Source organism: Diabrotica undecimpunctata, chromosome 7, assembly GCF_040954645.1.
Source record: "Diabrotica undecimpunctata isolate CICGRU chromosome 7, icDiaUnde3, whole genome shotgun sequence".
In the NCBI taxonomy this organism is placed as follows: domain Eukaryota; kingdom Metazoa; phylum Arthropoda; class Insecta; order Coleoptera; family Chrysomelidae; genus Diabrotica; species Diabrotica undecimpunctata.
This window is the reverse complement of record NC_092809.1, coordinates 70,446,004-70,518,092: the sequence shown is the minus strand read 5'-3', so window position 1 is coordinate 70,518,092 and position 72,089 is coordinate 70,446,004. Positions and strand designations below refer to the sequence as shown.

Genomic DNA, 72,089 nt, shown 5'->3' with positions numbered 1-72,089 from the left:
ATATTCCTTATGAACCTTTCACCACTGAAGAAGTCTCGAACATTATCAAAGAGCTTCATAACTGGAAATCTCCTGGACCAGACGGAGTGCAAAACTTCTGGCTAAAGAAGTTTTGGAGTGTTCATGAACTTTTAACAGCATTTATTAATAATATTATTTCTAATTCACAGGAAATACCATCATTTCTTACTCAGGGAACCACTTATCTAATACCGAAGGATCAAAGTAACACCCAAGATCCAGCAAAGTACCGCCCAATTACTTGTCTTCCAACTTTGTACAAATTGGTCACATCCTGTGTGGCCCGGCGTATCTACCAACATTGTGCTCTGAACAATATCATAGAGCCTCAACAGAAAGGATGCGCAAAGGGGTCCATGGGCTGCAAGGAACAACTTATTATCGACTCAGTCATTTCTAACCAGGCATACAAAAAAAAAGAAACCTTTTTACTGCCTTCATTGACTACAAGAAGGCTTTTGATTCAGTGCCGCATGAATGGCTTATAGATATATTGAAAATATATAAAGTCGATGATAATCTCGTGACCTTTTTGAAGCATATAATGGCAGAGTGGAAGACTAAAATTCACCTTCAAATACCGGGTGAAATTAATATCGAAACTGAAGATATCCCTATTAACCGGGGGCTTTTCCAGGGGGACTCGTTGAGTCCACTTTGGTTTTGCCTAGCAATGAACCCACTATCTCAGCTGCTGAACTCTACTGACTCAGGTTTTAGCATCAAAAATAATAACACTGTTGTAGCGAAGCTTAATCATCTGTTGTATATGGATGATTTAAAATTAATGGCTTCCACTCGAAACCACCTAGATGAGATGCTAAAAACTGTAGAAAATTTCTCAAATGATATCAGTATGAATTTTGGACTAGACAAGTGCCGTATACTAAATATAGTCAGAGGAAAAGTTCAGCCCGGAGGTTTCGATATGCAAGATGGCCAAAACATCGAGGCAATGGGTGAAAATGATATGTACAAATATCTCGGAGTAAAACAAGCGCGAAAAATTGACCATAAACAAATGAAAACTGAACTAACTTCGGAGTTCGTGCGAAGAGTAAGACAACTAAATCGGTCATATCTTAATAGTAAAAATTTGTTTAAGGCATTAAATACGTCGCCTGTTCCGCGCTGAGCTACTCATTTGGTATTATAAAGTGGTCAAAAACGGATATAGAGGGTCTTCAGCGGAAAGTAAGAACACTTCTCACAAAGGCGCAAAAACATCATCCACGTAGTGCAGTAGAGAGAACAACATTACCGCGGTATCAAGGGGGAAGAGGACTTATGGATATAGGTGAGCAATTGGATAAACAAATTGCTAATTTAAGAACTTATTTTCAGGTACAGGCTGAGACATCTACTTTACATCGAGCAATTTGCGCAGTAGATGATACGACGCCGCTTAAACTAAGGGAACAAGAAATGCGCATAAACCACCTGACTAAGCAAGACAAAATGCGCACCTGGATGAGTAAACCTCTGCATGGGCGACATCTTAATGAGATCAGCCAAGAATATGTCGACAATACAGCGTCGAACTATTGGTTGACATCAGGAAAGATGTTTCCCGAGATTGAGGGCTTCCTACTTGCCATTCAGGATCAGGTTATTCCAACTAAAAATTACCTGAAATATATTGTTAAAGATCCTCAAGTCCAAAATGACAAATGCCGATATGGATGCCAAGCCCAAGAAACCATCCAACATCTTACCGGTGGCTGCCAGGCATTTGTCGGTACTGATTATAAAGAACGTCAAGACTCAGTAGGAAAGATTATCCACCAAGAACTAGCTGACAAACTGGGACTTCTCCAAACCGACCATCTTCCTTATTATCAATACGTCCCTGATAGAATGCTTGAAAATGACAACTACAAGCTATACTGGGACCGCACTGTGCCTACAGACCAACCAGTGGCCCACAATAGACCCGATCTCATACTAGTTAATAAAACTACTAGGCAAACAACACTTATTGATGTGGCGATACCCAACACCAATAATTTACTTGTTAAATACAACGAAAAGATCGCCAAGTACAGAGATCTAGAAATACAAATCAGGAGACAATGGAGAATGGAAAGTACCCAGACGATACCTATTATTCTTTCTACTACTGGAGTCATCCCGAAGAGCCTCCTAGAAAACATAAAAAAGCTGGGTCTAAATGAACATCTATATAAGGTTATGCAGAAAGCTGTGTTACTTTCGACGTCCAGATGCGTACGAAAATTTTTGGGAGATACACCGACATACCAAGTCACCTAGGACTCGATAACATGGAAAGAGTCCCATCAGAGCTCAATCCTTTTGATACCGTAGGTATCTGGGATGAGTGAATTTTCCCCTTAGAGGGAGTGTGAGCCGTATGGCTAAATCTGGATAATATATAATATAATAATATATATATATATATATATATATATATATATATATATATATATATATATAATATATAACTGTTTTGGATGGGTTGGAGTCAATAATAGGGCTATTGGTTAACTATTTTTTTATTCTCGAGCTTTCAATTGTGTTTACAATTATTATCAAGAGCTAAAAAACAAAATACTTACAAGGTTGAACTAAAAAGAAAAAACAATTTTTGTTAACTTACCAAATAAAAATTAGTTTGGTAAGTAAAAATCACTGCTTACATGTTCAAAATATTTAATACAAAAATGTTTTTATCTAATAAATGTTTCTCTGAAAATTTTTTTTTTTTTTTTTTTTTATAATTTTGAAAACATTTTTTTTAATATAAGAATAATTGAATTTATAAATAAGTTCAAATAGCAACCAATTACAAATAGCCTCAATGTCATAAATGCCAACATAAAATTTTTATTTTTGACAAGTATATTGCCAAAAGTAAAACTTCGTTTAAACATTCTTTTTTGTTTAGTAACAAAAAGAAGAAGATTTATTCACCCTTGACAGATGTCTGAAAGAATGTGATAGATATATGGAGAATTAAATATGACATTTTACAAGTTTTATATATAAATCATAAAGAAAGAATATAATTATAAATTTTGCTTAAATTTTGAATTTCAGATCTTTTGTTTAAACTCTTATCATTTTTGCTAATACAAACCATTTCCAAAAAAGTCCTTTTAAATTTATTACTTTCACTACATAAAATTTTAATGTTATCAAAATCCATAATATGGTCTTTATCGATTACATGTTCTGCCAAAGCACAAGATGGTTTTTTAATTCTGCAATCACTTTTGTGAGAAATAATGCGATTTGAAAGATTTCTTCCGGTCTCACCAACATATTCAGCCTCACACTGAGTACAACTAATGCTGTATACTAAATTCGTTTTTTCAAATTTGTCTATAGGATATTTAGTTTTAGAATATAAAGATGAAATAGTTTTGATGTTCTTTGTTGCTATTTTTATATTGTCAATAACCTTTAGTGTTTGTATTAATTTAGGTGTTAATGATGGTATAAAAGGTAGTGAATGATAATAGATGTTCTGATTGTTAGATACAAGGTTTTGAGATTGAGCAAAAAATGGTGTTAAATTATTTATATTACCAATATTAGAAAAAAGCATCCTATGTAGCATATCTGGAGGATAAGAGTTTTCAATTAGAATATTTTTTAATAACTGAAGATCTTCCTGTAGATAATCTGGATGAGAAAGTTTTAAAACACGTTCTTTTAATCCTGTTATAAGGTTCATTTTCATCTTATTTGGATGGTGAGAGTAATAGCTTATAAATCTATTACTACATATGGGTTTTCTGAACCATCTGGTTTTCAACATATTGTCTGTATTTCTTACAATTCTCATGTCAAGGAATGGTAGAGAATTATCTACCTCTTCCTCAACTGTGAATTGTATATGTTGATTATGACTGTTGAAAATGTTGACTGTTTCATGAATTTTGTGTTTAGGAAGTGCCAAAACTAAATCATCTACATATCTCTTAATAAAAGGAATGAAAAAAGTGCAATTACTGATACAATCACTGATAACATCATCCATGACATAGCTACTTAGAATGGGATCTAGTCTTTTCTTATTCTTATATATATATATATATATATATATATATATATATATATATATATATATATATATATATATATATATATAATATAATACTCGATGCCACCTGGATCAGATGCTGAAAACAGTGGAAAATTTTTCTAATGACATTAGTATGCACCTCGGCTTTGATACGTGCCGTGTTTTAAATATAATTAAAGGAAAGGTTCAGCCCGGTGGATTCGATATGCAAAACGGCCAGAACATCGAGGCTATGGGTGAAAATGATATGTATAAATACCTCGGAATAAAGCAAGCGCGGAAGTTTGACCATAAGCAAATGAAAACTGAGATAACAACTGAGTTTATACGAAGGGTAAAACAGCTGCTTCGTTCACACCTTAATAGTAAAAATTTGTTTAAGGCACTAAACACCTATGCATGTTCCGAGCTTAGCTACTCGTTTGGTATTGTTAAGTGGACAAAAACGGATATAGAAAATCTTCAGCGAAAAGTACGAACACACCTCACAAAGACACAAAAACACCATCCTCGAAGTGCAGTAGAAAGAACGACATTACCGCGGTATTTAGGAGGACGAGGACTTATGGATATAAGTGAGCAACTAGAAAAACACATTACTAATTTAAGAACTTATTTTCAGGTGCAGGCTGAGACATCTACTCTACATCGCGCGATTTGTGCAGTAGATGATACAACACCGATCCAACTGAGGGAACCAGAAATGCGCATAAACCATCTTACTAAGGACGAAAAAATGCGCACCTGGATGGGTAAACCTCTTCACGGGCGACATCCTAATGAGGTCAGTCAAGACCACGTCGACAATAAAGCGTCGAACTATTGGCTGACATCAGGAAAGTTGTTCCCTGAAACAGAAGGTTCATTACTCGCCATTTAGGATCAGGTTATACCAACAAAAAATTACCTGAAATATATCGTCAAAGACCCTCAGGTCCAAAATGACAAATGCCGATATGGATGTCAAGCTCAAGAAACCATCCAACACATTACCGGGGGTTGCCAGGCATTTGCTGCAACTGAATATAAGGAACGGCACGACTCAGTAGGAAAGATCCTTCATCAAGAGATAGCCATCAAACTGGGACTTCTCCAAACAAACCATCTCCCATATTATCAATACGTTCCTGAAAGTATACTTGAGAATGATAACTACAAGCTATACTGGGACCGCACTGTGCTCACAGACCAAACAGTGGCACATAATAGACCAGATCTCATACTAGTTAATAAACTAAAGAGACAAACAACACTAATTGATGTGGCGATACCCAACAACAATAATCTTCGTATTAAACAAAACGAAAAGATTGCCAAATACAGTGATCTGGAAATTCAAATACGAAGACAGTGGAGAATGGAAAGTACCCAGACAATACCTATTATTCTCTCTACTACTGGAGTTATTCCGAAGAACCTCCTAGAAAACATAAGAAAGCTAGGTCTGAATGAACATCTCTACAAGACCATGCAGAAAGCTGTACTTCTCTCAACATCCAGATGTGTACGAAAATTTTTGGGAGATACTCCAGCATACCAAGTCACCTAGGGCTCGATAACACGGAAAGAGTCCCACCAGAGCTCAATCCTTTTGATACCGTAGGTATCTGGGATGAGTGAATTTTCCCCTTAGAGGGAGTGAGAGCCGTATGGCTAAATCTGGGATAATAATAATATCTCAATGAGATCAGCCAAGAATATGTCGACAATACAGCGTCGAACTACTGGTTGACATCAGGAAAGATGTTTCCCGAGACTGAGGGTTTCCTACTTACCATTCAGGATCAGGTTCTACCAACTAAAAATTACCTGAAATATATTGTTAAAGATCCTCAAGTCCAAAATGACAAATGCCGATATGGATGCCAAGCCCAAGAAACCATTCAACATCTTACCGGGGGCTGCCAGTCGTTTGTCGGAACTGATTATAAAGAACGCTATGACTCAGTAGGAGAGATTATCCACCAAGAACTAGCTGACAAACTGGGACTTCTCGAAACCGACCATCTTCCTTATTATTAATATGTCCCTGACAGAATGCTTGAAAATGACAACTACAAGCTATACTGGGACCGCACTGTGCTCACAGACCAACCAGTGGCGCATAATAGATCGGATCTCATACTAGTTAATAAACTTACCAGGCAAACAACACTTATTGCTGTGGCGATACCTAACACCAATAATTTGCGTGTTAAATACAACGAAAAGATCGCCAAGTATAGAGATCAAGAAATACAAATCAGGAGACAATGGAGAATGGAAAGTACCCAGACAGTATCTATTATTCTATCTACTACTGGTGTTATTCCCAAAAACCTCCTAGCGAACATAAAATAGCTGGGTCTAAATGAACATCTTTATAAGGCCATGCAGAAAGCTGTACTCCTCGCGACGTCCAGGTGTGTACGAAAATTTTTGGGAGATACTCCAGCAAACCAAGTCACCTAGGGCTCAATAACACGGAAAGAGTCCCACCAGAGCTCAATCCTTTTGATACCGTAGGTATCTGGGATGAGTGAATTTTCCTCTTAGAGGGAGTGTGAGCCGTATGGCTAAATCTGGATAATAATATTAATATTTATGTTTTCTGTTTTCTTCTAAGCGATTTAAATGTTAATATTGGATATGTTTTTATGGAGGTTATAATTTTATATGGTTGATCTAGAGGAATTTTGATAATTTTAGTGTTAATATCGCATAGAAGCATTGGTATGTTAATCGGGGTTTTAATATTAATTTTGATCAGCTCCTGATAGACATCATAATCTTTTATTTTGTTTGTTGGGCATTCCCAAAATATATGTTCTAGTGTTTCCATTTGCCCACATTCAAAGTATGGGTTATCACGAATATTGATTTTATATAAATGTACTGTCAGGCAATGACCACTTCTCATTCTAATAATGGTAGTAATATATGCCACCTATCTATGTATGGGATTGTGTCAAACCATGGTTTATTAGGAAAAAATTTTTGTATGTTGTTATACCACTTACCTTTATATTGAAAATAATTTAACCAATTATTTTGATGCATAGAACATATTTTATTTTTTAATAATGGCATAATATTCAAGTTATTTAATCTAATTTTAGCAGGAATATTAAATTTAGCCCCAATCTTTGCCAGTTTGTCAGCTATTTCGTTTCCCTCGATATCATATGTCCAAGAATCCAATATAATCTAATATCTTTCCTATATTTATTTAAATAGTATAGTTTCTTTTTAACTTCCAAGACTCTGTAGTCCTTTGTTGCAATTATCATATTGTTATTAATTTTATCTACAGCGCTTTTTGAGTCCGTAAATATTAAAGCTTTATCAATTTTTTTTTCGCAAATCATTAGGCCCTTCTAAATAGCTATTTTTTCGGCTGTACAGATATTAATAAGTTAAAGATTTTTTTCAGAAAAGGAATAATTTATACTAGGTATGTGTATTCCTATGCCCGTTTTGACTTCCTCAAAGTTTTGATTTTTTTGTTTTTTTGAAGCATCTGTAAATATTCGTATGTAATTATAGTAATACGAATTTACAAAATTATAATATTCGCAAGGTTATGGGAACTATTTTTTTAATGTTTTTATGATTGGTACATTATAAGTGTAGATATTGTATCATTTGTGTAGCAGGCTGGTATGTCAATTGTGTTCATTGATGGTAAAAACTTTTTGACTGCTGTTAGGGCATCTATCAAATATGTTGGATTTTTTCCCTTCCAATATCCTTGTTGATAACTATGATATTTTTTTAAGTCTAGAAGCATATTTATAAAATATAAATATAAAACACATAGACTGATATAAAGTTTTAGGTTATGCCGTGTCATGTGTTTGTCACTGCAGTTGGACCAACGGCGCGTAGAGGCATCGAAGTGCTTCGGGACCAACACTGTTTTTAAATTTTTTTTTGTAAATAAACATGTAAATAACAAATGTAATGTAATGTAAATACCAAATGTAATGTAATGTAAATGTAATGTAAATACAAAATAATCAAACGGCAAGGCTCTATATATAAAAAAACTACAGTATAATAACGTTGGCCCGTAGATGCACATATACGAAACTATGGCTGGTACTCTGGCAGGGAATGTATTAAGTGATTTTCAAAATAAGTGTTTTTTCCTATTTTTATAAAACCATGTCCTTATTTTTTTTTTCATCAATATGTATCTAATTTTTCAATCTCTATTCTACATTATTTAGTATATATTATATTCTTGCTAGTGCTTTAAATAGGATAATCTAAAATTTACCAACACCACTTCACGATTAAGCTAAGATTAATATCCTTCATTAAACAAAACTTAGTTCGACCTTGGGTTATAGTTTCAATAAACATTTATGGGATACTTATACACGCTCCTATTAACGCCGGTGGTAATGACTAAAGTGGATTACTACATTAAGCCGGTATTTGATTATATTGTGGTAGGTAATGCTAAGAATCCGACACGTTTATGATGGGTTTATAAATTCATTTCCAACATAGGATATTACAAAAAACAACAAAAAATAAATTGTTCTTTTGAATCAAATTCAAAAACTACGCTTGCATTATTGTATTTTAAAACTATACAGGGTGTTTGACTAATAATTGGAAATATTTTAACTGTAGATTCCTCAAAACATTAAGATCTAACCCAGATAAAATTTGGCTCCTTACTGAGTTACAGGGTGTTTTATTTAGAAACTATTTGTATTCAGTACCTACTTTAAAACTATTTAACACATCCTTGTCATACTTGGCAGAAAGTGTAGGTAAAGTTTGTTTAGCAGTAAATGGGTGATTTCAATTACCGACTATAAACATCCTTTGTTAACCGATAATAGATAAAAGGCTCTGTTTCAGGTAAAATTTAAATGTTTCCTGGTAAAATTTGTCAATCTTCATTTCTTAATGTTGATTTAATTGCGTACAGTCCAAACTCATTATAATTTCATTAATACATATAAGGCGAAACTGTACTGATAAGAGGGTTTTTTGAATTCGATGGTAGTGCGCGACGGGTTTGCTGATCACCTTTTAAGTGGTTTTCAGGTATTTATATAATAAGTTTATGGAACTGAACACCAACCAGTAATTAAATATGAGTTCTTGATAAAATTTGTTTGTCTTTATGTGTCACGGGAAGTGTTAAGTAGTATTACTCAGTTTATTTATTACGTTTTCTATCATTATGTGGCGTACGTGGGATAATAATAATGGGGCTTCTTCTAGGGTTCCGGTAAAGAAGAAACATTTATCTGTAGATGCAAAGCAAATTGTAAAAACTATATACAGTACCTTCCTTAAAAGAGGACTTGACACAACTACCGCTACGAGTGAAATATGCGATTTGGCGAAAATACCTCTAACCACAGTAAAAAGAATTACCTATATCAAATCCAATAGAAACACGAAAAAACGTAAAGATTCCAGTTCTACCAAATGTATGGACGAAGCCGATAAGGACTTGATACGTCGAAAAGTCTATACTATGTACGAAGTGGCTTTCTGCAAAGAATATTAAAGACTCCTGCGTCGACTACCATGAATATACAACAGCAGAACTTTTTGAAGAATGGTTCAAAAATAATCTTATGCCAAACATTCTTCAGACTAGCGTGGTAGTAATGCACAATGCAAGCTATTACAATCGCCAACTAAGTATGGCTCCAAACTCGAATAATACTAAATTGGAAATTTAAAATTACATGGAGACGAATAATATGTATTTTGAAGACTGTTACACCAAACAAGAGCTTTTAGAAGTTTTAAAGGCATTTTCTATAAAAAAAGTATATATGTTTTTGATACATTGGCAGAGGAAATGGGACATACAGTGCTGCGGCTTCCACCCTATTATTGTATGTTTAATCCCATAGAACATATGTGGCATGAATTGAAATCTAACGTGTGCTCACAAAATATTTCTCCAACGCTAAGTAGTACTGTTGTAGAGTTAATAAGAAAATGTCTCAATGATATTCTTTCAAAGTTGTTGAAGAAATTCAGTCCGACACGTAGTAAGTAAAGAAAATTCATATGTTCATGTAGATCATAATATAATTGAACCGATCATAATTAATTTAGATGAGGATAGTGATAGCGAAACAAAACTATGTGTGGAGTGATACTGTCATCAAATCTACAAATGTGACGACTAAAAAAAACGGTTCTTTTCAGACCACAAATTATTATTAATGTTTGTTTTTCTACAATCTTAGCAATTAAAATAGATTTAATTTATTTTAAAACTCATTTGAAAACATTAATTTCGGGTATATAACGCAAAGCAATATTCCATCACTAACTAGTTCATCGCTTTCCACAACGCCGAAATGTAGACCTTCAGGTTTTTGACTCAGTTTCGCCAGGATGATACTTTCAGAATTTTGGGGAATTTCGGTATCCTCGCTCACTATAACTCTTACTTAAGGTACCGATTCTTCCAAATTTAGGACAATTTCTTCATTTTCAATTAAGAAAATTTTATTTTGAAGATCTATGATAAATTTGTTCTGTATAATATCCATCCCAAGAACACATTCGTCTTTAATATCGGCTACAAGGAAAATGTGTTTTATCAAGGTGTTACCAATCTGTATGGTTGCCGTTATCTCTCCATAAATTGGAATAGTATGGCCTGAAGCTGTTTCAAGAACTAAGTTTGTTTTAGTGGGTTGTAGTTTCTCATTCAGAAATCCGGTTCGAATAAAGGATCTGGTTGCACCGGTATCAATAATAAAGGTGCATTTTTGATTCTCAACGTAGCCCTTAAGTAATAAATTCTGTTTATTTTTATGTAAAGTGTAAGTGCGAATTTGGGAGCTTTTATTAGATACAGCCGACGCCCGCCCCTTAGTGTCGACTTTTATTCGTTTCCCTGGCTATTGTTTGCGTATCTGTGGTCAGTTGTGGGAGATCGATTTCTTAGAAACCTATCTCTACTAGTATTTCTAATAGGACTATGTGATGGGCTTCTGGATGTCGATCTAGGAGACCTTCTAGCCTCATTCTTGGGATATTCTCTCCTTGTTTGGGATCGGCTTCTGCAATTATTTTGAAAATATCCTATTCTCCCGTAATTAAAACATCTAAACATCTTCTGTTTTCATTTCGAGGTTTTTGTTAAAGATTTTGCAGTATGTTTAAAATTTGGGATAAAATAGGTTGTTGTTATCTGCGGTTGTGATTTCTTCATTTTCTTGAAATCTTATTTCTCTTAATTTTGGGCGAGATCTGGAAATGAAACACTAGATAAAGATGGAATTAGATAAAGAAGCTTGGGTATTAATTTTTTTTCTTACTCAACTATTTGTATTTGTAAATTAGATTTCAAATCATTTTGTTGTTGTTCTATTTGCTTTTCTTCTAATTTATCTATTTTACTAGTGATTTGACTTATCTCTAACTGAAAATTTTCGTGAATTTGGGATAAACCATCTATGATTTCTATCTCTATTTTTTTAAGCCTTTCCTTTTCCTCTTCCTCTTCTTGCCCACGCTTCTCATTTTCCGCTTTTTCTTCTTGTCTACGCTTCTCATCATCTTCTTTCATTTTAAAAACCATGCAGGGGGTCCGGACGTATCCATGTCTTTGTCAAACTCAGTGGATCTTGTATTTACCATTAACAACTGCTAAATATTTCTTTATCCCACCGCTTTCACCAATGTTACACTTCTTGAAAATTAACTTTATTCAACACCAACAATATTACAATACTTTTTAACTAACTGACAACTATAGAATTATTTATTTTCTGACGTTTCAAACTTCACTAGACATTTTTAAGAATTTTAGATGTCATCTTGAATGTTTTCGAACTACATCTTCTTTTTCGTCAATGGACTTTTCCTATGTGGGATAAATCTTTCGTAACACTGCTTCCTCCTGTATAGTTATTCACCTGGAATTACTGGACTATTGGGGATCGATTGAAGCCAACGGAGTGGATCAGTTCCATGGTATGTACTTCTAGCTGAAAACTGGATGCGATAGATTAGATCATTTATTTTCTGCAGGACGGTATACGGGCCTTCCCAGTTTCGTTGAAGTTTCGGACAAAGTCCTTTCTTACGTGTGGGATTGTATAACCATACTGGGTCACCTCTTGCGAAAGTTGTACCAGTAGCATGCATGTCGAACCTGGCCTTGGCTTTATCACTTTGAGGCTTCAAACTTTTACGAGCAAATTCGTAGACTTTTTCTAATTTACTTTAATCTCCATAAGAACGTTAAAGAATTAGCTGGGGTAACAAAACAAAAAACCTCAAGCATACTAATGGACAAACAAGGAAACATTTTAGTGGAGACAGAACAAAAATTAGGAAGATGGAAAGAATATATAGAGGATTTATTCCATGACGAGAGACAGGAAAATACATATGAAGTAATCAGAGTAAAGACGAGGGACCCGAAATAACAAAGCCAGAAGTTATGAATGCAGTAAAGTTTATGAAAAATAATAAAGCTGCTGGTCCAGATAAAATACCAAGTGAATTGCTAAAACCGGTCAATGAAAAAAACATAGATCTTTTAGTCCAACTACTAAACACAATCTATTCCACAGGAATCATTCCACGTGAAATGCTGACATCAACTATTATTTGTCTACCAAAGAAAGTAAATGCCAAAAAAATGTAGTGATTATTGAACGATCAGTCTAATGTCACATACCTTAAAAACTCTGCTAAAAATCATCCATAATAGTGGAATACACGCTAAGCTGGAGATGGATATTAGTGATTCCCAGTTTGGATTTCGGAATGGAGTGGGCACAAGAGAGGCCCTATTTTCTTTTAACGTGCTTACCCAAAGATGTTTGGATGTTAATCGAAATCTTTATGTATGCTTTATAGACTACAACAAGGCATTCGATAAGGTAAAACATGACCGACTTACAGAAGTACTCAAAAACAAGAATCTGGATGTGAGGGATGTAACATTGATATCACATTTATACTACAGTTAACGATCAAATGTTAAAATTGGAAGAGAAGTATCAGAAGCAGTGGAGATAAGGACAGGGGTCAGGCACGGTTGAATACTGTCGCCGTTATTGTTTAATGCTTATTCTGAAGAAATCATACAAGAAGCTTTGCTAAACGAGACAGTCGGCATAAAAGTGAACGGAAGTTTAATTAACAACATTAGGTATACCGACGATACAGTCATAATAGCTGACAACTTGGAAGACTTAGAAAGAATAATGAACAAAATAATAAGATATAGTGGAGAATACGGACTCTCTCTTAACATCAAAAAAACCAAATTCATGAAAATTAGCAAGAACAACAATACAAATGAAATATTAACGGTAGGCAGCCAGCACATTGAGAGAGTAAAAAGATATACTTACTTGGGAACGATAATCACGATTCAAAACGAAAAAGATTTTATGCAGCAAAGATCTGACATTGGCCCTCAGAATAAGGCTAATTAAATGCTATGTACATAGTGTACTCTACTATGGAGCTGAATCTTGGACATAAAATCGGAATACAACAAATCGACTTAACGCGTTTGAAATGTGGACATTAAGAATATTGTTAAGAATTCCATGGGTGGATAGAGTCACGAATACAGAAGTGTTAAGGAGAATATGCAGAGAGAGGGAAATGGAAAATACAATAAAAGAACGGAAATTGCAATATCTCAGACATGTGATGAGAGGCGAAAGATACAACATCTTGAGACTCATAATTAAAGGAAAACTAAAGGGTAGGAGAAGCGTAGAAAGAAGACGCGTTTCCTGGTTTAAGAACTTGAGAGAGTGGTTTGGTTGCAGCTTAAGGTAATTGTTTAGAGCAGCTGCCTCGAAGGTCACAATAGCCATGATGATTGCCAACCTTCGTCGCGGAGGGCTTCGTGCTCTACAATAAGATGTAGAGAAGGTTAATTCAGCAAAGCTTCAAGAGCCGCTGTGGGAGTAATCCTCATAGCTCCTGAGATGCCAAAGCATACCAACCGCTGAAGGTGAGTCAGTTGGACCTTAGCTGAAGCCAGTCTAGGTCTTATCATGGATTGACAGTATCCTACTAGATCGAAACATTTAATTTAAATGATAGCCAACTGCAAAACCTGAACTTATTTTCAATGTGTCGTATGCTCTTTAATATCATGAAAGCATAAGCATTGATCTAAATGATGTGGAGAAATGCTTCAAGTTGTATTAATCTGGTTGTGTTTTTATTAATAAATGTAGAGAACAGTTTATTGGTTATAAAACTTCTTTAAATTATTTGCGAAGAAAATATTAATAAGCTTATTGAGGTAAATAGGCGTCACATTGAACATTTGGTTCTAAAAGATTTGGTTAAGGGGTTACATGTGGCCATTTTAAATTATGATGTCTTTCTCGTACAGTCATGATACTATGTTTCAAAAGAAAAATCACATAATAAATTTTATATAATTCTCAGATAATAAACAAAAAAATATTAGACTGAATTCAGTATTTGATAAATGTTTTTCTGAAGTTAATGTTGTATAGTTCTGCCTATAATTTACAATGTACTCTAACCAATTTTACTTTATACTATATCATAACAATTCCATTGTCAGGAAATTATATCATTGTCATTATATAAAAAATAAGCAGCGTAATATCAAAACTATAGCAATTTGTTAGTAAATTTAAAATAAATTTTAAAAAGTATGAGCTTTCTGTCTTAAAGTGGTGACCCAAGACGCACATAAGTCCTTAGGTCTTAATAAACTACTAAAATTTTACGTCGAGTCGTCAACTTTTATTTATTTCTCTCCATTAAACGTCGCAATTGAAGAAAGAGACGTTTTGTTCCTCAATAAAACAAAATTTCGTAACTCCCATTGTGTTCCGGGTCGCTTTAATCCCATTTAACACGTTCCCAAAGGCGCGAGCTGCGGTCTGGACGGGTCCGGAGCCCCGAAGCCCCATCTGCGTAATATTATTTATACGACCGCCGCCAAAACCGCCCACCCGAATTGTTTGGCTAAAGGGCGGCTGCCGCCCCTGAAGGATATGCTACTGCCGCCCAAAGCTGTCTCTGACAACAAGCACTTGAGACAACAGTGCCGTGTACACACACCGATGCATCTGTCCCGTGGTCATTTAAGATTAAAAATTGAAAACACTCTTTCCTGGCTAATAGCGAATTTCGTAAATTAGTACTTTAGATGCTTTTAGGCAAAGTGTTATTTTAAATGGGGCTTTAATTTTATGATTCTTTTGTAAAGTTATAGTAAAACATGTTTTTACAAACAGATCCATAGTTTTTATAATATTTCATTTAAAACTCGACCATTTATTCTCGGGACAAATACAGCCCGTAATCCAAAAATTATACCATTTTCCATATTTTTACAGTACTTGGAAAACGAACACAATATTCTTTTAGTTACACGTTTTATATTTTATACTTTATACTATAAAAAAATCTCGTGCCACGATATTCATCTACGCAAGTATTCGAAATCACTGAACTACTTTCAATGAACTTTTCTGAAAGTGTTTTGTTTGGTCCAGCTTAATTGATATTTTTATCTCAACTCGAGAACGACAGAGTCCATGTGACTAATTTTGATTTGAAAATATTTGTAGAAGTCCAAGTAAGGTTTAAAAGGTGAAAAACTAGTGAGGAGAAAAAAAGTTATCAGGAAAATAGTAAAACCAACTATTTTATTTTCACATACAAACAGTTATATATACTCCTTTGAATTGACGTCTATTTATTTTTTTACGCTTCACGGGAATAACTGGATTTTAAATCGCCACCCAAGAGAAATTTTATGTTTTTTAAATCCATTAACTTTTTATTTTTTATTATTTTAAATCTTATAAATAATTAAACAAATAATCAAATTAAAATAAAATCAGTAACTAAACCAGTATATATATCTTTTATATTTAACATAGGCTATGATTTTTTTGCCTTCTTCTTCTTCGCGTGCCATATCAGAATTATCCGACGTTGGCGATCACCATTGCGAAGGCTTCTCGATCTTCTGCAATATGGAATAATTGTCCTGCATTTGGTATCTGAGCCCATTCACGAATGTTTTTTCCACCAATAAACTTGTTCTCTTCCTATACCTCTATGGCCATAGATTTTGCCTTTAAGGATCAGTTGTAATATTTTATATCGACTTCCCCTAAGTATATGTCCCAGATAAGACATTTTTCGATGTTTAACAGTTTTTAGCAGTTCTCTATCTTTGTTGATGCTCCTAGTACTTCTTCATTCGTTTTTCTGGCTGTCCAACGTATCTTCAGCATGCGTCTATGAACCTACATTTCCAATTATTCAATTTTGTTCATGATCGACACTTTTAGCGTCCACACTTCTGCACTATACAAAAGTACGGACCAAACATAGCACTTAACCATTCTTTGTCGGTCCGTTATCACACTTCCCAAATATGTCATTTTGTGAACTTTCTCAACTTAAGACTCCGTTTAATTGAAGCTTTGCATCGGGATGTGGGTCACGACTAAACAGTAAGAATTTGGGTTTGTTTGAGTTTATTTTAATGCCCATTTCCTCTCCTACTTCGTGAATACGATCAAGCACAATTTGGAGACCTTCAATATTATCTGACAGAATTACTGTATCGTCTGCATATCTAATCATATTAAGTAGTTGATTTTTATTCCATATGGTTGTCTCTTAAGTGCCTTTTTAAATAACTGGTTCGAGTAAACATTAAACAATGTTGCCGACAAAATGCAACCTTGTCTGACTCCTCGTTGTATGGAGATTTCATCGGTGTAGTTCCACCATCTACATTTCCATTTCATCTCCAATTTTTACGATAGCAGTTTGATTACAGTACAAATTTTTAATGACACGAATATCCTTGTCACATTCCGATATTTTTCAGTATTACCATTAATTTTACATGCTGTACTTTATCGAATGCCTTTTCGAAGTCCACGAAACATGCAAATACATCTTTTCTTTGGTCACGTAATGTGTCATTACGGTCATTTTTGTAATAGGATGTTAAGTACAAAAAGTGCCTTCATGGTTCCCATAGCATTTCTAAAACCAAATTGGGTAACTTCGAGATCTTCTTCGCATTTGCGTCTAATTCTGTTGTGAAGTATTCTTGGGAAAATTTTATGCTACTTATTTCTTTTAGTTTTTTGTGCACATTAAATAAGTCATGTTTAGTTATGCTTTATATTTATATCGTCAAAGTTAAGTACATTTTTTTTGGTTTTTGTCGCTGAATTCGTTTTAACCTTAGTTTAATATCTGCTACAAGTGGTTGATGATCAGATCCAATATCTGCCCCAGGAAATGTAGTAACTTTTTTGAGGGCATTTTGGAAATGCTCACTTACAAGTATATAGTCTATTTGATTTCGTGAGGACTCAGTGTATAGTCGTCGCTTGGGTAGTTTATACCAGGTGTTTGCAATGATCATATCGTTTTCTTTACAAAATTCATACAATCTCTGTCCTCGGTCGTTAGGTTGTCCTAGACCATAAGGACCTACAGTCTGACCTCGTCGACCTTCCCCAATTTTTGCATTGAAGTCGCCTATAATATATAAAATTTCGTGTTTATTAAGTTTCTGTAAGATGTCTTGGATCTGATTATACAACTTCTCGACTTTATCGTCATATTTTCTATCGGCAGTCGGGGCATAGATTTGAAGTATGTTAGTTTTAAATGGTTAAGTATTTATTTGGAGTAATATTATTCTATCCGAGGCTGGTACGAAATTGGTCACATATTTATTCAGTTCTGATGTTACTAATATCATCATTATCATCCAGCCTTCATTTATCACGTCCACTGCTGGACATAGGCCTCCCTTAAACTCCTCCATTCTTTGCGATTTTGTGCTCTTTGTTGCCAATTTTTCGTGATACGCCTGATGTCGTCAGCCTAACGTGTAGGTGGTCTTCCTTTACTACGTTTGTCTGCTCTTGCCCTCCAATGTGTAATTTTACTCGTCCATCGTGAGTCATGCATTCTCGCTACATGGCCTGCCCAATTCCATTTAAGTTCCGCTATGCGTTCCACAACATCAGCAATACTCGTCCTTCTTCGCAGATCTTCGTTTCTTATTCGGTCCCGCAACGTCACTCCCAGTATAGATCGTTCCATTCGTCTCTGTGCCATGACTGGTAACTTCTGACTTCTGACATTCCATATGCACATTCTAAAATTAGATTTCTTTATTTTTAGAATTTCTTTACGAGGTTTTCGCATGTTTACGACCTGAAAGGCCTCGTGGTATAAATATGTTTCTCCTCTCCTGCCGAATCTTGGCCTCCGCTTTCCATGATTAGTAACGGTTTGCAATTGCAATTGCAATTTTTTGCCTTATTATTATATAATTTTTTTAATTTTTAAATCTTCAAATAATTGCCCGACGGTTTTTTTCAAGGTTTATTGTAACATTTTAGGTTATTTTTATACTATAACTATACTTGTTTAAATCTATTATACATGGATTAAGTAAGTTACTGTAATCTTTCAAATACGATTACACTATATGAATTTTTGATTCTATGACCAATTCTTTGTAAAACTTTGTTCTGTATTTACCATCGATATTGTATTACTTCACATGTAAGTCACTTTTATACATTATTATATCTTTTTCCAACTGATCATGCAGGGAAAGATCCAAGGAAAGAGAAGCATAGGGAGGCGTAGAATGTCATGGCTGCGCAACCTGAGAGAGTGGTACGGATGTACATCAAATGAACTTTTCAGAGCAGCCGTCTCAAAAGTTCGAATAGCTATGATGATTGCCGACCTCCGCCGCGGAGATGGCACTTGAAGAAGATATCTTTTTCACTCAATATGAGAGGCCAATTTTTGGCGTGAAAATTTTTCCTGCTTCTGGTACCAATGTTTTTGTACAACATTATTTTTGTATTTCCTACCTAAGTTATAAAATAACTTCTAAAGTTGTTATTACATATTGCAGTATTGTTTTATATGTGATTCATGCTGGGTCATATGACCCAAGAAAAATCTCCCATGGGTCTGTATTCTATTAGTATATGGGCTTGTATTTAATATTAACTTCTTTCTTTCTAATTTGTTCTTATAGCTTTGGGAGACGTTTTCAAATAACATGTTTAATTAAACAAAATATATTATTTTTTAACATGGTAACCAAAAAAACTAATTTTATCCAACAGTTTAATCTTAACTTTTAACTGACAATTTAAACATGTTATTGTAGATTTTAATTGGATACCTTTATCAGAGGATAGTTTAGTTAATTACATGAAATAACTTTAGTTTTTATATTTCTAATATGATGTTTCTTCCTAATTAATGCCTGAACCTCTAAGGATTATTGGCATGATAAGAATTACAAATGTTGTAATTATTAGAACATTATTAAGTATTATGAATACAATATATATATCAGGAGAAAAAATAGTAGCTTAGTATGAGAAAAAATAACGAAACTAAAAATAACGAATATTACCACGGTGTAAACATCAAGGGTAAAAAGAAAATAATATGCGGTCTATTTAATCAATTTTTCAAAAAAATGACTTTAAGAATTAAGATTTTCACCGTTTTTAGTTCGTCATAATCCTATTTACTAAATAAGATATTGCCATAACAATTAAAATTTTGAAATGAATGCAGTTTAGTAAGTACTTCTTGCTATATAAATAAAAGGTTTCGAAAAGGTTTTGTGTTTAGTAGAATTAAAATTAAAGTTAGTATTATTATTATTAGAAAAATTAATATTAAAATTATCTGGCTTCCGGGTTAGACCGCGTTGAATTTCATTGCACCGAGCTTTCGACTTCTATTCTGAAATCATCATCAGTCTTCTGAGTTCCCAGATCACTTCACTAAACTATCCATTGCTCACTCTATTACTGCTGACTGGTACGGGTGACTGTCCATTTATACCATCGATGGTGACGTGGTTGATTGACGTGGAATTTGGGTGAAAGTTGACACGAAAACTCTTTAACGGCGGGAATATGATTGGTATACGGAGCGGACGATGTTTTCTTTAAAGGGGGGCTTCAATTTGGAGGCAATCGGGTGCCGTTATCTCTTTTATTGAGACGATTCGGATGTTTTTCGTTTTCTATGGTTTCTTGGATGATTCTTGATGTATAAAAATTGTTGGGGGCTATAGTTCTAGAGTTTACAAAATTAATTTTGTGTTTCATATGAATATGATGTTGACCTAGACCTCAAATTGAATCAACAGAAATGGAATTTTCATAAATTCTATTTTAAATTCTACGATTAGTTTGGCCTATGTTAGATCGTGGGCAGTCTGCATAACGCATTTCATAAACTCCGTGGTGTTTATTTAAATGTTCTCTTTGACGGATCGGAAAAAAAAATGAAAGTTTTCGTATGATGAGAATCTTATTGTTGTATTAAGATTGAGCGGGATTGACGCAGGTGGATGCTCCTATTGGTATGATTTTTGCAGTAACTATTTTGAATGAGAGCTTGTTTTAAAGAATACAGCTCAGCGGATCCATTTGCATCATTGCAAAGGTGTATTGATTTGAAAACAAGGATATTGATTGAAGTAATGATAAACAGTTATTAAGACGTTGTGATTGGTGTCTTTACAATGTCTACAGACATGCAATGTTTAACTAGAGATAAGTGGTCCTGCTAGATAATATATTTAGTTTCCAGAATATTTAGCCTTTCTTCTATAGGAATGTTTATGAAAAGTAATACGATGTAGAATCTTACTGGAATGTCTGAGCGTGAGATAGTATGCTATTTAAGAAGTTGTTTTCTTTCTTCCTTACTTTATTTATTGCAATCTGTTAGGTACCAATATAAAAGTAAACAATTGGTTTTACAGAAAGAAATAGTAACACAGTAGGAGCTACACCCAACGGTGAGCACCCTTTACCTGTATTTAGTTTACATTACCAAATTTTTGACTTTTATACAAACAACTATCAAGAATTTTAACTTCTATCTACTTCCTAGAGGTGAAGATATCTAGAGAATCCAACCTTTTAGATCTTCTAATCAGTGGAGGCGCCAGGGGGCCATTGGTGACTGGATTTGGATCAGATAATAGTCTCACTGACTGTACACTAAGTGGCGGTTGCTTCTTAAACAGTTTCAACATTCAGGTTATGATGATTTAACATCGTTTAGGGAATACCATGGGGCATTGCAGACATCATGATGGAATGGAATCTTTGTAGTCTGTGCAAATTTGTATTACTGGCAGTTCCCCAGATTTGAATCTCGTACATGCATACCGGTCATAGTATTGTCTTAATATTGTTCTGAAGCTATTTTCTTGTGGTACTTTTAAAGTAATTACTATTTTAATGGGAATAAGCTCCAATTCAAGGTTAAAGTAAGTTTATACTTCAATGGAATTATTCAAGTATAGTCCTAAAAGAAACGGATGGTAAAAATGAAAAATCAAAGAAGCGGCTTTAATTATGCTAAATGAGACCACAAATTCCTCGGCAGAATACAGTAGGATCTGGTTACCCATATTAAAAGAGGAAGTTAAGGTAATAAAAGGAAAATCCAGTATTAGTAAGTTAGTAACATATTGAGGACACAGTATTTTCGTTCTTTAAATAACAAACATATACAATCAGAATTTGGTATTTTTTGAGAGTTAACTAAATGTAATACTAAATACATACCACGTCGTGATAGTATTATAAGGTTTTTTTCCTGGTTTTTCCCTCATGATTTACTATAGAATCACTAACATGAGAATTTTTACTGTCATCATGGCATGTGGTTGTCTCTTTAAAGACGAATTATATGTTATGATTTTAGACGGATATTCTCAAGTTAACGTTGATTTCGTGTAATCGAATGAGCTATCCTACAATAAAGTCGCCTCAGGAACGCAATTCAGCAATATTTGCAATATCATTTTAAAGTCGTCTACTTTAAAATGTATAATATATGTCTGAATTGTCAATATAAATAAGTCAGATCCAATTAAATTATTAGAAGAATTTTTCACCAAGTAACCAAAAATAAAATTTGTTTAATTTAATAATGTTTGTATTTTGAGAATGATTTCCGAAGTGGAAATTAAAACATCAATAAACTTACTTTAACCTTCAATCGTGGCTTATTTCCATTAACATAGTATTTAGTATTGTCTTATAGAGAATAAATTTGTTTTGGATAATTAAGCCTGACCTTTGAATGATAAACCATATTTTTTTGTAAAGCGTGCCCAGTTGTAGTTGCTTGGACCATATATGTATATATATATATATATATATATATATATATATATATATATACAAATACATATATATATATATATATATATATACATATATATATATATATATATATATATATATATATATATATATATATATATATATATATATTATAGATAGCTGTTTCCGTTTGGCAGATGATGCTCATAATTGGAATGTGTCTTAGGATAACACAGTAATTGATAACTTTTGCTAGAGCTTAGGTGGTAATGGTAGAAATAGGAGTATCAGAAAAATTGTGAACCAGTATGGTAGATTTCAATGCTATAGGTTTTGGAGTTTGCTTGACAGTTAAATGTGCTAATTAGCGCATTTGAGTTTCGATTTTGGATATTTAAGGCTGTCTGTGTATTTACATAGACAATGAATAGAGGAAAATATATCAAAAATATCGGTGTTTGTGACAACAAGTTTTCGTGTAATTCTAAAGGCGATTCTTGCACACCAGCAGATTGCTATATGACTTAGTGAGCTAATAAAATTCCTCCTCGTGGAGGTAAACAAAATGTTCTAAAAGATTTCCGCGGTTAGTGCAATTAAACCTTAAGCTAATTAAGCTAAGATTAAAATTTTTAGAAAAATTAATATTAAACTCACCTGCTCCGAATAGATTATACTCGAAAATTCTACCAGGCGAAAATAAAGAGATATTGGTCTATGGAGAAGTTAGAAATATCATATGTTATGCAGTGTTGGTAGGTACATCGGAAGATCTCGAACTTTTACTAGATGACATAAACAAAACTAGCGATAATTACGTGATAAACATTAATACCAATAAAACTAAAATATCATGTTCACTAATAATCCAATTCATCAAACAAACTTGCATTCAACATTGAAAGACAAACTAAAATTTGCTGTACAGTATATAAGTATCAATGTACGTGTTATGCTTCTAATACTTTTATTATTTGAATATTTATAGTTGAGTTTGTGGTGTATTATTTTGTCTATGAAAGGTTGTCACTCCATCTTTTGCGCGGTCGTCTTCTACTTCTTCTCCAGATTGGTGACTTATCTCTTGCTATTTTGACGACTAGGATTTCCTCCATTCTGCTTATATGGTTATTCTATTATTTTTTCTATTTTGTGTCCATTTATTTATACACTATACGTTATATTCTCTTCCAATGTCTTCACTTCTCTTTAGATCTCTCCTGTAGTTCCTGTAATTCTTCTCAGTACTCCCATCTTGTTTCTGAGGCATACGTCATTATTGGTCATATACTGCCTTTATAAATTCTTCGCCGTCTGTTTCGCCATATAGTGTTATTAAGGCATCCTGCCATGCCAGTCTATTTGCTTTTTGTACTTGATCTCTCACTTCTTTGTCTAGGTCTTCATAGCTAGACAGTGTAATTTCCAGGTATTTTATTGCCATTACTTGTTCAATACTGATGTCATCAATTACTATTTTACATCTGGTTGGTTATTTGCTGACTACTATTGTTTTAGTTTTCTGAGATGAGATTGTCATAATAAATCGTTTTACTCTTATGTTAAATCTGTGGACCAGTCTTTACAGACTATCTTCATCCTGGGCTATCAATATTGCGTCGTTTGCGTAACAGAGTATTTTTATTTCTTTGTTTCCCATTCTGTATCCTCTTCCTTTGTTAACGCATTTGATGATTTCATCCATGATCAAATTGAAGAGCAATGAATCCCCTTGTCTTATTCCGCTGCCTATTTCTATAGGTTCTGTAAGTTGTCCATCTATTCTGACTTCCATTTTGTTGTTTTGGTAGATGTTTTTGATAGTTTTTATGTTTAGAGGAACTTCTCTATTATACCGGAGATGGATTACATTTTTGGGAGAGATTGGGAATACGACGTTAAATTTTGTTGATCTTACAAGTTTTTACTCTTTATGATAGTACCGTTCTCCAAAAAACCAAAATATCTCATATTTCCCATTAATTATTTATTAATCAACATAAATCAACTTAGAAAACAAAATATAACACTCTTATGATATATATTATACGTTAAATCCAAACTGAAACTAAAAGAACTCAAAATCTTCCTTAAATAAGTTATGTTCACTTATTCTTAGCGTTTCTTCATCGTAATGATCAAAATTGCTTGCGTCACCAACTGATTTCAGTGCTGGTTTAAACGGAGGTTCCACTTGCTTGTTGTAAATTGCCACAAAATCCATATCTTTAAACCAGCGATGGTTCTTCAAGTCTTGTATACCATTTTTTAAATTTCCATACCTACAAATAATTTTATCATTAAAAATACAAAGCATCGTTTAAAATATCGTTTGTAGTTTGTAAATAAATAGGTCGTTTTATAATAAATCTGACACGATCGGATTCGGTATGCTTTCTACCAAGTACAACTTTGATGATTCTAATTCAGTAATAGTTTTTTGAAGCAAGCTAATATTTGATTTAATGATTGAAAGTTAGCTGCATAAAAATATAGCTTTTAAAAATTTATTAAGCATGTAGCAGAGATTGGGAACTTTCAACCGTTAAAGCGTCAATTATATTTTTTACATCTACGAAATAATCTGAATAAAAAAAAGCGGCAGAAGTATTGTTCTTTTGAAAAACGTACTAGTGTAATTGAAAAAAAAAAAGTTTTAAGTGTTTTAGATCGTTTGTTGTGTGAAAGTTTAAATCCAGCGTTTTTAAGCATATTTCAAATGCCTCACTTTGTTGCCAAAACTCAAAACTAAAATTTCAGGCTAATGGTTTTTGAAGGTTAGGCTCTAGTTATCGAAACTTTCTAGTGATCAGTCAACGAAAGGGATAGATTGTTTTGATCTCGTGGGAATTATAAAAAATTCTTCATCTTGATTTTTGTCAATAGGACACTTGGATTAAAAGATATCGAATTTTTACCGTTGAGCTGATACAAATTTCATTGATCATTGATTTCGCGCACGTAACTAACATTCACAATCGACTGTCGCTTCAAGCGTTGTTTCTGAGAGAACGGATCACTTTACACAAAAAGTGATAATAAACATTTTTGTTTATAATTAACTCAGCTACAATATTTATTAAAAATATTTTCTTCTACGACGTACAGATTCTTGGTAAATCAATTTTTTTTCCGTTTTTACCCCCTACGAAGGGCGTTTTAGGGAGAAGACCGATGGTAAAAGTGGTAAACTTTTTTGCATTTCTTTTGGGATTCCAAAATTATTATTCTTGACAAAATTCAGCTTGTTCGTATGATTTTTAGAAGTTAAATGACATTTTTATCTCTGACGACTGGAGTAATAAGGAAATGTGTGACGTAAGCATAGCGTAACGCTATTCGTGGCGTACGACATTTATTGGAGACCATCGCTTTAAATAATTTGTCAGTATTTTATACAACGTACAATTTTAATAGACCTATATATCTGTCGTTTTCATAAACAATTTGATCACCATTTTTATGCATTATCAACACAAATCACACAACAATATCATAAATTGTGGATTTTGCCCAATCTATTTTTTTATTTGTTCTTCACTTTCCCATATTATTTTTAATAATTCATATACATATTTATGTCATTTATATACTCTAGTTTGTTCTAATTTTTTAATTTTGTTTAATTCCTATTATACAGTGATGAGTGCCTTACCACCCGGCAAAATAGCGGAAAGGATAGAAGACACATTAAGTTGTGAGATAGTACGAGATAAAGCTAGTTCTTGACGTGGCTATTTCACTTCAGTCATATTTACAGGGATGACCTCGAAAATATTTTATTTTAATAATTTCTGATGTTAGAATAAATGATTGAATAAATTAAGATATATTATAGTAAAAAACATTAATTATTAGCGATTTTAAATTATAAATCTTTAAGTTTATTTAATAATAAAAATAACGTGTAATAGTTAGAGACGTGGTCTAGTGACAAGAAGATTGAGGTTCAATTCACACCAAGGATAAAATTTTTGTTTTACTCAATCAAAAAATAATAGAAAATATTATACATATTAGGTAAAAAGTTTTCGAAAAACTCATTATTTACAATTTATTCTTATTCCAATGTTAAAAAATAGAAATACAAAATAATTCAAATTCAATTTCAGTTTTACAGTCTTCAGTTGTGATTGCAAAATAATCCGGTTAAGACTGTTTAATGCCAAATCCATCACTAAATTCTCAGTGTTAATATAAATTCCTCTGTACAGGTAATGATTTTCAAAACAATTAACAACATTGTAATGGATGCGCGCGAACAGCTGTCTGCTTTACAGCTAACCAAATCATCAAGCCATCAAATAATAACATACCGAGAAGTGTTTTTGCACGGTAAACAGAAACTTTTTATTGAAAAAACAATTCGTGAAAATGGTTTTAACGGTCGAGGAAAAAGTGCAAATTGTTGTCTGGCATGTGAATGGATTATCAGACAACATGATTAGACAACAATTTGTAAATATGTTTCCAAATAGGCCGGCTCCAGCACGATCAACAATTCAGTCTATTATACGTAATTTTTTTACTTATGGATCCGTGTTCGCTCCAAGAGGAGTTCGTAGACGAAGGGAGGTAAATCCAGATTTGGAACTAAGGGACACTTTGATTTGTGCAAGTATTGAGCAAAATCCTACCCAATTAACATCTCGTCTCGGAAAACAATATGGAATTTTAAGGTTTAGAGTAGGTAAAATTTTGAAAAGACATGGATACCGTCCCTATAAACTTCATAAATCCAACGAACAATTCCCTGGGGATCAATATAGACGTTTAGAATTTTGTCAAACTGCAATGGAAATGTCACATCAAGATGAACATTTTTTTAGAGAACGTTTTGTTCACCGATGAATGTACGTTTTCATTGCAGGGCCGTCACAATTCAATGAATTCTCGGTATTGGTCTCGAGGAAATCCTCGTCAGATTTATGTCGCTCGTACCCAGCGTCCTCGAAAAGTAAATGTTTGGGGAGGCATAATAGGGAATCATGTCATTGGTCCATTTTTTATAGACGGTATGTTGAGTGGGCGGAAATACTTGGAACTTCTGCAAAATCAAATTGTCCCAGCACTTCGTAATTTACCAATACCTTTCGATTCCATATGGTTTCAACACGATGGTTGTCCCGCACATAATTCTCGCATCGTCAGTGAATATCTCAGTGCGACTTTTCCTAATTGATTGATTAGTGGCCACGGAGATATTTTTTGGCCTGCAAGATCACCTGACCTTGTGATTTTTTTATGTGGGGATTTATCAAGTCCAAGCTATATGGAATTGAAGACGATAGGCCTAATTCTCTCCAAGAATTAAGAGAAAAGATCTCTGATTCAATGAGAGGTATTATCCCAGAAACATTAACTAATGTTAGACGAAACTTTTATAATAGATTGGGTTATTGTTCTGCTGCTAATGGAGGCTTATTCGAACATTTATTGTAAATACATTTCATTAGAATAATTTTTTTTTTATTTTTATAGAATTTCTACCTATTTAAATATTTTTGGAAGAACATTTATTTAGAATGTTCTTTTAAGTTTGAAGAATTTTTACTTTATTTTCGAAAGTACGACATTATTTTTTCAATAAGATTTTCATGTTTTACTATAAACACTTCTAATAAAGACTGAAATAAATGTTTAGTGATTTAAAGCAAAACGATATAATATCTGCATAATTTCAAATTTTTAAAAAAGTAAAACCTTCATGTGGGATTTGAACCCTAAGCGCCTGCATGAGAGCATCGTGACTTGAACTCTGATCCATTAAACTTTTATATTTCTTTAGTGACAGTTTGGGTTATTGTTGTGCTGCTAATGAAGGCTTATTTGAACATATTGTAAATACGTTTATTTACAATATTTTTTTTATTTTTGTAGAATTTTTACTTATTTAAACATTCTTTAAACGTTCTTTTAATTTTGAAGAATTTTTACTTTATTTTCGAAAGTACGACGATACTTTTTTTCAATAAGATATTTATGTTTAACTTTAAACACTTCTAATACTAGTAACGACTGACATAAATGTTTAGCGATTCAAAGCAAAACGATCTCTGCATAATTTCAAATTATTAAAAAAGACAAGAAAACCACATGTGGGTTTTGAACTCTAATCGTCTGCGACGTCTGTGTCGAATTCTTACCACTAATCCACGAAGGATTGTGATTATTCCGAGACAAGAGTGTATGAAACTCCTCAAATCATAGTAGAAATTATTCTTGGTTAATAATTTAAAACTTTAGATTAAATAATTACTATTAATTAAATTATTTTATTAACATTTTTGCTTTATTGTGGCCACTCAGTTTTTACTTTATGCGAAATTAAAAAATGGAAACACGTCACACGTACGTTACCCATAATAATTATGACCGAGATGATTTAGCTCGAAGCTAACGTCTCAAGGTGTGAGACTATCGATAGTGGTAATGTAAATTATAGGTTTCTACCCATTATTTCCCACCTCTACGAGTTTCATCTCTTTTTATTTCACAAGGTAACTGTGTTTTCTATCTCTTACGTTAAAAAGTCGTGTGCTAAGACACTCATCACTGTATAAGGACTAAAAACTAAATAACTTATGTGAAGAAATGTTGTACTCACCTTCTACTTAAATCTACCTGTAAAATATTTTGGATAAGGCTTTGCAATTCGTAAGTAAACGTAGCTGGGCATTTATATTTTCCCGCGATGATTCTTTCATATATTTTCATTACGTCTGCAGAAGAAAATGGAGCGTAACCCGCATTCATTTCGAAAAGCAACACTCCAAACGACCACCAGTCGACGGCTTTTCCATAACCTTTGCTTAGGATGATTTCTGGAGCTATGTACTCAGGTGTTCCGCAAAGCGTCCAAGTACGACCCCTGACTATCTGTGTGGAAAAGAACATAAATACATAATACATATTACAACAATTATCTATGACTAATACCTAGGAACACTAAATGACGAAGAAACAACGTTTACTGCGCTATTAACAGATTTTCAGTCGAAATAACCCAAACGAAGGACAATGTAAGAATGAAATTGAACGGCCATAATTACTAAGATAGTGAAACCTTTTTTAAACATAAGCTTGTGTAGTGCTTTGATATGACACATACTGCCCCCCTAAGCAAAAAGGGCGTATCTCAATTTTTTTTTGAAAATGAGATTTTGGTGGCATGGTATTTTTAAACAACTTCCTCATCTATATACCAAGCAAAAAAGCCATATCTCAAGTCAAAGTACTTCAAAATCACTTATTAAAAAAGACGTATCTAAAAAATGTCATGAAATCCTAAGCAAATTGACCATATCTCATTTAACTAAGCATAAAGCTCGTACCTCTGAGATGCGGCCATTTCGCTACCTGATGCACAAACTGAATGGTCAGGTGTGATAAGGAAAATAGACACATATCTAACCATATTTAGACATCCAAGCCGCTTAGTAAATCAGTTGAATAGTGTATACTTACGGAGTTAATGAATGTGCACGTGTTTAATAGTTGATTTAAAATTTGTTTATAAACCTATAATAATTAAGTGCACAGTTGAAGAATTAGTTCCTTGGCTCCTGATTTGTTTTTACTCTTCTCTTATAGACACTCTTATATGCACTCTTTAAGTAAATATTATTCACGTATTAAATAACTTATTTGATGCTTTAGCCCGAAAACATGGTGTTAAAGTTGATTGTAGAGAATCCACAGAATTTACAAATCTGAGAGACAATCTTTTATACTCCATAACGTTTCTGAGATACCCATTGAACAAAGAACTGTACAAAATAATATGGCTTTAAACGAAACCACTCATTTAATTACTCACTAAAAGACAATGATGGCATAAAAAATGACAAGGTTTTAAGAAATATTCTAAAAAGTGCTCAGAACTCAGTGGTCCCAGCTAAAGACAAAATGTGTCTGAAGAAACTTAGAAATAAAATAGATGATGAACCTATTAAAACTCATATTAATTCTTTCAAACCTACTATTTCTGGTGATTTTATACTTAAGTATGGTGATATACAGTCATACGAAAAGTATCGAGTCATTGCAAAGAGAATAAATGTTTCTATAGTTAAGTTGGAACACGAAGAGTGCAAGTTATATGAAGAATTTTCATTCCATGACAGCTTACACGCAAAAGAAAATATAGATGTCAATGACAAAACTTAGATTATATAGTATGTTTCGCGGATATGGAAAAAGTTATAACGTTGCCACGTTTGGACATGTTCAAAGCTACCGTATTTACGCATAGAATTGTTGCGTGCAATGAGAGTTTTGTTTCAATTGGCAAAAAACAAAAGCAGTGTAAATCCTTTGCTGCCTTGTGGCATGAGGGTCTGTTTGGAAGAAGCAAGGATGAGCTCATCAGCACTTCTAATTAATTTTTGCTGTCAAAAAGAGATACTAAACGTGTTACTATCTAGCTTGATAACTGCACTGCGGAGAATAAAAATTGGTCTTTGTTTTCCTTTTTTTTTGCACATACTTAACTTAGAAGAAATTGTTACTTCTGAAATTGTTCTTAGGTATTTTGAACCAGGACATACATTCATGGCAGCAGATTCTTTTCATCATAGAGTAGAACAATCAATGTAAAAAATGGGAAACAAACTCTACGATTTCCAAGATTTTGTCTCTGTTGTGAAAAACGTGTCATCAAAAACTGAAGCATATCAAATGGAGATGAGGAACTTTTATCAGTGGCAAGATTATTCCTCAACCTACAAGATAAGTAACACAAAGCCTACCATATCTACACGATATGGTAGAAGTCATATTTACGAGAGGTCAAAAGATAATGAAATATAAAAATGATTTTGATGACCAGGAATTTATTGAACTCGATTTTTAAAGTGCAGAATTAAAAAAAAACTAACAATTTACCAGGACCAAAAATGCAAACAAAATTTTGTGGAATTTCTGGGGAAAAAAGAAAAATATAATTAAAACCTAGGTTTAATGGAAAAGAATAGGTTAAAAGTTTTGGGAAAACATTCCAGAGAATTGAAATCAAATAATAATTGATTGTATGTATAGTTTAAGTTTTTTGTTTAAATAAAAGTTTAACAGTTGTGTTCATTTGATAAATATTTCATATTACTTATTATTACTTACTTAGTTATATTTCGATAAAAAGGTATAGTTGGAGTTATATTTCAATAAAAAGAGGAATACATTGATTATTTGATCATGCATCTAAATAAATGTGTTTGATGTATTTTAAATCTTGAGAATTATTATTACCTTGTTGTTTTAGTCAATGAAAAGGTAAGAAACAATATTTTTAATAAATTAGGAGCATTATTTTATAAAACTACAATAATAAAAAGTTTTAGATTAATTTCTTATTAGTAGATGTATTTTTTAATAAAACATTTAAGAAAGATAGTTAGTTTTACATTTTCGAGATAGGTCTTTTACTTTTAAGGCTGATCCTTAGCTAAATCTCATTATAACCACTTTTAAAAATGTAAATTAAAGGGGGGAAGTGAGTGAGGTTTGTATATTTACTAAAATGCCGATTCCCTAAAGTTGTGTTTCCTGTTGTCCATTTAGGTTAGGTTAGGAGGGCAGCATAGTTCTTGTCAAAAGTTCTTATTTCTCGTACAGGACTGGCTAATAAAGTAAAACTTCCAACGATTTGTGAGGTTACGGTCAAAAGGCCTAGGTGATTAAAACACTAATATATGTAGACTCTTTTATTGAAAGTCGTGCTTTCGAAACTGTTTAGTTTTTTTATCAAGACAACCAAAATATATTATAATTAGTTTTATGACATTCGATTAGTAAAAAGTACTTGTTGAGATTGTAATCAATCGGTAAATTTAAAAAAATACAATTTAAAGTTTATTTATAGTGCTGCAGTAGACTGACAAAGATCTAACATTGACTGATTTGCCTTATAAGAGCAATTTCAACATAATTATTCTGTTTTTTTTTATGCAGATGCAATTAACATAACACAGCCGGGGTAAAAATCTGGATTTCAAACGTTATTTTGGATAATACTATATTTAATAAGGCATTATTAAATGACGTTGTCTGTAAAATTAGTATTTGTTGAATGTAAGTTTTCGAAATTTGATTTTGTTGGAATAAATTCCGGGAATATTGTAAAACAATATATTAAGATATTTTAACTCATTAAGGTAACATTAGGTTTCATTAACAGGTTTAGTTGGATAGTTTTAACATGTAGGTGTAAATGTTACTCAAGTCATTGATGTCACTTTTCTTATTCATTGCTGTTTTGGTGTTATTAATATGTAACATTTCCAAGAAAACCCTTTAATGGTAGTTCTTCTCTCTATGAAATACAGTATAGCCCAAAATAAACAGTACTGAACTTTTAATTATTTTATTATTTTAAAGAATACATATTATTGACACTTTACAACATGTTCTAAATGAGCTCCTCCTATCTCAAGACAGACTTCATACCGACATTCCAGATTTCTCGTAATGTTATGCAATAAAGGTTGTCTTAAGTCCGCGAAGAAGGCTCTAACGGCATTCTTTAACTCATTGATGGTTTGTGGTGTCCGTTTAAAAACGGCAGTTTTAGCCATGCTCCAAATGTATGCGTCTGGAGATGTTAAGTCTGGAAAATGTGCAGGATAGGGGAAGTCAGTAAATCGTGAAATGAATTTGTTTGGAAAATATCCCTGAAGAAAATGACCAACTGCGACAGCAGTATGGCAAGTTGTTCCATCCTGATGGAAAAATTGGTTTCGAAATGCCAAATTACGTGCACGACAAAATGACGTAGATCAGGGATAAAGCGTGTTAAAATTTGTATGTACCTCTGTTAATTAAGTGTGACTTGCCTACTATTTTCTTCGATAAAGTATGGATCAATGATTCCGTGTCCCGAAACTGCACTCCAGACACTCACTTTTGCGCTATGTAAAGGAACTTCTTGAACTTCACCTGGTCTGGCAAAGCTCAGAAATCGATTTGTGCGACAATTTACATCGCCTGACAAATGAAAATTTGCTTCGTCTGAAAACCATACATTTTTTAAAAATTCAGGATTTTCATACTGTAATGCAAGAATTCTGGCACAATATTCCACTCTACTGTAATAATTCCTGTGATGTAATTGTTGATGTACCTGAATCACATAAAAAATGCACCCAGCTCCTTCAGGATTCTTTGAGAATCAACGAATTCAAGATGCAACGCTGTTCTTGTCTGGCTGGCTTTCGGATTTTCCAAGATTCGCTCAAAAACACGTTCATGGTTATCGTTGTTGTTAACTGTCCTGGGACGCCCTGAGTTTACTTTTCGTTGGTACAATACATTACTCGTATTTCTAAACTTTTCAACAACCTTCAAAATTACAGCATTACTTGGAGAACGTTTATTAAACCGTTATGTGAATTGATCACACACGTATTGCAGACTTGCACTGTGTGAGCGAAAATAATGCTCCACAAGAAACACTTTCTCCTCTCTACTTAACACCATTTTTAACAATTAGGCCTTAATAATTAATTGTTTAAGGATTACTTGATAGGTCTATACTAGTTAGTTTGTATATGGCAGCGCACATATCGAAGAAGAGACATCTATGTTTCAGTTTCAGTACTGTTCATTTTGGACAATACTGTAATTTCACCTCATTAAACTTGATAATATGTTCAGTAGACATATAATGTTTAGCTAAGGCACAAGAATTTTTATGCAACCTGCAATAACTTTTGTGAGAGATTATTCTCCCTTTTAAATTTCTCGAAGTTTGCCCAACATATATATTACTACAATTACCATAAGGTATAGAATAGATTATATTGGATTTTTCCAATTTTGTTAATGGTGTTTTTACCTTAGGTACTATGTATTTGACCAATTGTTACTAAGTTACTCTGAGCTATTTTTATATTTTCATTTTTAAATAAATTGATAAGTTTAGGCGTCAAATCCTTAATATAGTGACCTAAAGATGTAGCATTTCTACTGTCAGCATTATTATTTGATGAGAAAATAAGTTTATTTTATTAAGTAAGTGGCAAGGATAAGAATTTTCTAATAAAATGGTTCTTTTTTCTCTAAAAAGTTTTTTCAAAAGTTCCCTTTCTTTTTGTGATATGTGTGACGTTAATTACTCTAGATTTTAATGACATTATCAAATTTATTTTCATTTTTTAAAGATGATATAAGTGATAGCTAATGAACCTATTTTAATAATTTTCATGTCAAGAAATGGAACGGAGTTCTGCTTCTCTTGTTCAACTGTGAATTTTAAACTCTCACGGTAACTATTATAAGTGTTAAAGTGTTATAAATAATATCAATTATTATTTGGTCTTTTGGAACAGCAGTAATTATGTCATCAATAGTAAACTATTTTGAATTAGGTCATCCAGAACATAACTGGATAAAATTGGAGATATGCTACTTCCCATAAGAATACCAAACTTTTGAATGTAGAATTGGTCATCAAAAACAAAAAATTTAAATTCAAAAATAAAGTTTGATATTTAAAAAAATTGTGTTTTGTTTATTTTAGCGAATTTTTGGATAACATCCCACCTTTTTCTACACTTCCTACACTAATGATAAATCTAAATTAGTGAAGAGTGAGACAACATCGAAACTAATAATTACGTAATCTTTAGGTAGTTGAAATTCTTTGATAGAATTACTGAAGCTGAAAGAATCTTTTACAAAAAAGTTGTTATCGGTGTCATATACATCATTTAAAATTTTTGTAAAATGTTGCGATAAATTTTCACGGTGAGTCGACAGTAGATACAATAGGTCTCATTGTTAACTGTTGCTTGTAAATTTTTGGCAATGCATAAAATCGGGAGGCCACAGATTTATAACTACGTAAAGTGGTTGATCTATTGATTTGCTCTTTTCTAAATCAGTTATCAACTTATTTGCTTTTTGTCGCAGTGAACAAGTGATGTCGTTGTTAATTTTAGAGTAATATTTTATGTTATTTAGTAATTCTAGTGATTTTTTTTATAATCTGTTTTGGTCATGGCAACAGTGACGTTACCCTTGTCGCTATTATTAGAATATAGATTTTAGAATTTTCTAAGAAATCGTTTACTTCTAACACGAGCATAGGCAATCTTCTAATATCTATTCTGTAACTAATGCAGATTGTTATTATTTTTATTAAAAAAAATCGGTGATAATATTAGTAAATTGAGCTCAAAAAATATTTTTCTTAGGATTTTCTAATTTAGTAATAGTATATTCCAAATCAGTTATTAAGTGACCTACTGTCTGTGTCAAGTTAAGAATTCATAAAGGAGCCTTATGGGAAGCGGTGATGCCAGAACTACCGATAGACTGAGATAGGCGAGAGTAGTGGAGTTGCAGCGAAAAAGCAGGGCCGAACTGCATGTTATATTGCACATTAGACGTTTTTTCACTTAGGTAACTTTAAATTTTTTTTGTTTTTTTGAAAAATAAAAATTAAAGACATGTCTTTTTCTCACAACAGTTATTTATTAAATTTCGGCTTAGGTCATCATCAGACTCTTAAAAATATTCTTAATTGTTTAATGAACAAATTGAGTGAGTATTGTGGTAGATATTATTAGTGTCAGTAAAAAACATAAAAAAACAATAAAAACTTCTGTATATTTTAAAAAAAATACAACAGAACCATAGAAATGTAACAAATTATTTGGTTTTTTAGTTTGACATTTATATATTTACAATATTACAATTATCAAAAACTATGTACATTCTTCGTCCATATCCAAATCGGAATTGTCACTACTATCATATAAATCTATAACTATGGGAGTTACGTCTTCCATTAGACCGTCCACTTCCCAAAATTTTTTCTCCAGAGTCATTACATGTTGAATATAGTTTTTCCAGTTATCAGACGTAACATTTGAAAACGCTTTTTTTATGAGGTCCTCCATATCCTTCGCTTTGAAGGTGCTGTTATTTACGGCCACATGCCTTTTTACTTGGCTCCATACCATTTCAATTGGATTTAATTCGCAATGGTATGGAGGCAAACGAAGCACTTTGACATTATTTTGTTGTTTACAAAGTTCTTCAATTTTGTAATTATCAAAATTTTGTTTAAATTGCGCGACTACCTCCAAAAGCTCGCACTTCAGATAATTTTCTTCAAAAAATATGTCTTTTTGTCTTAACCAGTCCATAATGTTATTCTTATTCCACGATTGGTTAGGCAACAACTCGGTTTTTACACTATGATATGGAGCATTGTCCATAACAATAACCGTTTTTCGAACTAAGTTGGGCAACAGTTTGTTTTCAAACCAGTTCTCAAAACACGGACCGTCCATTTCGTCGTGATAATCAGCGCTGTTTTTTTTTGCAAGGAAAAACATTTCAGCACCGTTTACAAAACCATTTTCACTTCCGGCATGGACAAGGATGAAACGTGGTCCACGCTGAGTGGGATGCTTTAGTCCAGTACTTAGCCCTTTTATGAACGCATCTCTTGCCGAGGTGACGGTTTTGTCTTTCCATTCTCTGGAAACCGAGTGCCCCACATTGACCCATGACTCATCCAAATACACAATGTCATAGCCCTCAGCCCGATATTGTTTAATGGCCCTTAAATATCCATGCCTCCATGCAATTATATCAGGACGTTCTATTAGCACGGCACTTTTATCACGTTTTGCATAAACAAAGTTCATGTCTTTTAACAACCTGTACATTGTACTGCGGGTAAAATTTGGCAAGTTTTCGTCTTGGTTCACTTTTGGCAGAAGACGATTCAAAGTAGGAGGAATGTTTTCAAAAAAAAAACTATGCACTGTTCGACGAACGCCGATACGAACACCTTCATCGTAAGTATAGTCTCTGGAGTTGTTTCGGCAACGGGTTCTTTTTCTGTTTGTTTTTACCTCAGAAAGCTCACCTTCTTTGTCTTCCTGTACGATTTTTTGAATCGTACGAACTGACACTCCTGTCATCGCGGATACTTTGTCGAATACAATACGTTGACTTTCATCTCGAAGCAAATTAATGTGGTATCTCACTACGTTTAAGATCACTTTTTTAGCACTCAGATGTAAAATTTGACCACTTTTAAACGGCAAAACTGGATCCATTTTAACAATATAATTTTTTACACTTGAGATTTGAGTGCGCGATGGTTATGCCTTAACCCTTGTCCGGGCAGAAGAATTTAAAAACGTAATCGGGCAGTTTGGGCTTATGTATACAGACAAACATATAATCTCCACTTCACCTAATTACACTATTTTGAAAAACATACCGCTCATTTATCTATAACTCATAAATCTGTCTGCTTTCCAAATGTGCTTTCCAAATGACACTATTGTTTGGAATGACTAAGTACATAAAGAGAATTAGAAAACTATTAATAGTCAATTATAAAGTAATCAATATTGTTTACTGTTAGGGCCTGTTAGCCCGGCTTGCCCGATAATGGAAGTTTAAGCACAATATCTTAATTATTATTGCTTTCTATTTATTAACTATTGTGAAAGTAATATTTTATAAATAATTTTGAGAGTTGACACCTAAGCTGTCAGAATTACCTGTGCCATAATAATTAACCAATTGCGTAAAACCTAATATTTTAACCACTAATAAAGACATTTTTCTAATAATCTTTAAAATCACTTCCCTGAAAATGTAACCATATTTATAAGTAATTGTAGTCGTTAAGCTTATTAAATAGATACGTACCTATCTTTTTAAAATAAATTTGATTAACATTGGAAAATATAAATAAAAATTTGAATATAAATAAAGAATGGGTTATTTCGGCCGGCCCTGCATAGTCCCGTGAACTATTGGCAACATACGCCCGTAAGAAATGCACTGGCCTATCTGTTCAGTTGTGAATTCTTAACTTGAAACAGTCTTTAGATTAAAATCGTTTTTGAAGGGAGGTATACAAAATTTTGGACCTAAATTTAATAACATTTTGATATCATCAGGAAAAGTAACATCTGTTAAATTTTTTAACCAATCATTTTTAGTTTTTATTCGTTTAAAATTATTAATTTTTAATTTATTTATTTTTTCCAAATTTTTAGACTTAATTGTGTGAAATTGTTTGTTGTATTTAATCAAATTACATCTGTCTCAAATTCGTTAAAAAAATATAGAGGGAGGGAGGAGCTTACTTGGCTTTTTATTGTCTAAATTTGGTATTATATCCTGTTTAACTTATCAATTGTTACCTTAATTTCCAAATTCAGAATTTTCCTCCTTAACCTTTTGTTGAAATTTGTAATTTCTGCGCTAATTCTACCATAGGTTGAATTTTTATTGTTTTTATACATTTAAGTATATGCATATACGTTCTCTCTCTCCTATTTCATTTCTTGTATGTGGGTTACTGATCAGATGGAAATACTTTACTGGTTTAAATATTTGATTTTGATCATTTGTTTTGTTATGTAACTGATAAACGAATAATTATATTTCTGAATTAGCCAGTAAATAGCAAGGCTATTTCACATATATTCATCAACCAGCCTATTTACATTTTAATGTGCAAGTTCTCTCCAGAACATCTGTAACACTGGTTCTGTGTGGTAGGTCTTCGTTTCTAATATCGTCTTTTATTGTTACTTTTGTCAGTAAACGCTCTATCCCTCTTTTTGCGATTACTGCCTATTATAATTTCGTGTCTAAGGTATATGTAGCTACTTTTAGTTCGTTTTTATAACTTTTTAAGTTGTTACTGGAGAGATGGTTCAATATATATTTTATTATGGGGATATTTATGTTTAAACCGATGCAGGTTCTTTCCAGCTCTTCTAATATTGTCATGGATAGGTCATCCCCTATTAAAACTATGTCATCATTTAACCAGGGTGGTGCAGTCTTCTCCCGCCGAGAAATATCCCTTTGGATATTTATCGACGGAAATTACTTTGGCGATAGTGTGTCACTTTGTTTTTATTTCGTTACAATTCTTGTGTAACTTTATTACGTTTATCGCATTTTTATAAATTGTATATAATAATCTGGAATGCGACTTTTATTTAATGCTTCAATTAAACTATCTAGTTCTACCGAGTCAAACGCTTTGTGGAAATCTTTAAACACTAATACAAGAGGTGTATTCTATGGATTTTTAAGTTGATTTTTTTTCGTTGGCAGGTGGTCGTTAGTGTCAAATTTTAACCTAAATGGCGCTTGTTTTCCGGTTTGGCATAAGTCCAGTTTTTTTATTTAATCTCGTTGTTACCGTTTTCGTGCAAAGTTTGTAAATATTACTTAACAGGCTAATGGTTCGAAAGGTCCCATCTAAATTTCTTAGGTCAGTTTTATTTCCTTTTTTATGTTTTTAGTCTCTCAGATTTCTTACAGCCTTATTCCATTTAAGCGGTATCGACTTTTCTTGTGAACATAAATAAGAAAGTTCTTGTATTTTAAGGATCAGGTCTCACCACCGTTCTTAAAGAATTCTATAACTAGTTCATCCTCTCCTGTTAATTTTTTGGCTTTTATCTTTGCCATTGCTTGTCTAATTTTACTAAGCATTAGGTCTGGCTTGAGTTCAGAACCTTGAGCTAACCTAAGCCAGAAGCGATCCACAAATTTCCGCAAAATTACAGGCCGATTAGCTTACTTCCAGCAATCAGCAAGATTGCTGGAAGCAATCATGTAAATCAGACTCTAATCAGAAACAGACATGCTAAAATTAATCCTTTATATACAATTCCGATTCAGAGCTCAACATTACAGCGAACTACAAGTACTCAGACTTACAGAGTACATAGCAGTTAAATTTAACTACAAGCAATATACAGGAGCAGCCTTCCTGGATGTAAGCAAAGCCTTCTACAGAGTATAGCATGAAGGATTGATATACAAAATAAGAGATAATAAATACAGCAAGGCCATGACTAAACATATCTCCTCGTACCTAAGTGAGCGGAAGTTCAGGGTTTAGATAGGAGCAGTTCTATCTAAATACGGAACCTCAGCATCAGAATCCCAAAATACTACTCAGCCTTTATGCAGATAACAGTGCGATGGCAGCAAAACACAGGAACCTGGATATAGCTGTAAGAAATCTTACATTTTTCTTCTAAGTAGCTGAATGGAGTATCCAATGGAAAATAGCGATAAATCCAGAGAAGACTCAGGTATGTAAAAGAACAGAGACAGCACAGAAGAACAGCTAACGGTGTAAGACAGACCCATCGAATAGCTGAATAAAGCTAAATACTTAGGAGTCATAACGGACCAAGGTTTAACGTTGACACAGTACGTACAAGCGACAGCCAAAAACAGCGACGACCAGTGATACAATAAGTGGACTCACAGGAAGAAAGAGAAATTAGCAATGAAAACCAAAGTAACACTGATGAACAGCATCATAATACCCATAATAACCTATTAATCTTTTGCATGGGGACACACATGGTAACGTCAACAAAAAAATACAAGCAGCACACAATAGATACGTAACAGAAACTGCAAATGTACCCAGATACGAAGTTGAACGCTTTCTGTTTAGAGATCTGAAGCAAGTAATTTAGAGCTCAGCGAAGGAAAAGCTAGAATCAAATTTGCTAAGCTTAAAGAGCCGAACCGGATTCTGTGAGAGATATAAGGGTATGACATGTTCCATAGTTGGAAGCAAAGAAGACAAAAACAAGAAACGTAAGTAAATATTTAATAAAGTCTAGATCATATTGTAGCTCGTTCAGAAGACATCACGCTCGCCTTAAGGCATGGTACTTCCTATAACATGATTTTTCTGTCATACATCGTTAAGAAAAACCAAAAAAGGCCACAGCTACAAAAAAAATTAAAAATAACTAGTCACAAAAAAATACTCACAAAACCTAAAAAAACGGGCAAGGTGGTTCACACACTCAAGCGTCGAGTTGCCGAACTGGTTAGCTCGGAGCGGAGACTTGCCATTTTAGCAAGCAAAGCATTTCAATGTTTAGTTAGTAGAAACGATAGCGGGACCATAACGCCTCACGCTGTCCCGCATAACTCATAGAAAGATATCATGTAGGGGTCATTGTACTCACGACTCCCACATTTTGACAATTGAAGTCTTCACCAGCGTGCTATGTAGAGGAAGGTGAAAGACGGTCTGGAGCATTGGGGTAGAGTGCAGTGGTGTGTGATTTTCACTGATCAATCTCCCTCACTCCAATTAATTGTATTCCCGAATTGTCATTTCTGGGATGTGCAAGTCTCAAAGGCTGGGTTCATTTCTATTTCTTGCTTGCTTAAACCTTAATTTAATGATGTCCGTCTACTACTGTATAGTTCTTGATCGAAATTTTCCCGTGTTCTTAATAACTCAGCCTTGTTAAAACTGAATTATACTATATAAATATTTTGGACAATCTATAGCTAAATAACAAATAATATGTCACGATCTCACGACTTCACCACTGTGTTAATATTGCAGTTCCCGGGATATTATACAGGGTGTCCCCAAAAATAGTGCGTTCCTTTAAGGAATGGATATTATATACAATTTGGAAAAAAAAGTCCTATAACATTTTTTTCTAAAGTTAATGGTTTCCAAAACAATTACATTGTTTTCCATATAACTGAATTTTTATTTTCAGAAAATTAAATATTCTGGCAACGTCGTACGCAGTGAAAGTGATTCTGAATAAGAACTTGTTTGTGATTTAGGGTATTTAACATAATCCAACCCTTGTTTATTTACTATTCAAGGTTGTTGGCATCTGAGGAAATGTACCTAATACCTGCAAAATAATTATTTCTTGCTTTAAAAATATGGCATCTGCTAATATCTGATTTAATTAAGGGTTTGGATGAAAGCTCGAACTTTTAAATAAATTATTATTTTTACTTAAGTAAGTACTATGGTTTAATTGCCAGAAAGTAATTATTGCAACTAAGAAAAATGGCAACTATGGCATCTGCTATTATCTGATTTAATTAAGTGTTTGGATGAAAGCTCGAAGTTTTAAATAAATTATTATTTTTACTTAAGTAAGTACTATGGTTTAATTGCCAGAAAGTAATTAATGCAACTAAGAAAAATTATTTGTACTGGTTTTCGAAAATGTATTGAAATATAGCATACTTTTAAACGAATTGTGAAATGTCAATTATTTACAGTAAAAAACACTTTATCTGAATAAGTATTATAAATTTGATAAGCTTTAAAGGTGTTGAATGTCGAGGGCTTTTACTGAATTACATAGTTTACAGTGAAAATTAAATACAACAGACAACTGTTATTAATTCTAATTTTTTTCACTATGCTTGGACTATCAGCAATTACTTATGAACTAAAATTAAGTAAGATACTTGTACTTATTTGACAATAATTATTATAATAAATGTTCAAAGTGACCTCCACCTGCGCGAACACATGCATTGATACAACGTATCCAATTGTTAGTAACGCCATAGTTAAATAAATTATGTTGGATAGTTTCTGCAGCATTAACAATTCGTTCCCGCAATTCAGCTTATGTTTCGATTTTATCTTGGTTGTCATAAAGTAACGTTTTCAGATGTCCCCAAAAATAAAAATCCACCACATTGCATTCGCGACTTCGTGGTGGCCTCATAATATGTTCATTCCTATCAATCCAACGAGGAGGATAAGTGGTATCAAGAAGATTTTTAACAGCTCTTGTAAAATGTACTGGGGCTAAGACGTTGTGAAGAAACCACATTTCACGGAGTGTTTGCAAAGGCACGTCTTCAAGAGGTACCAACAAAATATTTTCCAAGAAATTAAAGTAGGCCTCTTTATTTAGTTTTTTGGATAATTCATATGCTCCTATTAAATGATTGTTAATTATTCCAGACCATAAATTTGTGCTAAAATTTTCATTGAAAATTTGTCCTAAATATTAAATAAGAGTTTTCGTTAATCCATATTTGTGGCAATTATAAAAATTATACACATCGTTTCTCGTGAAAAATGTTTTATAACATTTTAGATGGAAATTCAGGTTCTCTGACGAGCTCATCTTAAAACAACCTACAAAATGTTGTACTCTCCGATAGTGGTATGAATGTAGACGGTGGTTGTTCCCGAAATGTTCTATAAACAACGTTTTTCGACATTCAAACCATTTTAGCCACCGTTCGTGTACTTACATTTGGATTTTTCTTCACAGCATCTAAAATATTGTCTTTTAAATTTAATCGACGGATACTTATTGTTCTTCCGCTATTTTTTTTTGGTACAACAGAACCCGTTTTTAATAATATTTGAGAAACATTCACAAAAATTCGAGCATTAAGAGTTCGCCTTTCTGCATACCGATGCACTTAAACTTGGACAGCTAAATTACTGCTACACTGCGCTTCTCCATAAATAATCAACATATCATGGTACTCACGAATCGAAAACATTTTCGCGGTGACACTAAACACGATTGTTCCAAAATATTCGCTTACCAAAGTTGTGACTGTCTACGTTTAGATTTTCGTACTGCACGTAATTGACAGATTTCTTTTTGCATACCAAAATGTGTTTTCGTGTTGTGGTAAAACGGTTGAATTTAGAAAAAAATGTTGAATTTAGAAAAAAAAACAAGGGTTTTTTGCTCTACATAGAACCTTCTACCTATATCTTTAAGGAATGCACTATTGTTAGGGACACCCTGTATATAGTATAAATATATTATAGTACCTTACAGAATCCTAAATCGGCAATTTTAATGTAGCCCTTATGGTCGATAAGTATATTCTCAGGCTTTAAGTCTCTGTATATTATGTCACAAAAATGAAGAAATTCTAAAGCCAATAAGACTTGAGCTGCATAAAATCTTGATAATACTTCTGTAAATTTTCTCATTCTAAAACATAATAATAATTAATTTTGTAAAAATAACTAACGTAGATGAACTAAAAACTAAAACTAGATAGCAACGGCGAAATTCGTGAAATAAATCTGTCACTTCGCAGATTTAATCCACAGAAGTCCCTTGATTTTAGGTAAATTCCTTTTTTGGTCAGCGCTACCACCTTCTGTACCTCGGTAAATAAAAACCGTCGAATATTACGCGCCAAGAAGAAAAAAATCAATAAGCAGTAGGCAATAGTATTTAACACATAAAAGCTTAAAATTGAATTGAATCTTCAAACCTGATCTTAAGAGCTTGAGAAATAAATGTTATCGATCCGCTTACCATTAAGTAATTTGTACCATATTTAGATTGCTTAAGAATGGTCGACAATGGGGAAGACAATGCAAATTGACAATGGGGAAGAAAATATAATTGTAATGGGAGATCTAAACGGTAGAGTCGGAAATAATAACAATGGAATTGAGGAATGCATGGGAAAAGAAGGAGAAGAAATACTAAACAAAAATGGTGAAAGAATAATAGAAATATGTATGGAGAATAAACTTGTTATAACAAATACAAAATTTAAACATAAAAAAGTACACAAATACACGAGAGTACAAGAAAGTAGAAATGAAAAATCAATCATAGATTACTTTTTGGTAAGTAGCAACAAATGGAAAAGAGTACAAGACACAAAAGTCAAAAGAGGCTCAGAGGTTGGCAGTGATCATCATCTAGTAATAATGAGAATGAGAACAGCAAAAGAAAATGAAGAAAAGAGGAGAAAGGTAGTAAATGAAAAAGTAAAAAGCTACAAATTAAAAGAAGAAAGATATGAGAAGATATTCCAAGAAAAATTAGACAATATTTTGAAAGGTAGGGCAAAAACTGCTAGTATAGAAGAAAAGTGGGAAAATCTCAAGACCAGCTTAATCATAGCTGCTGAGGAAACTTGCGGGAAGACAAAAATAGCAAATAATAGCATGAGGAGAACTGAATGGTGGACGGACGAAATACGAAGGAAAGTAAAGAACAAAAAAGAAAAATGGAAGAGATATCTAAGTACAAAGCGCCCTGAAGATTGTGAGGCATATAAAGAAAAAAGAAAAGAGGTTAAAATAGCTGTGAAAGCAGAAAAAGAAAGGTCATGGGAAAAGTTTGGACTAAAAATGACAAATAATTATAGAGAAAACCAAAAACTCTTCTATGGCGCATTAAAACAGCTCAGACAAAAGAAAGAACACATGATGCCGAATATAAAAGACAAGAATGGAAAGGTAATAACAGAAGAAAACCAAATAATGGAAAGATGGAGAGAACATTTCAAAGAGCTAACTCATACAGACGTAGACAACATAGTGGAGATACAAGAAATTAGTGAAGAACAAAAAGTAGAACCCATAACAACAGAGGAACTAGAAAAGGCAATTAAAAGGGTTAAATTAGGCAAAGCACCAGGCAAGGATGATATCACCCCGGAAATGATAAAATTCATGGGAATAGAGGGAGTGGATAGCATGAAAGAACTAATGAATGATATCATAAAAAGAGCAGAAATACCACAGGACTGGAAGAAAGACATTATACTACCAATACACAAAAAGGGCGACAAGAGAAACTGTAATAATTACCGAGGTATTACTATATCAAGTATTCCTGGGAAGGTATTCGCAAGAATAATAGAAACAAGAATAAAAACCCAAATAGAACCAACTATGGAAGATACACAATGTGGATTCAGGAAGGACAGAAGCACGCAAGACCACATATTCACAATAAGACAAATAAGTGAGAAAGTAATCAATAAAAATAGAGAAATACATATATGCTTTATTGATCTAGAAAAGGCGTTTGACAGAATACAAAGAAAGGACGTATGGAGGACATTAAAGGAAAGAGGAGTTGACAGGATAACAATTGATGTAATAAAGGATATGTATAATAATAATACAAATACGGTGAGAACTAACAACGAGGAATCCGAAGAATTTACTACATTTACTACAAGTCATGGCGTCAAACAGGGATGCGTGTTGAGCCCACTGCTGTTCTCAGTGGTACTGGATGAAGCAATAAAGAAAGCCAAGAGAAGAATGAGAAAACTAACATTTGGATACTGGCAAATGAAACAGACTCAACTATCAGAGCTTCTATTTGCAGACGACATGGTTTTGATAGCAGAAAACAGAGAAGACCTACAGAACAACCTTGAAATCCTAGAAGAAGAACTGTCAAACATAAATATGAAAATAAATACAGAGAAAACAAAAACAATGATAATTTCAAATAAGAGAAAGACACACGCAATACAATTAAATGGAAAACAACTAGAAAAAGTGGAACATTTTAAATACCTAGGAGCAATAATTAAATCAAACGGTAAACAAGACATGGAAATAAATGAGAGAATGGGACGAACAGGAAGCTTATTTAACACTATGAAAACAACATTTTTGGGGAAAAAAGAAATACCGGAGAAGGTAAAAACGGCAGTCGTTAAATCAGTAGTTAGACCTACAATTATCTATAATAGCGAGTCATGGACATTGACTAGGAGACAAAAATCTAGAGTCAATGCTATGGAAATGAGGTTCCTGAGGAAAATAGCAAACAGAAAGAGGACAGACAAAATACGAAACGAAACAATCAGACAAAACCTAAAACTAGAACCAATAAACAAAAAAATAGTAGAGGGGCAACTAAGATGGTTCGGGCACGTGTGTAGAATGTCGAATGAAAGATTAACAAAACGAGTGTTTGAAACGAGAATGCAAGGGAAAAACAAACGAGGAAGACCAAGAGTTAGGTGGGTAGACGAAATCAGAAAAGAAGTTGAGAAGAAAGGATTGACATGGGAAAGTGCACGAAATCTAACACAAGACCGGATAGCATGGAGACAACAGTGCAAATCTTAACCCCACCAGCCTTACACCTAACGGTAGAAAGGCTTAGGACTTTATTGCCCACATTAAGGCTCTTTTTATCATTGACTGGTACTAGGAAATTTTGATGATGGATGCTCGCGGTCGTTTAAGAGAATGGTTGGTATAAAGAGGTTTAAAAGAATGGAGACTTCCATCTTTAATGACCGTCAATTTAGAACCCATCGTTGTACGCAGATGGTCACTTTATAGGAGTAGTCTCTTATTGAGGTTTTACTGTATTATAAAAAATATATATTGATTGCACACTAAACTTAATTTTACCTAGTTTTACAGAGTTATTCTGTTATCTACACAATTATAATAAATACCTCCTGAGGTGGGTGAACATTTCACCGCCATTTATAAAAGGCATCACGAGGTAAACATAACTGTTATCCTTATAGCAAGCTTCTAAATGTACTATAAATGGAAACCGTACAGCCTCTAAAATTCTTTTTTCATATAACGTGTGTTCCAACTGTTGTAGTTTCATTATTCTAGCTTTGGAAATACATTTCATTGCATAGTACTCATCTTTTTCTTTATCCTGATCTTCACTTTCTTTTTTCACTAAGTACTAAAATAAGTAAAAGAGATTAAATTAAATAAAAACAAAAATCAATGTTGCAGCGAATTTCTTTAATCAAATTATTAATTTTTCTTTTTTAATGTTAATTTTTGAATAAAAAAATATTTCGTTTTATTTCAGAAACAATTGAAGGTATGTATTAGGTATTGTACAAAAAATATATCCAGAATGTTCAGACGGATCCAAAAACTAGATACTATGGTGAGATGTTCTATTTCAACGTTTTTATACATCCTGCATAAAAACTGTTGTTGACAACTACGCGCAACTAAAAATACAAATAAAAAAAATACAAAAGAAGTAAAAACTTCTGGTGTATAATGATATAGTATTTTATTAAAAAATAATTAAAATTTATCAAAAAGGATTAAAATTGTTCCAAAACATTTTCGGTTCAGTCGAACAATGTCTTCAGTGAAACTTGAAAGTATATTTCCACTTTAAAATTTCGACATTTAAATTTTTAAAAATGTGGAAAATACTATTTTAAAATCAATTTTCTCACAATTTTTATTTCAGATTTTTTTTGAAAACCATTTCCACATTGCAAACCGGAATGTCGAAAATAAAATAAAAATGTAATATATATTATAATTACAGTTAACCGTTAGTGAAAAATGTAAAATATTCAGTGAACAATATGCCACAATATTACAGTTTCGGAAACATACTCTTATTGTAGGCATTTCTTAATAATTTCAAAATTTGTATCTACTCACCACTCGCCCAAAAGAACCTGTACCTAGAGTTTTTATTTTTATATAAAGTTCTAACCCTTGGGAACCAGCACGTGCCTTTTTCTCCCATTTCCAATAAAAATCTCTTCTTAAAGATTCCAATATCTCCGTGTAGGCTGTTTTGACTTTACCTTTCTAAAAACAAATATCAGGTTTTACATGAAAATATTAGATGTGCTCGTATAAAATAGAATGGAAGTAAAAACTATTGTTTTAAGGACGGCTTGGCAAAGTTACACTTGCCATTGTCAAGTCAGATTAGTTTTGCTTCTTCCTGATGTGCGAGGAGAAAATGATTTTTTAGGTCGGTGCATGCTGTGTTTAAATACCTTTTAGCGTTTCTTGTGACTGGCCCTGTGCTCAGAGTGTTCTTCTTCTTCATGTGCCGGGCTCGATTATCGAGCGTTGGCTATAGTAATTTTGTTGACGGCAGCTCGGAAAAGAGATGCAGAGGATCTGTTAAACCAATCTCTCAGGTTTCTAAGCCATGACGTTCTTCTTCGACCTGGCCCTCTTCTTCCATCTACCTTGCCTTGTATTATTAAATGGAGTATATTATATCTCTCTGGGTGGCGCAGAACATGACCAAAGAATTCAATTCTGCGATTTTTGACTGTTTTGACGACTTCAGTAACTTTTCCCATCCGATGCAAAACAACTTCGTTACGAACTCTATCCACCCAACTTATTCGTAGGATTCTCCGATACACCCAGATTTCAAAGGCTTCCAATTTCTTGAGAAGTGTATCTGTGTCAAAGTCCAACCTTCGACAACATACAAAAGAGTAGAGATCACATAACATCGCACTAATCTAATTTTCAGACTTAAAGTAATATTGTTTCCACATAACAGTTTCTTCATCCTAAAGAATGCAGCTCTGGCCTTCTCTATCCGTATTCTAATTTCTTTGCTCATGTCACAATTCTTATTTTTTAGATTACAACCAAGGTAAGTGATACTGTTAGTTCTCTCTAGTTGTTCACCATAAGCTGTTACCACTTCCTGTTGTATTGGCGTTTTACTGACGACCATCACCCTTGTTTTTGCGGTGTTTAGCTTAAGGCCATATTCATCACACGTTGTGGTAATCCTATTAATTAGATGTTGAAGTTCTTCGTAATTGCTTGCAATTAATACTGTGTCATCGGCATATCTCAAATTATTAATATTGACGCCATTCATTTTTATACCACATTGAACATTATTCACTGCTTTATTGAAAACGCTCAGAGTGTTCGCTATTTTAATTTCCAGGTTTTTCTCTAGATTTCGTTTCCATGTATCTGGGAGCCTTTGGGCATCATCTCTGGTATTTAAATTTTTAGGATGTTTTTCGGACAGTATTGCTTTCCTGATTACAGGTTCGGTCCTATTTTCAATGTTGGCTATAGTCGGTTCGCTATTCCCAGTCCGAACTGTTTAGTGAATTTAGTAATTATTTTTTTGCGAAGTTAGTTACTTTTTGACAGACTAGAAGTGGCTGGAAATTACTATACAACCAAACACACGTACTCATAGCCAAAATTAATAGTAAATAAACTAAATAGTAAATAAAATGGAACTTTATGGATCAATAGACAATCAATGTTTATTTATTTACACCATATAATAAATAGTTATGTTAAATTATAAAAACTGAAATATATTTTTTAAATATATACTATCCAAAATTTTATGGGTTTAGTATACACTTCCACTATTTATAATAATTCTTCTTTTTTCAATAAAAGAAGTCTGTAATAAAAGTTTATTTAAGCTGTTTAATACTGCGAGCTGGGAACTTTTGTGTTTTAGGTTTCCAGCTATGAATCTGTCAAAATATGCCCGAGTTGAGCGAATGGACCTTAGCATCGTTGTTCCATTCAAGTTTTTTATGCAAGACATAAAATAAAAAGCAATATCATATATACGGTACTGGAACCAGTATTGGACACGGCACCAGTGATGGACACTCAACAAATTAATGCATATTATCAAGCAACCTTTACTCTAATTACCCCCACAAACACGTAAAATCTCCAATAGAAATCTGTAATATTTGCTCTGTTTGCAGCTGCTTCGTCTAGATGCCGCTAGTTGTATTAAAATGAACATAATTTTCCACATGGCAATTTTGGCGCCAAGATTATTAGTTTAGCAGTTTAGCAGTAGTTAGCAAGGAATTAGTTTCTTAACTTATACAAACTTCAAAATTGGTGATTTATTAAGTTTACTTAAGTGAATCAACAGTAAAGGTATGTAGTTTAATGTGTGTTTATTGTTTTTAGCTAATTTTTATCGGTAAAAAGATTTAATTTGGGTGTCCAATACTGGATCTACAATTAAACGTATGTTCCTAAAATGGACAGGGTGTCCATGTAAGGGCAAATAAGTTTTTATTTGAAATCACTGGTAAATACATAGAAATAAAAAATGCTATGTTCTGCTATAAACAGGAAGTCTATATGTTGAGTGTATCCAGTATTGGACATGGCCATTAAATGAGTGTCCAATAATGGATACGAAAATGTCCATTACTGGTGTTAAGAAATAATTTTGTTTTTTTATTTTACAGCTGGTCATTTATGATGGATAGAAAGGAACATAAAAAATATACAAATGGCAGAAGCTCTATTGGCAGCAAAAATGGGTATGCCAGTTGCAACTGCAAGTAAGAGATTTGGTGTATCTCGTATTACGTTGCGCAATAAGCTAAAAGGAATAAGTCCGGAGGTATGCAACATGGGCCCTCCTACAGTTCTCACTGCAGATGAGGAAGATCCCATTGTTAAGTGGATTGTCGATATTGCAAGAGCTGGGTTTTCTGTAACGAAACAATGCTTAGTCGACACAGTCACCAAGTTGATAAATGAGTTAGATAGAAAAACTCCATTTACCGAAGGTATTCCTGGTAAAAAGTGGTTTCAGTCTTTGCTGAACAGACATCCCAACATATCGTTAAAGACGTCAGAGAAACTTACCGGTTATCGTGGCCAATTAACAGAAATCGATATACGCAATTGGTTTCAAGAAGTTTCAAATTACTTTAAAGATAATGGCTACTCTGACATTTTAGAACATGCACATCGAATTTTTAATGCTGATGAAACAGCTATTTCATTGTGCCCTAAAACTGGGAAAGTTTTGGCTCCTAAAGGAGATAAAAATATCTATAGTGTCTCAAAAACGCCAGAAAAAGAAAATCTTACTGTTTTACTTACGGTATCAGCATCTGGAGAAATTTGCCCTCCTATGGTGGTATATCCATATAAGAGGGTACCTACAGATATTGTTACCCAATTTCCGAAATCTTGGGGACTGGGCAAATCGGCCAATGGGTGGATGACAGGAGAGGTATTTTTTGAATACATGGCGAATATATTTGAGCCATGGTTGACAGAAAATAATATAGAACGACCCGTTATATTTTTTGTGGGTGGGCACAAATCTCATTTGACATTACATTTGAGTATTTTTTTGCGTGAAAAGCAAATCATTTTAGTTGCATTTTATCCAAATGCAACGCATGTATTACAACCTCTGGATGTTTCTGTTTTTTACCCATTGAAATGTCAATGGAAATCGCATGTCAGAAAATGGTTGGCAGAAAACGAAAACCAGCCGTTAATGAGACATCACGTGGCTACTCCCCTAGAAAATATTCTGAATGAATCTATTTCTCCCGCTATTATTAAAAATGGATTTCGCGTTTGTGGCCTCTTTCCTTTTAATCCAAATAACCTGGATTATTCAAAGATAATTTGTATACAGAGGGTTAATAAAGAAGAAAATCTTCCTGAAAACAATCGAAATTCGGCTAATGATATAAAAATATGTTTAAATATTTTAGAAAGTAACATTAGTCCTAAAACATTGAATGCTATGAAAGCACAAAACTCTAAAGAGGCATGGAATGGGCAAGAGTCAACATTGGATTTATACAATGTGTGGAAAAAGATACGGGACATAGTTTCAATTCCAGAGCCAAGTGAGAACGAGAATCTGTCACTAGAGAATTTAAATAATGAAAACAATGAAACACCGCAAGATGAAAACGATATTCCAGAAATTCTTCTAACAAACCACAAAAACGAAATGCCGGAAGATGCCAAAAGATCAAATACTAAACGTTTTGAAATCAACACGGTGAATACTCAACGGACTCCAGATATCACCCAGAGATCATCAAAAGCTAGTGGTTCAGCTGAAATAAGTCTATACTATCAACCACCTCATCAAGAGGAGGACAATCAACAATTTAAAGAGATATTTGTCAAAACAAATAGTCCATCTGGTGATTCCCCATTTAAAAAATATCTGTTTTGGCCTAAAGACGAAGTAAAATCACATCGTCAAATTAAAGAAAGACCACGCTTAGTCATTACATCAGACTATTGGTTAAATGAGCAAAAAAAAAGAAAACCTGCGAAAAGAAAAAGAACAACTGAAACAAAGCAGAAAACGAGCTCGTGAAGAAAAACAAAGGCAAAAAATTGACAAAGAAAAGATTTTAAAAAAATGCAGGAAAGGAAAAAATCTGCCTGGAATTAAAAAGGAAGAGTCAGATAAAAAAATTAGTTGGAAGTGCTTCAAATGTAATACAGCCTGGAAAGACCAACATTTCTTGGAAAAAAGGCAAAGTGGCTTAGTTGTGCGCATTGTGAAAATAAGGTACACAAAATTTGTGTCCCTTCCAAGTATATTGACAGTTTAGGACTTGCTTTAGACTCCGAAGATGAAGATGAGTTTGTCTGTGAAAAGTGTAAAATTACCGTGGATAGTAGTGATACATGTGAGAGTTCAGAAGAAGAAGAGGACCAGTTGATTATACTTTTTATTTATATTCAGTTAGTTACCTATATTAGACCAGTTTAAATAAAATTGCAGCTAAATTTTGGAGAATATTAATCAATTATTCTTTTTCTTTCAATTATATTGGGGGCAATTTAGGTTCAAAATTATGGAATAAATTCAGTTTTTCATAGGGGTCGTGTGGTATCTCATTTGAAAGGTTATTCAATTCAATTCTCTATTCAGTTATATTAACATTAAAATCATTATTTTTACAGGGTGGTCATAAAATGTTTTCCGAATTAAATTAACTGACACAAAAAGAAGAATTTATCTAATTTATTTAACTCAAAATTCATTTTACCGCTGTCAGAAAATAGAAAAATATGCTTATTTGACAAATAAACAATGTTTATCTCTTAAATTAAATATTCAATCTGCCAAGAGGCATGTGGGTGGCGGGTTTGACATTTAATTTAAGCAAAAAGCAATGTTTATTTATGAAATAAACATTTTTTTCATATTTTCTGATAGCAGTAAAATGTATTTTAAGCTAAATAAATGACATAGATTCTTCTTTTTGCGTCATTTAATATGATTCAAAAAATATTTTTTGGCCACCCTATATAAATAATAATGTTAATGTTTATATTACTAAGTAAACAATGGAATAACCTTTAAAATGAGCTATCACACGACCCTTATTCCTATTTAAAAAAATCATCGATTTCGTGATCACGCCCAAATGGATGACGTCACTATTATGGCAATATCTCGAAAAATCATAATTTAAAAATAAAAATCGTCCTGTCTCAGGATTTTTCCCAAAAGTGGCATATTCTTGATCAAATGAATTTATTCCATAATTTTGAACCTCTCTATCCATATATAAGAACGGTGTCCATAACTGGGTATGCAACTGTCCAAATTAGGATCGATTGAAAATATCGATGTCCATTACTGGAGAAAAAACATTAATTAATAATGAATATATCTTTTTGGGTTGTTGTTTTTATTTTGGTAAAATGAACTTCTGTACTGATTAAAGACAGTCTGAGCAATAAGCAAGTGTCAAGATTGGTTCCATTACGGTACAGAGTGAGTTTTATGTATAGAACGCCTTAATTATCTCGAAAATAGCTTGCACGATTTTTATAGATTTTGGTGGTTAAGAGTCTCGGGATGAGACCAATATCTGTGGTATTTACATTGTTGTCAATCTTTCGTTTTTTTTTAAATGTATTGAACTTTCTTATTTCAAATGGAACATATAAGTATATGAACATACTTTATGGCCCGCACGCATGTGTTCTACATGGTTTTCTGGCACCCAGTGCTGTAATTTTTCATATTACTTGTCGTAGGCATCTCTCGACTTATGTGGTAGTAACTTTTGTGTTGTTTTTTCCGCTTTTTTTAAAATTTGGTTAGTGATCACAAAAGTATCTTGCATTTTCACGGTTTTATTTTGACACATTTGACAGCATTTCCGTAGCGTAGCAACATAAATCGGACGATAGAATGTCTCCTAGTAAATATATTGTCAAAATGAAATCGAATTTTTGGATTTATTTGAACATATTTATTTTTAGATGCAATAACGAATTAGTATGACATAAAAGTTTGTATGCACCGCGGGTATTGATAGACGTATATGCCCTCGGGCGACTTACCAGAGGCCCTATGTATGTACGTATGAAAATTACTGAGTTCTCGGGCAGAACCGCGTTGAGAATTTAAAGCTCGACGATTCGGCATCCATTTTGGAGCAACTTTTAAGAAGGATATGGTTCCGTTGGAATTCGGGGTCTCAAACTGCCTACTCTCCTCACTTGTGACGTACCAGTATCTTGTTCTGTATAAATACAGGAACACTCAAACGGCACTGAGGTCTCAGTTTGCCTACTCCTCAGTGTCGAGTGACAACCGGTCTTACCCTGTGAGGCCGCTTTTATACCATCCGTATGCGCGGGAACGGTATGCCCTGACGTGGTCTGAGCTGACGTGGCATGAGCGTCGTGGGTTGGGGTGAGGGGTCGCTGAAGCAACGGTCGCCATGTTGCCGGCAAGTGTTTAGCATCATCGCGCGTGTTTAAACTCTTAGGCCGTTTTTCGATCTTGATAGCTTCACGAATGATTCTCGATTTTAAGGAGCGGATGGTAGCGATGGTTTTTGCTTTTTCGAAATCTATTTTGTGGCCTGTCTGAATATGATATTGGGCTAGGGCTGAAGTGGTATCGGGATGTCTGACTGATAGAGAATGTTCGTAAATACGGCTATGGATTCGTCGGTTTGTCTGTCCTACGTATGTACGTGGGCAACTGGAACAAGGTATCCCGTATACTATATATATATATATATATATATATATATATATATATAATATATATATATATATATATATATATATATATATATATATATATAATACAAAATTAGTGTTTCTTGGGTTTATGTTCAATAAATAATATTAAATTTGGAACTAGATTTTATTATTCAAGATTTTTCGTCAAGAATCTAAAATTTACAAGATTAAAAACAAAAAGTTATTGTAAAATATATAAAAACACTCATCAAAACGTAAAGCGAGACACTAATAGTAATGAATTGACAGAGGTAAAATTAAGATCTGATATCTCATGGTTTATTGTGATTAATATATACTTATTTCTACATAAGCGTATCGTTGGTGTTTTCGAGAAAGGTAAAGTGGAGATATGTTAAAACTTGGAGTTATATTTATTATTATTTAAATCAGATTAAAACATATTTTATTTAGATTACTATTGTTATTATTACTATCTAAAACTAAAGTTTACTATAGAAATTGAACAGAATTGCTTTTATACTCTCAGTATGCGCGAGAACGGTATGCGCGGAAACGGTCTGTGCGGGATCGGTTAAGGCGGAGGTTACTAAAGCAGAGGTTACCATGTTGCCGACAGTCTTTTAGCGTCATGGCAAGTGTTTAAGTTATTAGAGCTTTTTTAAATTTAGATGGCTTCACGAATCATTTTCAATTTTAACGAGCGGATAGGAGCGATGGTTTTTGCTTTTTCGAAATCTAATTTGTAACCTTTCTGAATATGATATTTATTTCTGAATATGGCTAGAGCTGAAGTAATATCAGAAAATTTTACACATATAGAATGTTCGTAATTACGTTTCTGTATTCGTCAGTTTGTTTGTCCTATGTATGTACGTGGGCGATTGGGACAATGCATCTCATAGACACCATGGTCTGCATTTGGGGATTTGATCTTTTATTGATCTAACGAGATTGGACAACTTGGAGTGATTACTGAATATGATTTTAAAGTTTAGAGAGTTAAGAGTTTTAGTGATCTTGTCAGTGACACCTATAATAAAAGGTAGAAAGATTTTGGGTTGATCAGATGGCAAGGGTTCTTTTTTGGATGAAATGGGGTTTAGATGTTTTTGAATTATACTATTGATTTAAGTTTTGTGGTAACCGTTTTGTGAGAGTAATTGTGAATTGATTTCCGATGATCTCTATTTGTTGTAGTGTGTAAGGTGAGTGTTTCTCACAGGAATGGGAAAGACGCTTCAGACTCAACTTCAATTGTGAATTGAATACTGGAATTAATGTCATTCAGGTGGGAGAGGAAGAGATCTAATGTGTCTTTACCAAGGGGTCAAATGACAAATACCGTTTCGAAATGTTCGGAATGTTCCATGTATATATATATATATATATATATATAATATATATATAATATATATATATATATATAATATATATATATATATATAATATATATATATATATAATATAATATATATATCGTAAGGTCGATATATATATACCTATATATATAAAGGTCGTACTCCTTTTCTCGATATATATATATATATATATATATATATATATATATATATATATATATATATATATATCGAGAAAAGGAGTACGACCGTCAATCCAATATAAACTAAGGTACACTCGAAGAGTGGTGGGTTTTTCGGTCAAAGTGGAGAAATAAAAGACAACGACGATGGCTACTTCATCTATTTATTGAAGACGTTTCGCTTTCTGCTCAGAAAGCATCATCAGTTCATCTAAAAAGAACAATATGAAACCAAACATCCATAGAGAAGTTATAACCAAAGTGTGTTACCTTACAAAGACATGTAGCAGTCAGTGATGTTAAAAATATGAAAAAGCTTACAAAGCTGGACATTCAGAGTTAACGTTGTATATAACAATTAAATTGAAACTAGGTAAAGTTTGCAATTTGACAAATTTAGCACAGCAAAAGAACATGTGATATGAATCTGATTCATAGAATCCTTTTCATTACGGTCCTTAATGTTTGAACCTTTGGACTGTGGAAATTTTTATTAATCTTCACCTGTTAGCTGGCTAACTAGTGACGTCATAATATTATAATATATGATATATTGGATTGACTTCTCTTGCTTTGTTCTTTGTTGACAGATCAATCACTGTAGGGTTAAATGGTGATCTTAACCACCTTTTCCTTTCACTGCTTGGTTTTTTAACGACAAGTTGTCAACCAAATTTATCACATTCTTTGAATATACCGCCTTAATACATAGAGGTTGGTAGCTTGCCTTGCTGTTTTATGTCATTGTGACTTCAAGGCCACTTCTACTCACGTTGTTGTGCGTGGGTGTCAAACCTTTAAATTCATTTACCAACGAGCCTCAGTAAGCTAAAGACTGGTAACTTCATTTTTTTTCTTTATTACTATTAATCTTTAATAACTTATAATGTTACCTAAAGTTAAAATTAAAATATAATTTTTAAATAAATTTGTTGGAAGTGCAATCTAATGATCTTTCTAGTTCTTTACACTTTAAAATAAACCTTAATGTTTTTTACTAAGTTTTTATAAAATTTTTTTTATATATACATGTATTTTTATCACATGTTCTTTTGCTGTGCTAAATTTGTCAAATTGCAAACTTTACCTAGTTTCAATTTAATTTGTAAGCTTTTTCATATTTTTAACATCACTGACTGCTACATGTCTTTGTAAGGTAACACACTTTGGTTATAACTTCTCTATGGATGTTTGGTTTCATATTGTTCTTTTTAGATGAACTGATGATGCTTTCTGAGCAGAAAGCGAAACGTCTTCAATAAATAGATGAAGTAGCCATCGTCTTTGTCTTTTATTTCTCCACTTTGACCGAAAAACCCACCACTCTTCGAGTGTACCTTAGTATATATATATATATATATATATATATATATATATATATATATATATATATATATATATATATATATATATATCCGTGGCCGGTCTCCGCTTTCGTGGAGGAGGAGCTCCGAACTGAGTAGGGGCTCTTCTGTACTTCACGGAAGACAGACTGGGTGGGGGATATCCTCAACCTCGACACGGCACGTCCCATATGGCTGATAGGGAAAGTTCCTGCAGATATGCAGGACAGGTACGAATAAGGCATTGCCAAATAAGTACCCGCGGATCAACTGAGGATATGACATTAGGCAGCAGTAATGCCATTACTGGATTAAGGCTGTGGGAAGTAAAAATACTGTAGGCCTAATTCCAGATACTCACAGGCGACACTCACATTATGAGTTAAGCGGCTGTGATACTGCGATCTTAGGGCACTCTTTTGTCCTGGAGTTTGAGAAATCGGCTTCGAAGGAGGAGGAACTAAGACTTTTAGTGAACGGCATAAGGATGCAGTAGGCAAGGAGAAACCACTGCATTAAAGACTTCTTGTAAGTATCTCTAGTACAATTATCATGGTGATAAAAAACTTTAAGATTCCGACTACTGATCATGAAAATCGGAATTCAAGATCCGGCAGGGTAGGTAAACCTTGCTCAAACTGTGAGGCCTTCCAGGTGGTTATCAAGAGAAATCCTCACGAACCAAACTACATTCTAGATGATGGATCTCTAAGAGTATTGCGAACAGCCATAAAGATAGGTACATGGAACGTTAGAACAATGTACAAGGCGGGAAAAATCTAAAATGCTATTCAAGAAATGGAAAGACTCTCGATTAATATTATGGGAATAAGCGAAATGCGCTGGACAAATACGGGATACCGAGTTATCAAAGATCACAAAATATTCTACTCAGGAAATATTAAGAACAAACATATAAATGGAGTGGGCCTAATTATGAATAATAAGATCGCCAACTGTGTCAGTCACTTTGTACCTGTATCAGAAAGGATGCTCTTAGTTCAGCTAAACACAACTCCCATAAAAACAAACATTATTCAAGTATACGCTCCTACAGCGGACGCCCCAGAAGAAATCATAGAAGAATTTTACAATGACCTTACTAACATTGTCAAAAGGATTCGGAAAAACGAAATAATACTAATAATGGGAGACTTTAATGCCAAAGTTGGCAAAGGACAAAGTGGAAATTTAGTGGGATCCTTTGGTCTAGGGGAACGTAATGAACGCGGAGACCGTTTGATTGAATTTGCAACTGAAGAACAGCTCGTAGTGACAAACACCTTTTATGATCTTCCTCCAAGACGACTATATACGTGGAAATCTCCCCAGGATACTCCAGATCACATAGTACGAAATCAAATAGACTATATTCTTATTAACAAACGATTTAGAAACTCTATAACATCTGTTAAAGCGTACCCGGGATCCGACATAAATTCGGACCACAATCCACTTATCGTCAAAATGAAACTTAGTTTAAAGAAAATTCAAAGACCCAAAATTATGAAGTACGATATTAACCAACTGAAAAATAAAACAGTAAAGGAAAAGGTACAAAAACGCCTAAAAGAAAAAACGTGGGCTCGTACAGAAAAACCATGGGCCCGTACAGAAACAGATAACACAGATGTAGAACTAGAAAATTTGCACAAAGTAAGTCAAAAAATAACAAAGAAATACTTAAAACCTGAAAGAACAAATAAAAAGGAATGGACGACGGAGGAGATTCTATGTATGATGAAAGACAGAAGAAACGCTAAAGATAATAAGAACTACTACAACAACATAAATAACGAAATAAAAAGGGCTATTAAAATAGCAAAAGAAAATTGGTTTAGCTCGAAGTGTACAGAGATAGAGTCATTACAACAAAAACATGATTCATTTAACCTCCATAAAAAGATTAAAGAAGCGGCAGACTTATATAAACACAAGAACACTGGATTCCTGACAGATAATCAGGGAAACGTAGTACTGGAAGTAGAGCATAAAAGAGATATTTGGATTAAATACGTAGAAAAAACTTTTGAAGATATACGAAGTAACACTGGTATTACAACAAACACCAATTGCGAATCTGGACCACCATTTACAGTCGAAGAAGTAAAATATACCATCAAAAGCACCAAAGATAGGTAAAGCAGTGGGCCCTGATAATTTTCACTCAGAATTCTTAAAACTTATTGACTATGATGGCATAAAATGGTTGATATTTAACAGTATATATGATACGGGCGTGGTTCCCCAAGAGTGGTTAGTGTCAACTTTTATAAATCTTCCAAAAAAACCCAATGCGAGAAAGTGCGAAGACTATAGAATTATAAGCCTTATGAGCCATTTACTTAAAACATTTCTAAAGGTCATTCACAAAAGAATATATACAAAATGTGAGGAACAACTAACAAGAACACAATTCGGATTTCGTGATGCTCTGGGAACACGGGAGGCCCTTTTTGCTGTACAGGTGCTATTTCAGAGATGCAGGGATGTGAATTGTGACATATACGTATGCTTTATAGATTACCAGAAGGCATTTGACAGAGTAAAACATGACAAATTAATGACTCTAATGCAAGAAATTGGAATTGACAACAAAGATCTTAGAATTATCAGAAACATTTACTACAATCAAACTCCCAAAATCAAAATAGAAGACCAGTTAACTGATAAAATTGCAATAGAACGTGGATACAAGGCTGTATTTTGTCTCCATTGTTGTTCAACATTTATTCTGAATGGGTATTTAAGGAAGCTTTAGACGGTTGTGCGAAAGGAATACTAATAAACGGTGAATGGTTGAATAACATTAGATATGCAGATGACACTATAGTTTTTGCCGATAATCTGAATGACTTACAGATATTAACAAATCGCATAACAGAAGTCAGCAACAGATACGGACTTGCTCTTAACATAAAGAAAACCAAATTTATGACAATTAGTAAAAAACCAATACTAAACGCTCAACTTCCAATCAACCAACAGAATATCGAAAGAGTCGAGCAATATACATATCTAGGCACCAATTTAAATAGCCAATGGGACCACTCAACAGAAATTAAACAGCGAATAATAAAAGCAAAAGCAGCATCCGTTAGAATGAGAACCATTTTCAACAGTCGAGACATATCATTAAAAACAAAATGCCATCTATTGAATTGCTACATATTCACAGTTCTGCTCTACGGAATGGAAGCATGGACACTGACTGTTGCATCTATGAATCGGCTCGAAGATTTCGAAATGTGGTGTTATAGGCGCATCTTACGTATATCCTGGGTTGACAGAGTTGCTAATGTGGAGGTCCTGCGTAGAAGGGGGAAAGAATGTGAAATTCTCATGACCGTCAAAACTAGAAAGTTGGAATATCTAGGACATGTAATGATAAATCAAGAACGTTACGGCCTTCTCCAGCTGATTCTCCAAGGGAAAGTAAATGGTAAGAGAGGACCGGGAAGAAGACGCATTTCCTGGCTTCAAAATTTACGAAAGTGGTATAACACGACTACCACTGAACTGTTCCGCGCTGCAATAAATAAAGTAAAGATAGCCGTGATGATCGCCAACATCCGGAACGGATAGGCACTTTAAGAAGAAGATATAATATATTATATATATATATATATATATATATATATATATATATATATATATATATATATATAATATATATAATATATATATAATATATATAATATATATATATATATATATATATATATATATATATATATATATATATATATATATATGTTCAATATTTGTGGATTATGAAAAGGCCTTTGACACCATAAATTCAACAAAACATGTTGGAAGCCTTGAGATAATGTCGAATTTACTATCGGTATGTAAATATACTTAAACACATATACCAAAACGAGATAGCTAATGTTAGAGTGTGTGATCGTCAAAATCAGAAATTCCCAATACAATGTAGAGTACGTCAGGGGCATACTATATCGCCGAAACTGTTCACTGCACTTTTGGAATATATATGTGAAAGGGAAAGACTGACCGACACGGGCATAAACATAAATGAAGAAAAAAGTTAGCCACGTGAGGTTTGCAGATGAAATTGTGCTAATAGCTCATAGAATAAATGAGGCTAAAGAACTTTAAAATCAGCTCTACCTTTCCTCGCTAGAAAGGGGATTAAAAATAAATATATGTAAAACCTAGATGATGACAAATCTTGTAGTCAGCGAAGATTTATACGTAGGAACAAGATGCATAGAGATGCATAGGCTGATGCTCTAAAGAGAATAGCAACACTGAAGTGGTACTGGGCAGGTCACGTGGTTCGAATGACAGATAACAGATGGATAAATTGTATAATGAATGAAGACCAAGAGATGATGCCATAATGCTGTGTTCTTCCCAAACTTAATAGACTGTTTTCAATACCTGGATAAAAATGGATAAAAATTCAGATATGGTGTACTCAAATAAATTAGTACACTCAATATTTTTTAGAACAATTGAACCTAATTATATTATAACAAAAATGATACTAACAAATTTACGAACAGCCTCATTCTATGTTTGTTGCTTATTTCATTGCAACCTTACAAAATTTAATAGAAAAACTTACCATACATAAATGCTAGATATAAGTATCTTATAACATTTAATAAAACAACAGCAGTTAAAAACATTTCAAATGATATTTTGGGATTTAACGGTTGATATAATAATCTTGGGAAGTAGTTTTTAAAGAAAATATTATATAGTATCAAGTTTATTGTACTACTTTAAGTAAAATGCCAAGTTTACGTATATACATTTACAAATAAGTTATCGTGCTCATTATAACTGTGTACAATTTAAAAAAGTAATACGTCTGCTATTTCCTAGCGAACTAATTATCTACTACGTTTTGCGTAGGTAATTGGTAAAAATGATAAATAGAGAAACTTACCCGGTAAAATTCCTTGGAGAATATCATGTTAAGTGGAATTTTGATCGAATTAAATAATCTATTCTAATAACAAAACTTTTGTCACCGCGAAGCGACGTACACCTCTTCTGAAAACTCAACTAAAACCACCATTACTTTAATACTGAAGTTTCTGTGTGATGGACAACCTGCTGGCTGGTTTATAATCAATAAATATTGAAATCGCTGTCCATCCAGTCGTGGTGGTTTTAGTTGAATAATCAAATTAAGCCTAAATATAGCTTATTCGTAAAGGTAAACTGATTTCACTGGCAAATACGATTCCTCGCTTAAGCAAGGGGAATCACAGCTTAGGGTTGCATGCTCTAGTGCGCAAGTAATCGGCGCAAGATCATTCTCTCTAAAAAATTTACAGTGTTGCCGTTACGATTAAAATTTATAGGGCTAAAGAAATATTTAAATTGATATGTTTTTATGTAATCACTGACCGAAAAACATAAATATATCAATAGTAAACTAATAGCATTATTCTAATTAAAGGCATAAAAGAAAATACGAAGGAAAAATGAAAGAAACAAAAACTATAATATTTAGCAAAAAAAAATTACAACTAACGTTAATATAGGCGTCTTTACTCTTTAGGATAATTTCCAACCAGGAAATATGTCTTCTTTCTGATACTCTATTGTTTTTCCTTTGCTTGTTAAAAAACTTAAAAGTGACCCTAAGGAACATAAATCATCTTGCAAGGTTACAGCAAACTAAGTCGATATTCAATTCCTTGTGAATGGCAAAATAAAAATCGGCCAAAAACTAAAATGAGACTGGGACAACCAGGACAAACCGCATAGGAACTCTATTTACAATACAAAGAACTCCACGACAGTATGAACAGGCTAAAAAACGGGAAAGCTGCATGTATGGATGATATATTCAGTGAACATATAGAGCACCTAGGTCAAAGAGCAAAAAATGGATTCAGCAGCTCTATAACACGTGCTGTAAGGGCTGAGAAATTCCAAAAACATAGAGACAATCCAACATAATAGCCTTGTCAAAGCCAGAAAAGGACCCAAAAAAGCTAAGTAACTACACACAAAGTAATAGTCGAAAACTCCAAACTGCATGGAATGGCAATACATTAGAATACACAGACTAACCTAGATATCTTGGAGTGTCCCCCTTACCTACAGACACACTGCAAAAGCTAACGGGAAGTAAATGAGGTGCATGTCCCACCGTTTTAAGAACAACAGCACCGGAATTGTGTTTTTTAACTGCCGAATATGCGTGCTCCGTTTGTAATAGATCTGGCTACACCAAACAAGTGGATACTGCGCTTAATGAGTTGCAGGATAGTAAGCGTATACACGCATACATATATATATATATATATATATATATATATATATATATATATATATATATATATATATATATATTTAATAGATTTGCATAAGGTATAACCTGTTTTTTGCATGGCATTAGAACATGTCTTTCTGCCACAAAATAATTGTATTTTTTTATTATTATTAAGGATAGGATAAGGATAAAAAACGTGGCCACTCGTTTCTTGTCTAGGGACCCATCAAGACATTTTTTTTTTAAAAACAAACTAGACTAGGTCACGGGCAGGAGGTATTAACAAATGGGGTATACCAGAGGTTTGAATTCTAACTACATAATGTTTGTAAATACATATATATTTAACCATATATGAGCTAAATATCTATTTTTGCTTCTAAAACAAACTTTATTAATATGGTGTATATTTCTTTCTCTTGTTGTGCTAATAAAGTAGGGATGTTAGTTGGTAGACTTACAAACTTATTCAGTTCTTGGTACAGCATATCTGTATGTGCAGTATATTTTTGACACTCTAAGAAAATGTGACTTATATCGGCTAAAGGTTTTTCTGGAAAGTAAGGACAACACAGAGAATCTAAGATGATACCAATCCTAAGCAAATGTGCTGGAAAGCGACCATGATTAAGTTTTAAACGTGATATAATTAATGACTTATATCTATTATAATTCCACGAATTGATGTGAGGAATGTTCGTCGGTAAAACCGGCTGAAGTTTAAAATAGAGGTTCTCTGAGGTAGTTAAATATTTACTGTATTGAGCTTTCCATCTAACCCTAACATCAGCCTTATATAAATTAATAAGATCTGATGAGTTGCACATGTTTACTCTCAATTCTGAGTCAAGTGCTTTTTAGCTGCGAGATCAACTGCTTCATTCCCAGTTATCCCTGAATGACCTCTAACCCAAACTAATGTAACTCGTACACCATAATCCTGCAGTTTATATACACTATTTTTATAGATAGAAGAATATTGTTGTTATAACGCTTAAAAGGAGCGCTTTTAATGGCGTGCAAAACTGCGAGAGAGTCTGTTACAATTACCACAGATAAAGGCAAATTCATCTCGCACCAATCTAAAGCTTTCCTAATAGCTATAGCTTCTGCACTAAAAATCGATAAATAATGTGGGACTTGATATTGCTCAACATGGTTAATATTAGAAACTAAAAATGCAGAGCCTGTTTTAAATCTTTTTTTGATCCATCCGTATAGATGATGATTTTATTCTCTTCTAAATTACAGAGTATAGATTTGAAAATTAATTTTGATAGAAATATATTATCTGGACAGTTTGGAATTATCATGGTTGGTTTAAATATTAAGGCTAGAAAATTAATTTCATAAACAGGATATTTTTTTTGACTATGTATTAGTTCTTTATTTCTCTCAGTGTCAATAAAAGTATCAGCAAGCGGGGGAGACGTTTTAATTCTCCAATATTTATTTAAAAGATTCTGGACCGCTATATTTGATATTTTTTTGACCATAAATGTACTAAACGTCCTATACTTTATTAACTGTTTATTAGCTAAATACTCTCTTCGAATGCACAAAGGCGGTTTTTGTGCTTCAGCGAGAACTGCACAATTAGGTGACGACATCATAATTCCTAGACTTATTTTAATTGCCCTATATTGAATTCTGTCTAAGATTAATAAGTTTGATTTGCTAGTTGAGGTATAAATAGTACATCCATAATCCATTAATGGGCGGATGTATTACTTATAAACAGTAAGGGATATTTTAACATCTGCACCCCATTTATATTTCGAAACTACACGCAGAATGTTAAGCCCTTTCTCACATTTTTGCTTTACGTGTGGCTGGTCCATAGGAGTTTATTATCAATATAGATGCCAAAATATTTATATTCTTTTACTATGGCTATAGTTAAATTACCTGTGGTAATCAAATCAGGTGTTTTAGTCTGTGCCTAGTAAGACATATAACCGCTGTCTTTTGCTCTGAAAAACTAAAACCCATAGTATGTAACCAATCACGCATGCAGAAAAAAATTTACTCTAAATCTGTAATACATCGTTCATATAAACTATGGATAGTGGAGAAACAAATATAATCCGCGTACTGAATAACTTTTATAGTGTCATCCATCAAACTATACAGCTCTGCTGTGTATACATTAAATAAAAGTGGACTCAATATTGATCCCTGAGGCAAATCGTTATATATTGTTCTTGGTCCGTGGAGTACATTCTTGTGGCCACGAATATAAATATTTCGGTTTAGAAACAAATTTTATTAAGTTAATTGATACCTGTTTGCTGATACCCATTCTACACAATTTTGTTTTTAAAATAATTAAATTAACCACATCATATGCACCTTTTAGGTCAACAAATAGGCATAACATGTATTTGTTATCAGATAAGCATATTTGTGCATCTGTAACCATATGGGTCAATGCATCTATAGTACTACCGCCTATCCGAAATCCATACTGTGTAGTGGGTAGGAGAGGATTGCTTTCAATAAAATATTCTAGGCGAAACTTAATCATGCGTTTAAAAGTCTTTGTCATTCTTCGTCCCATCAATAGGGTATTGGGACAGAAGGAATAAAAGGTTTTTTAACAGGCATGGATGCAGATGCTGCTAAAGATATAACTTTAAATAATTTTTTTGTTATTCAACAGTTATTTGAATCATTTAAAGATAAATTTGTACTGATTTCATTTTTAATAAATGCTTGAAAGGCTGACCAGTCGACACGACCGTCATTCCACTTGGTTGCCGGATTAATTTTGAAAGATATGGGAGCAATTTGGAGCTCAATTTGAATAGGGTAATGATTAGAACCTAAAGTGTCTTGATAAATGAACCAATTTACCAAATCTGCCAAGAAAGGGTAGATAAGAGTTAAATCAACTGCAGAGTGATTACCATTGGGATTAACTCTAGTAGGCGATTCATCATTTAAAGTAATTAGTACCAAAAAATCTAAAGCTTCTGTTAAAACCTTTCTCCAGCGATCTTCCGGAATAGGCACCACCTGTAATGGTGTACATTAAAATTGCCGCAAAAAATTGTACGAGAGGTATCAATCTGTACCAATAAATTTAACCAATCTTTTTTTGTGGCTGCTATGTCTAAAGGTTTGTATACTGAAACGAAAGAAATATTTATATCTGGAATAAATACTGCACATACTTCAATGCCCCTTGAAAAATTTTGGATATACTTTCTTGATAGTTAATTGTTTGTAAGATAAATATACCAACTCGTATCCGTCATCATATCCGTCATTACGGCATCTTTTAATGAAATTGTATCCCTTTATAATAAAATTACTATTAGACTTAAGCCAAGTTTCCGAAAGTAATATCAACATGGTTTTTATTAAGGTAATTTAACAAATTATTTTTATTAGATGTTATTGGTCTACTATTCCACTGCAAAATTACTAATTGGTTTTTAATTGTTTGTTTATTAGCCATTTTTAAAGTTTAATCAGTAAAATAGTTTTTCACTTGAATCTGATTTATTATATGTTTCCATAGGATCATTTGGATCACTTGGAACAAAGGCAGTTTCTAAAAAGTCCCTGATATTAGATTCCATGAGAGTATTTGGTGCAAATTGAAAAAATTTTTGAAATTTATTTATGAAAGAGGTAATTAACGTTATAGTTTTCTCTTTATAGTCCATAAATTCGTCTCTGTAGGGGTTAGGTATAATGGCTTTAGGTTTTTGACTAGGTTTATACGATTTTTTTACAGGCATCATATCAGGTGTAGGAGAGGTCGTGCGTGTTCGTTTAATTGTTTTAATAGTATTGGCTTTAGAAATTGGTTTTGGTTTTTTAAAAGTATTATTCGACGATGGACTGTCGCCAGAAGTATTCGGTAAAGTTGGAAAATTGTTATCGTTGCTTAAAATAGAGAATCGGTTATTCCTAGCCACTTTCGCATATGATGGATTATTATATATATTTTCGGCTTCTTTAAAAGAAATGTTTTCAACTGACATAATTTGTTTTATCCCATTTTGCTTTGCATATACAGGACAAATACGTGAAATTGAGGGGTGGTCGTTATTATTACAATAAATACACATATTATTTTCTTTACAATCCTCTTTTGTATGACTTGTATCTGTACACTTTTGACATCTCTCATTTTTTGATTTTCATTTTCTAGCTGAGGGGCCATATCTCAGACATTTGAAACACTGTACAACGGGTTGTATGTAAGGTTCAACATGAAAATTGCATAAATTTATTTGTATACATTTTGGAATTTCGTTTCCTAAAAATTCTACTATTATTATTTGTCTGTTTACCAAAACTACGTTTCCATCAGAGTCTATAATTTTCCTTTTTATACGATAGACACTTGATACCTGTTTGTTTGATTTGATAGCCGTTAATAAATATTCTTCAGGAAAGAAAGTATCTACAATCCTGACAACTAATTTTTTGTGAGTATAGAATTTTGGTATAAATGCTATTAAATCGTTTTTTATTATTACATCGTGGTTAACTAAGCTATTGGCTATTTCTAAGGTATTAAAAATAACCTTTACCCTATTAACTCCTACCGATTTTATATCTAATACATCTTTTTTTAAAATTTCATCTTTAAGAAGAAAGTGTCCCACATTATCACCTGGTCTATAACTGTTATTAAAATCTATTAGTTGAACATACCTGTTGTCATTATCACTTTTATTAAACGTGTTTTTTTCATCGGGCGGCTTATCGCGGCCCGTTTTTTCTGACATCACTTACGCCTTAAAAAACTCAACTATGGTGTCCGTAATTACAAATATCAAAACCAACAACTAATCATACTTATATTTTACAAAAGTTCAATCACCAGCTAATTCACAAAACTCGAATACGTCCACCCACGTTGACTAACGAATTCGAACGTTTTAAGATTTTATTTGGCCCAATGGAGAAAAAAAAGACATCAAAGACAATTAATCTCGTTGGAAACGAAAATTGCAATTTTAGATCGCTTAGGCAAAGGAAAAGGATCTGTGGCAATTGGAAAACATTTTAATTTAGGTGAATCAACTCAATTATTAGAATTAAGAGCAATTAAGAAGAATGAAGAAGAATGAATGAAGAATGAAGAAAATCTATAATTTCTGGTACAAAATTAAGCGCCAAATTTTCATCTTACTTAAGGGATATATTATTAGAAAAAACAAAAATAGCCATCACAATTTGGATTAAGGAACTAATTCAAAGAAAAATTTCTGTAAGTGGTTATTTAATTCAGGAAAAAGCTCTTCAGTTTTATGAGTTAATGAAACAGTCCGCTCCACCAACTTCCACTACCCAAGTAGGTAAATAATTTTCAGCTGGCAAAGGATGGCTAACCGGATTTATAGAGAGAAATGCACTTCATAATATCAAGATTACCGTAGAGAGTGCTACAGCAGATGAAGCAGCAGCAATAAATATTTCCACAGGAGCTAGCAAAAATTATTAAAGATGGGGTCTATTGTGCCCATCAAGTATTTAACGTTGATGAAACGGGACTGTATTGGAAAAAATGCCTAAATGTACTTACATCGCAAAGGAAGAAAAAACTGCAAGAGGACATAAAGCAAGTAAAGATCGAGTAACATTATTACTTTGAAGCAATGCATCAGGAGATCGGATGTTGAAACCGTTCTTAATAAATAAATATCTTAGACCACGTGCTTTAAAAGGCAAAGTTTTAAAACAACTTCCAATGACTAATAAGAAAGCTTGGGTGAGAACAGCTATTTTTACGAAATGGTTCAATAATTGCTTTGTGCCAGAAGTAGAAGCCCATATGAAGAAAAAAATTTCTCGAGTTTAAAGTTTAATTAATTATTGATAATGCAGCAGGTCGTCTACAGTTAGAACATCCAAACGGTCAAATAGTATTTCTTCCTCCCAATAGAACAAGCCTTATTCAGCCTTTAGATTTTAGCATACTTGCAAAGTTTAAAAAATATTACATAAAAATAACTTACAAATCCATCGTGAGTAAACTAGAAAATGAGCCCCTAACAGTAAAATACGTGTGGAAGCAATGTTCTATTTTTGATTGTTTGATTCATGTTGCATCTGCTTCCGCTCAAATAAGACCAAAAACTTTAAATGCCTATTTTAAAAAGGTTTGGCCAGCATGTGTAACAAGCAATGCAACCATTCAAACATCGGCACTATCAGATAAAATAATTATTTTGGCACATGAAATTGGCGAAGATAGTTTTAATACCTTCAGCTACGATGACATAGATAAATTGCTTGTGGATGATGCATTAAGTGACCATGATATAATTGATCAAACTTGAGATCTAACTTTAAATGACATCGTGAGTCTAGAAGATGATAATGATGAGGAAGAAAAACCAACCCCCCTCACTACCAAATTAATTCGAGAAGTGGTCACTACTGTAAAATAAAACATGGTACACTAGGAGAAAATAGACCAAGATGATCTAAACTATGACTGTATGGAAATACCAAATATATAACTTTTTCTTCTATGCAGAAATTCTCTTTATCGGTGTACCCTCTAAGATTTACAGCACGTCAAGAAAGTTGGAACCGACTAACGCGACGCGACGTAGACCTATATTGAGCCGAAATTATATGAATGGCATATCCGGACACTATAAAGTAAGGTAAAGTACTACAAAGAAAAGAAACTATATTCAACTTAACTAATCGGTACAAGAGTAAAGGTGACATTTATAATTACTTATTACTTACATATAATGCTGATGTAGCTATAATTTTATGATTCATTTTTGCACTTTTCATGAAGATAAAATAAAATTGTATGTTTTTATTTATATTTCATCTTTCCATATTTTAAAATTTTTGATAGATATTTTGACACTTGGCATACAATAATAGTAAATAAAAAAATGTCAACTGGATTTTTTCTTCTTCTTCTTGAATACTTTTTCCTGTAATTGTCTTTTATGTTTTTGTAGCAAATTGGCAACTACATACATAACATGCGAATAAATTCATTTTTAGTGTTATTAAAAAGTACTATGTGAAAAAAAAACCTGAAACTTGTCGATTTTTATTCTTATATTGTCAATTTACACTGTAAAAATATTATCCCCCTCTAGCACCCCCTTTGAATTATAAGCACCCCCTCGAAAATTTTAAATCACAAAGAGGGTCGTGTGGCACCTTGTTAGTAAGGGATTTTAGTCCTCTGTTCAGCAATATAATATAGTTTTTGAGTTTGTGAAATCATAACTGAGAGAATTGATTTTTACAATTAAATTAAATATTTAACTTGACCACCAATATTCATTTCTTGACAATAACCGAGGCAATTTTGGAATTCTCGTACAACATTTTGTATGACCTCGGGGATTATTTTGTTAATTTCTTCCGTTATCCTAACTATTAAATCAGGTGTTTTCGTATCTGTTTTGCTAAACATTTGGGAAAAAACTTTAAAGATATTATTAATATCTTATTATTAATATTAATATTAATATTAGTCGAAATGCCAAATATACAATTGATATAAATCTAGTAGGCTGCTGTCATTTCGGTATTTAAAGTGACTAAAAGACGTCAGTATAATATTTTTTGTGTGCGTATTAAATTTAATTA

The 72,089-nt window shown here is 33.1% G+C and overlaps 1 protein-coding gene across 3 annotated transcripts; it reads right to left on the bottom strand.

Moving 5' to 3' along the window:
* Positions 1-24,212: 24,212 nt before the first annotated feature.
* On the bottom strand, positions 24,213-71,352 carry LOC140445467 (cAMP-dependent protein kinase catalytic subunit alpha-like). Of its 3 annotated transcripts, none has more exons than XM_072537497.1 (6): positions 71,220-71,352; positions 48,230-48,382; positions 47,251-47,498; positions 43,838-44,003; positions 28,841-29,112; positions 24,213-24,515 (listed from the first exon to the last, which is right to left on the bottom strand). In XM_072537497.1, exons 1-6 carry the CDS (start codon positions 71,268-71,270, stop codon positions 24,302-24,304), a joined length of 1,104 nt encoding a protein of 367 aa, XP_072393598.1. In that variant the 5' UTR covers positions 71,271-71,352; the 3' UTR covers positions 24,213-24,301. The 3 variants fall into 3 exon arrangements, with proteins under 3 accessions (XP_072393598.1, XP_072393599.1, XP_072393600.1); XM_072537498.1 differs by lacking the exon at positions 71,220-71,352 and adding an exon at positions 63,153-63,457; XM_072537499.1 differs by lacking the exon at positions 71,220-71,352 and adding an exon at positions 62,826-62,953.
* Between the last annotated feature and the right edge of the window lie 737 nt (positions 71,353-72,089).

Excerpts from the sequence above, each read along its gene's own strand:
- LOC140445467 (XM_072537497.1), bottom strand. The coding sequence starts at position 71,270 with ATGAAAAGTGCAAAAATGAATCATAAAATTATAGCTACATCAGCATTA. Across the intron at positions 47,499-48,229 it reads CAGGTTCTTTTGGGCGAGTG|TACTTAGTGAAAAAAGAAAG; the intron begins GTGAGTAGATAC and ends TACTTATTTTAG. Across the intron at positions 29,113-43,837 it reads CCGATTTAGGATTCTGTAAG|ATAGTCAGGGGTCGTACTTG; the intron begins GTACTATAATAT and ends TTTTCCACACAG.